Source organism: Myotis nattereri, assembly GCF_964212035.1.
Source record: "Myotis nattereri genome assembly, chromosome: 3".
NCBI classification, from domain to species: domain Eukaryota; kingdom Metazoa; phylum Chordata; class Mammalia; order Chiroptera; family Vespertilionidae; genus Myotis; species Myotis nattereri.
The window spans coordinates 215540141-215603384 of NC_138077.1; the positions used below are offsets into that span (position 1 = coordinate 215540141).

Genomic DNA, 63244 nt, shown 5'->3' on the forward strand with positions numbered 1-63244 from the left:
CTCTCCGGGCCGAGGGCCAGGGGCCAAGGCCGCGCTGAGACCGGCTGCGTGGGAGCCCCAGGCCCCGCTCACCGCCTAGTCACGCATGGCGGCCGCCAGTCTCAATGGGGCTGGCACAGAGCAGGCACCGGGCAGCGCCATGGGCTGCACGTGAGCCGCCTGACCGGGCCCTGCGGTCCGAAAGGCGAGGGCCCAGACCAGCCCGCAGGCCGCACCTCTGGACGCCGCTGGGACTCCGCCCCCACCCACGGGGGTCCGCGGAGGGCCAGGCTGGCATCAGCCCGCAGGTGCGGCAGCTCCCAGGACACACTGCGGCCCCAAACAGGGGGGCCTGACCACAGGGGGACAGTCGTCAGGTGGCCCCCAGGACCGGGCCGGCTCCCCGCTTTGGGCCCACCCTCCTCTTGGCTGGGACACTTCCCATTGGTCAGTGGTGCCGCCAGAGGGACCTCCGGGGCCGGTGAGGTGCCCCATCCCTCAGCCCACCACCCAGCATAGCCAGCCAGGCTGGGGGGACAGGGCTCCGGGAGGGACAGCAGGTCGAGGGGAGCCCCGTCTCAGGCACCATCACCTCTGGATCCAGTCGCCCCCCAACACCCAGGACTGTAGGCTCCCCGCCCCCCGGGGCCCCGCCTGGTCCCACAGCCGGGTCCCGGGGCCCTGGAGGGCGGCCCAGAGCCTCCCTGCCCGTCCCACCCGCTTTCCTCGGGGTGCTCCTTCCCAGCCGAGCTGAGAAGCAGGGCCCGAGCCGGGGGGAGCGGGGCTGTGGTGGAGGCCTGTCCGGACGCATCTGGGGAGCGTGGCAGAGCAAGCCCGGGCTGGCCGAGCGGGCGCAGGGGTGCCGGCAGCGTGAACGTGCACGCACATGCACAGATCCGCGCCGCACACGCTGCACATGTGTGAATGCTCCCGCCACCGCGGCCCTGGGAGCCGCTGCCGAGCGAGCTGCAGGGCCCCCCAGGAAGAGTGGGTCCTGGGGAGCACAGCCCCCCTGGGAGGCAGGCCCGTCGTCGCACCCACAGGGCTGGCTGGGCCTCACACGAACCCTCCCTCCTCGCTCTCCTCCCCCACCTCCCGGGACAGCGGAGCCAGAGGAACCCTGCCCCACACCCTCCACTCCCACCAGCAGCCGGAGGCGGCCCCGGGCAGAGGGCCCAGCAAGCCGGAAGCCGGGTTCCCCACACTAGACGGGTCCAGGGGGTCCGGGTCCACACCCAGAACCTGCCCCTAAGCGGGGACCCAGGCCCAGGCCCCACAACCCGGCGGAGAAGGAGTCACCCCGATATACCCCGCAGCCCAGGGCCCCATGATGCCCACCTGCCCCCAGGGGGCTGGGTGCCCCTTATCCCTCAGGTGGCTGAGTCCAGGGCCGCCAGGCCAGGGCCAGCGGGCAAACACAGGCCACACGCATCAGCGGCCTCAGCTCAGCCCCCTACGTGGAACGCCCGGGACAGAGAGCAGCCAACTGTGGGGGGGGGGGGGGCGGGGGGGCCAGCACCCACTTCCCGCGCCTGCCTGCCTGGTGGTGGGGAATTCTCCCCGTGGGCAGGTTCCACCCGGCTGGGCCTGGAGCTAATTACACGGCGGGAGGGAGACGGCGTCGCGGAGGAGCCTGCGTGCCGGTGGGCCGGGCACCGCGGGCACCACCCTGCCCCCCGGCAAGGGCTCCCGCCGCACACCTGCGCGCCCTGCGGTTCCAAACACGGGGAGTGGACATGCAGCGAGTCGGGGGGAGGTGGGAGAAGCCAGAGTAGCAGGGACCCCGGGGCTCGGGGGGCAGCCCAGCGAGGGGCAGGCGGGACGCCCGCTTCCTATCCGGGTGGTGGCTGCCCACCCTACCCAGCCGTACTGAGGCCCGTATGCGGGACCTGTGCACCTCCTAGTCCCCCCTTTTCAAACTCGAGAGAGAAGACAGCGCTGCCTAAACCAGCGTAACCGACCTCAAGAGGTCACAGGTCAGAGAGGAACAGCCCAGGGAGGCACGGCCCCTGGACCAGGAGCAGAACCAGGGGCCCCAGGGGTCCGACGAGCTGTCTCCCCAATAAGCCTGTCTGTTCTGCCTTCCCTCGGACCCAGACAGGTGCACCCGCCTGGGGCCCCCTCAGCAGCCTGCCCACCTGCTCCCCCCACAGCCCACCTGCTCCCCCCACAGCCACCTGCTCCTGAGAGCTCGCGGGGGGCGGGGGGGCGGCCAGAACCCCACAGCCACCTGCCGGCCGGAGGCCTCACTCACCCACAGGCAGGACGTTGATGCTCAAGAAAGGTCGCTGGCTCCCCAGGGGGGGCCCTGGGTCCCCGGGTGGGGGAGCCATTGCGCTGGGAGGTGGGGTGACCTGGGGCACAGCTGGGGTGCGCTGTCAGCAGGAGGCTGGAAGAGGCTGCTCCGAGGTCCCTCTGCCTCGGGGGCCCCCGCTGGGATGGAGTCTGCAGCTCATGACACCTGGCGGGAGGGGGGCTGTCTGTCAGGGGCTGAGCTCCCCCTGCCCGGGACTCGCTCCTGTTACAGAAGCCGTGCCCTTGCGCTGCCCAGGCTGGGACCTGCCCCACCTCCCCCCGGCCACACAGGCCCCCCCCCCCCGCCCCAGGTCCCACTGGGGTCACTCCCGGGTCCGGGGCGGCCCTTGTAGGCACCCCTTGGTCTGTGCAGTGAGTTGGGGCCACTCTGGCTCCCAGGCTGCCATCTGCCCCTTGGCCACTTGGCTGAGCTCCAAGCCCCCAACTCTCAGCCCCCAGTGGCCCCAGGCTCCGCCTCCTCCTCTGGGTCCCCCTGAGTTCAGCCCCCCCCCCAGCCGCTGCTCAGGCTCCCCTCCTGCTTGGAGCCCCCTCCTCCTCCTCTCCCGCCATCTAGCACCTCCTGTGCCCCAGGCCGGCCCTTCCCGCAGACCTCTGGGCGCCCACCGCTCCCTCCCCAGCCTCCTCCCCAGCCTCCTCCCCAGCCTCCTCCCCAGCCTCCTCCCCAGCCTCCTCCCGGCCACAGAGATTGCAGAGCTGCGGCCTCGGCCTGGGCCTGGGCTCGGAGCCCTCTACATGCCCAGGACACAGCTCCTGGGGCCTGGCCCTCAATGGACAGTGGGCACCCAGGCCCTCGGGCCGCCTGGAGCCAGGCTCTGCCCACGCAGGAGGAACTGGACAGGGCAGGGTGGGGGGGCCTCAGGCTCCTGGGACACCCATCTCCCGGGGCTCACAGAGCAGCCCTACCTCCCGTCCCTCCTCATATCCAGGCCTCACAGGCTCCCTCCAGGCCCCAAGAGAGAGGCCCGCAGCCTGGCCCGCTCCTGCCCGCTCCAGCCCCGCCTGCCTGGTCCCCCTCCAGGGTCCACACAGACCTAGACTTGGCCGCCGGGAGTCCCCTGGGGTCCTGCCTCAGGAGAGCGTGGGGAGTGGACGCCGGCAGCCCACAGGCCGGACACCCAGGACCATGGCTCCTCCCACAGGGAGGCCTCGCCCACCAGGCCCTCTGTGCCAGCCGCGGCCCCCCTGCCGCCCTCCTCCCCGGCCCCCCGCCGACTCCCGCCCAGGCTCACCCTCGCCGGGGTCTCGGCCCGGCTCCCCCGCCGGTGCTGGCTGTGGTGCCGGCCCCTCGTGGCCAGGTCCCGGGCGGCTGAGCGCTTCCTGGCGCAGTGGGAGCGGAGCCCTGTCCCGACACGTCTGCCGAGCGCAGGCCGGGCGTGGGGCTGGGGGGGGGGGGGACCTGGCACCGCCACCCTCATGAGGCAACAGCCCCACCTCGCCCCGCGAGGCCGCGAGGCCCGTGAGGCCAGCCGCTGGGGTGGGCGCCGTGCCCCCCGGTCCTTGGGCCCTGCCGCCTGTCCCGCCCCTCGAGCCACGCCTGGCCCCTCACGACGCCCCCACTCCGGCCGCCGGGCCCTCCGCGTCGGGGCAGCAGGAGCAGGGGGGCCTCAGCGGGGCTGGCGGCCATGTGGGGGGACCGGGGGTCGAGGGGCCGGGCTGGCCATGCCATGCACCATCCCCACTGGGCCTCCTCTCACCGCTGCCCCAGGAGCCCAGATCCTGGCCCCGGCTAAGGAGGGGGCACCTCCCACCTCAGGCCTCGGCCCCGACACCAGTGGCTCCTGCAAGCCCTGGGAACAGCCCCTGCCCACAGGTGCCCTCACAGGTGCCCACTCAGTGCCAGGCGGGCTGGGGGGGGGGGCAGGGAGGCCCAGCGCCCTCCCCCTGCCCCCAGCAGCTGGTCCCGGTTCCTCAGCACATGGGGCCCAGACCGGCCGGAGGGGGGCCCCGCCCGCAGTGCCCAGACCGGCCAGCTTGCCGCCCGCGAAGCCCCAAGGACGAAGGCCCCCCCCCCCCCCGGCCCTTCCTACCCTGAGGACTCGCACGCAGCCCTGGCCAGGCTCCCAGAGTGGCCGCCGCGGGAGTGTGGGGGGCCCTCTGCAGGCCCCAGCCTGCTCCCTCCAGCCCCCCCTCCCAGCAGCGCCCAGGAAGCCAGCGCCACACCCCCCGCTGGCATCCCCGGCTCTGGGACCCCAGGCGGCCTCTGAGGATCGCGTGTCTGGGTGGGGCGTCCTCTCCCTCCCAGGCCACCCCTCCCCCCTCCGGCCACCCAGACTGAGGAGACCCGGCTCTGGGGAGGCGGGACCACCCCCAACCCGCAGGTGTGGCCGGGCGGGGACCCAGGAGGCTCTCCCCAAACTCCGCCCGCTCTTCCTGGCCCTGCCCAGTGTCCTCCCGGGGTCCCCCCACCCCTGTCCGGGCTGGACGCCTGCCGCTGCCTGTCCTCAGCCTCCTCTCACCTGGGGCCCAGCAGCCAGCCCCACCCAGCTCCCCTGGGGCTACCTGAGGGGGCTCCTCTCCAGGTGCCACCCCCCCCGCCCCCCCCCCCCAGCCCAGACCTAGAGGAGGAGAAGGCGAAGAGCGAAGCTGGTGCTGGGCCTCGTGCAGGGCAGGTTCGGCCAGGCCACTGCAGGCCGCCTCGCTCACCTGGGGCCGGGGGGTGGGGAGCGTGGGGCCGGGGGGGTATGTGGGGCTGTGGGGGGCGCGTGGGGCCAAGGGGTGGGGTACATGGGGCCAGGGGAAGTGGGGTACGTGGGGCCAGGTGGGTATGTGGGGCTGGGGGCGGTGCATGGGGCCGGGGGAGGTGGGGTACGTGGGGCCGGTGGGGTACATAGGGCCAAGGGGTGGGGTACATGGGGCCAGGGGTGGGTGTATGGGGCCTGGGGTGGGGTACATGGGGCCGGGGGGTGGGGTACATGGGGCCGGGGGGTGGGGTACATGGGGCCGGGGGTGGGGTACATGGGGCCAGGGGTGGGTGTATGGGGCCTGGGGTGGGGTACATGGGGCCGGGGGGTGGGGTACATGGGGCCGGGGGGTGGGGTACATGGGGCCGGGGGTGGGGTACATGGGGCCAGGGGTGGGTGTATGGGGCCTGGGGTGGGGTACATGGGGCCGGGGTTGGGGTACATGGGGCCGGGGTGGGGTATATGGGGCCAGGGGGGTGGGGTATATGGGGCCGGGGGGTGGGGTACGTGGGGCCAGGGTGGCTCACCAGGGCAGACAGGAGCGACTGGGTGATGAGGGGCATGTTTGGGCCTGAGACTGGCCTCACAGAGCAGGGCCTGTGCAGGGACAGGTCCCGGATACGGGGGTCACTCAGCCAGGGCAGGGGCGTGCTGTGCAGCCTGGGACGCCCACCCGTGAGGGGGGAGGCTCTGGAGGCCCCTGGGGTGCGGTCCCGACGGAAAACCCAGGAACGGTGAGCAGTCACCGTGCGGAGCCTGATGCCTCCAGGTTCGCAGAGGGCGCTTCCCGCGGAGCCGCGGCCGGTGTGCGCGTGAGACCCGCGGGCGCCGGGGAAACTGCCCACGCAGCCAACCCGTCCTTTCCCACGACCCCAGCCTGACGCCCAAGCCACGTGGGCTCCACGGGCGGCCAGGAGAGCGGCGCCAGTCACACCGCAGGGTCCCGGCAGCGCGGCCGGCGGCTCCGGCTCCCGGGCTGCCTGTCTGAAGCCGCCGTTTGCTCAGCCATGGGGGGGGGGGGGGGCGGGAGGCGAGGGGGGCTGCGCCCAAGGAGACCCCCTCCCTCCCCCCACACCCCGCATCGTCTAGAAAGCCAGCTTTCTCCTTATTCCGCCCCCCAGGGGCACGGAGCGATGGGGCCCAGGAGCCTGCAGAAGCCGAGGGACTAGCCAGCGCTGGGATGTGCAACCCGGTAAACCAGGTTCTCTTGTCACTACAACTTTGTTTGGGGAGGAAAAGTCAGTTTTTATAAAATGCTATTCATGGTAACACGTAACGGCGAGTTGCTATTTTTAACGAGCTGAGTCCATCAGTATTTTTAAACGCCCGGTTTCATGTCTAATGTGAACAGCAAACCATCAGCCCGGCCCGCGTGGCTCAGGGGCTGAGCGCCGACCGATGAACCAGGAGGTCACGGTTCGCTTCCCCGTCAGGGCACAGGCCTGGGCACAGGCGAGCAGGAGGCGGCAGGCCAATGCTTCTCTCATCATTGATGTCTCTCTCTCTCTCCCTCCCTCTCCCTTCCTCTCTGAAATCAATAGAAATATTTTTTTAAAAAATAGCAAATGATCGTCGCCAGGGGTGTGCCGGTCGGACGGACAGCCAGCCAGCCCCGGGGAGAAGCCCCGCGGGTGGTGTGTGTGGTTTCCGCGATCGCAAGCGCCGACCCTGGGACTCTGAGCTCGGAGTTGGGGGAACGTGGGGGGGCCTGAGCGCCAAACCCCCAGTCTCCACGATTTCCCGGGACAGACACCCCCTCCCCACGCCCGGGCTAGGGGACGGCCGCTGTCGGCAGAGGAAGCGGGAGGCGCAGTGTTGCTTGCTTACCGTGGTTCCTGAGATAATGGGCATGTTTACAGGATTCAATTAGCTTAATTCGATTTTAATTGTGGCTGCGCCTCACAGGCAGCTCACAAGTGGCTGGCGATCTTGTAATTTAACTGGTTATTAGGGACAGACGAGAAGCAAAGGGAAGGCCAGCCGTGATCAGCCTGTCCCCTGGGGGCGGGTCCAGCACAGCTGGGGTGACAAGGAAGGGCTTGCTGTCCATCACACCTGGGGCGGAGGTGGTGGCCAGTGGGCGTGGCCCCGGGAGGGCTCAGAATGCGCGGCCCCTGCACAGGCCGTCCCCCGCCTGTGTGTTCCGGGCTCTGGGGACCCTGTGGCTCTGCAGCCTCTCGGTGCCTCTCGCCCGTGTGCAGTGGGCTGATGGGCCGCAGCCGGCCTGGCGCTGGGCTGGGCCCGGCCCCGACGTGGAACAGAAATGCCAGACACCGGCCTGAGGCGGCCTCTGCCCCGGCCCCAGCGCACCCCCAGGCCCGGCTCAGGCGCAGGGAAGTGGGGCTTTGGAGACCCAGGGCTGTGCCTCCAGGGGAATAAGGCTTCCTGCCATCTCATCCTCCCGGGCCTCCAGGAACACCCGCCCCAGCAGCCCTGGGGGAGAGGACGTCCTGACAGAGCTCTGAGTCCCCACAACCCGTCGGAGAGGCGGGAAGGGGTGCGGAATCCACAGGTTAGCGCCGCTGTTGTCCATCAAAAATAATTGCAACAATCCGGCCTGCGGGCCACGGTTCATTCCCGGTCGGGGCACACACCTGGGTTGCGGGCTCGATCCCCGTGCGGGGCGTGCAGGAGGCAGCCGATCAATCGTGGTTCTCTCTCTCCCCCTCTCCCTTCCTCTCTGAAACCAATAAATATGTATTTAAACACATACTTGCAACAAACACCATGCGTTCTGTAAACCACCGAAACCACAGCGTCAGGTGCGTCCGGAGGGGCCGGGCGGGGCGGCACTCACTCCACAGAGGCCCCATCGGTCATGAGTGGGCCTGGGCCCGTGAGGAAGGGGTGCCGGGCGATGCGGGTGATTCGGGGCGATTCGGGGCGCGGGCGGGGGCCAGGGCTCTGGCTGTGTGGGCCAGCGTGTGCTGTCGTGGCCAGAGCGGGAAGGCGGACTCCTGGCCGGACGGGGTCTCCCCGGCTGCTCTGCTCTGGGCCCCTTGTCCGTACCCCGACCCGGCACGGCTTGGGGTGCTGCCGGGTGCCCCACTACCCAGCTGAGGGGCTTTCACCCCACCCCCCTGGCCACCACCCCACCGCCCTGGCCACCACCCCAGTACCTCCAGGGAGGGTGAGGGCCCCCAGGTGCTGCAGGCGGAGAAGCCTGTTTTCCGGGTTCATCTGAGTGGAGTGAGGCTGAGCCCAGCCCAGGCTCCTGCTGTGAGGGCATGGGGGGGCCACGGGGTGGGGGGCAGGCTGGGCCCCCCGGCCACCTGCCTGCAGCCCAGCAGCGCCTCACCTCCGCCTCGTCCTGGGACCCGCAGCGGCTGGAAGTCACGTGGGCACAGGCCCGCCGTTCAGCGGGAGGAACCGGCGGCTGAGGCTGCCCTTGGGGATGTTGACGGCCACTGTTTACTGGGAGACTGACCCCCCCGCCTTCTGCCCGAGAGGCTCAGAGAAACCTCCTCCGGAGGGGGCCTCGGCCTCGTCACCCCCGGGCAGGGGTCTTCAGCCCGGTGTGCCACGGCACCCTGGTGTGCCCCGAGGATGTGAACACAGGCCAGGCCTGACGATTCCGTCGGGGGCACCGTCCTCGCCCCCTGCGATTGTCAAATAAAAAAGGACAACAGCTAACCATCGGCCATCCAGTGTGAAGGCCGGTCTCGCGCCATAAGCGTAGGGTGTCCCCCAGACTGTATGCACACTCGGAACAATGGTAAAGGCAGTGTTTACGAACATGCATTCCATCCTCAAAACTGAGCTGTCAGCTGTTCAAGTGCATATAGATTTGGGGGGGCAACCTCTATACAGGTCCCGTCACATAACAAAGTTGCCTCTGATTGGTTCATTTTTGGTACCAGAAATCCTCACGTGATTTTTTTAAAATATATTTTTTATTGATTTCACAGAGGAGGGGGGGGAGAGATAGAAACATCGATGAGAGAGAATCATTGATCGGCTGCCTCCTGCTCGCCCCCTACTGGGGATCGAGCCTGCAACCCAGGCATGTGCCCCGACCAGGAATTGAGCCGTGACCTTCTGGCTCATAGGTCAACGCTCAGTCACTGAGCCACGCCGGCTGGGCGGCACCTGATTTTTTTAAAAAGTCACTTTGGAACAAAAAGCGTAGGCAATTACTTTCTTTCTTTCTTTTTTTTTTTGGTATTAAATCTATTAAGATTATAACTACTTTTTGTCAGATCAGCAAAAAATGCAGAATGTTAGCCGTTAGCTTACGCGCCGTGAGCTGAAGGGTGACCATCGCCGCCCGGAGCCCTTCCCCAGGCTCAGCCAGGGGCTCCAGGCCTGTTAGTGAGATGTGTGTGTCCCCTGGGCTCTGAGCTCCCTACAGGAGGTGTTCCGGAAGAAACTCCCTACGCCAAGCACGTCAAACTCGCGGCCCGCGGGCCACATGCGGCCCACAGGGAATATTTTTGCGGCCCAGCCAATATAACGGTATGTAAGAAACATTTTAATGAAAGTTTTGTACCTTAATTTTTACACTATCCTGTTATACGTAATTATTAACAAACTACGACGTCCGCTAGTGACCGATGACGATCATCGAGCTGCGTTAGTTTCCCTACGCGCCTCACGCACAGGCCACCGTTTCCCTCCACTGACACCAGCAGCGAATGTTCTAGCCGCCGATGGCCACGTCGTCCGTCTTGGACTGACTTGTTTGGTGTGCGCAACAGGAACTATTTCGCTTTCGGGAACAAGAAAAACAGGCTTATTTGCGTGACGCTTATTAATTTGTGCAGTTATTCAGTGTCTGGTAAGTCCAAGAAAAAATATAAATTTTTATTAAAATGTCCTATTATTTTACGTGACCGATGACTCATCTATCGCAGCCCGTTGTATTCAGCATGTCTCCGTCGAAGGAAACCTACGTTTCTATGAAATGGAAGCTTCTGTGTTGTGTGGCCACATCCACGTAAACCCTGTTTGCTTGGCCCGTGCTCGCCGTGAGTCTGACACGCTCGTCCTACTGTGTGTTCCTCCCCCTCGACCACCTGCCAATCACCCGCTCCCAGTTCTGACAGCGAAGGCCCCCCTCCCCCGCTTTCTCCTTCGTCCAAGATTGTCCTCCGCGCCTGTGCTGCCTCGTGTCTTTGGAGTGTTCATGCTCACGTGGAGGCCCGCATGCCTGGGTATTAAGGTTTGATTTTCTCCAGTTAACACAGCGGTTCTCAGCCTTGGCTGCACATTAGAATCACCTGGGAATCTTCTTAAAATCCTGATTTCTGGGCCTCATCCTCCGGAAATTCTGTTTCTTTGTGACTAATGTTGTGGCCCCAGGTGATTCTAATGTGCAGCCAAGGTTGAGAACCACTGTGTGAACCTGTCTCTGATAATCTGAATGCTGACCCAGCTAGAACTGAGAAGGTGGGAGGAAAACCACTATTTGAGCCCTCGCCTGGGCCTAGGGCCCCACGCCCGCCTCGCCGCCCACCCCAGAGTCCTGAGACCACCGGGCTCCGGCCGTGACCACTCGTGGTCAGCAGGGGACACAGCTGACTATTGATGGGCAAGGGCTTCCGGCCGCACCTTCCACCTGACTTTGCTCTGAAACCCAGTCAGTCACCTCAACCGCGTCCACACCTGGACACCGTGGCCCGGGGAGCGGCCACACCTGTCTTTGGTTCCCGTCCTGGGTCCTGGGAGGTGCACTCAGTCCCTGACCCCCAGAAATCCAACCTGCTAATTAGTGGAGCAGATGAGCCGATGGCGACGCCTGCTGGCCGTTCTGGAGTCAGACTCCAGTCCTGGCGCTGTCAGCTGCTAGTGCGTATAGATTTGGGGGGGAGACACCCTGTATGTAGGTGATATAACAGAGTTGCGTCTTTGTTGGCCATGTCGCATAATAAGGGTGCATCTGATTGGTTAATTTGGTACCAGAAATCCTTACCCAAGTACAGGCGCCTAATTTTTTAGGACGTCACTTTGGAGGAAAAAGGAGGCAATCGTCACTTTTTTCCCTTTGCCAGCAGCGCCCCAAACAAGCAGCTCCGGGCACCACTGAGGAAACTGAGGCGACCTGAACCCCGTGATCCCAGGGCCCCCACCAGAGAGCGAGGCGCTCGGCACAGACAGGCGGGACCCCGAGGGAGGGGACCCAGCCACTCCAGGTCCCACTGGGTGCCGCTGGACGTGCACCCGTCCGCGCGAGGCCCAGTGTCTCCGGTGCCCTCGCCGCCCCTGCACCACGGCCGCCAAGGTCCGCCCGGCCGCCAGCCAACACAGCCGGCAGCCCCCGCCCAGGACGCGGGCTCAGGCTGGGGGGTGGCTCTCGCGGGGCACGGGGACTGGTGAGAGGGCCAGGCCCCGGTGTGCCCCTCCTCCTGCTGGTGGGGCTCCCCCAGCTCCCCCCGACGGCGCTGCCGGTTCCGTATCACTGGCTGAGCCTCCTGAGGTTGGAGGACAGAGCAGAGGTGAGGCCAAGAGCTGCCACGGGTCCTGCCCACACCCTCCGGGCGGGGCCCTGTGGCTCCCCCCCACACACACCCCGTGGCTCCCTCCCACACCCCGTGGCTCACCCCAACCCCCTGGCCGCCCAGTAGCTCCCCCCACACCCCTGGCTCCCCTCAGGGCCCGTAACAGGGCGGGCGCTTCTCTGCTGGCCTGAGGCCACTCAAGTGCATCTGGGGCCCTGCCCCCCCCACCAGGTGGCCGCTGGGCAGGTGCAGCCTGGAGGCTCCGGGCCTCACCCGGCCCCCCCACTCCTCCCACCCTCTTGCTCAGGACCCCAGCTGCGCCTGAGGCTGTCCCCTCTGGGGTGCGGCCCCCCTGTGAGCGCAGGGCGGAGGGCAGCCTGCGGGTGAGTGGAGGTGCCCGTCTTGTCCTCATGACCTGGTTCCCAAGGCTCGGAGCCCCTGCTCCCCAGCGGGGTCCCCAGAGCCGCTTCGTGGGGCCGGGGAGGGCTCAGCCCGCAGGAGGGCCCCGTGCGGTCCCTGCGACCAGAACGTGAGGCAGCGACAGGAGCCGCGCGGGGGCCATGCCGGACGGAGCCTGGCCCGGAGCGCGGGAGGCGAGCGAGGCTTCCCGCCCCCGGAGGCTCAGCACCCGCCTCTGGCTTCGATGCCCCGCAGTCCCGAGGGCTTGTCCCGCGCTCCACTCGTACGGGAGCGGCCAGGTCCGCTTTCAGACGCAGGAACCCCGCCGCGTCCGGCGCCCTCGGACCAGGCCCCGGCCTCGCTCGCCGCCTCCCCTGCACCCGCCCGGCTCGCCCACTCGGCTCCGGCGGGTCGCCACCCTTTCCAGCCCCGGCCTCCAGGAGGCAGGCCCCGCCCCGTCCCGCGCGACCCGCCCTCTCATCGCCCAATCCGAGCCCGCGGGCCCGGCCGTCCTCCGACCCGCCCCCACCTGGCCCCGCCCCGTCCCCAGCGCGACCCGCCCTCTCATCGCCCAATCCGAGCCCGCGGGCCCGGCCGTCCTCCCCCCCGCCCCCACCTGGCCCCGCCCCGCCCCGCCCCCGTCCCCAGCGCGACGCGCCCTCTCATCGCCCAATCCGAGCCTGCGGGCACGGCCGTCCTCCGACCCGCCCCCACTGGCCCCGCCCCGCGGGTCGTGACGCACAAGGTGTGCGCCGCACGCCCAGCCGGTCACCAGGCAGCGCCAGGTGGGCGTGGCCATCCTGGTCCCCGCGGCCATGGCTTCCGCGGCCGCCAGTCCCCCCGAGGTGGTCCGCGCGGCCCAGAAGGACGACTACTACCGCGGCGGGTTGCGGAGCGCGGCGGGCAGCGCCCTGCACAGCCTGGCGGGTGAGCGTCGAGGGCGCCGCTGGCGGTGCCCGGCCCGTGGGTGGTCCTGGGCGCCCCCGCCGAGACCTGCGCTGGAGGAGGAAGCGAGGGCCGTGGGCGCCGGCCGCCGGGAGGGCGAGGGGCGTGGGGAGCCTCCGGGAGCGCGGGCGGGGCCTGTCGATGGCGCCGGGCGCGTGTCGGCGCTTTCCCAGTATTAACCCCCCAACACCCTGCAAAGCGGGACTCGGCGTCCCCGCCTCCAGGCTGGGACCTTGGGGTCCGGAGACCCTGGAGCTGCCCGAAGCCATGACCGCAGGGTGGGGAGCGGGGTGGGTGCTGGGCCGTCGTCACTCAGTCTCACCCGGTCTGTCCTGCGGCCTCCGGGCGCCAGGACACCCCCAGGCGGGCCCTGCGGGGAGAGGGACTCCACGCGGTGGCCCAGGCCAGGCAGGAGCAGGGGCCGCAGAATGGGCCGCCGAGGCCGGGGGCGGGGAGGGGGCGCGTTTCGGACAGTCTCGGCCCGAGGGCAGGTGGTCGTGCTGGGCCTGGGCAGCGGGCCCTCCCCTTCGCCCCGCCCGGTAACGATGCCGCTGCTGCTCTCAGGCGCCAGGAAGTGGCTGGAGTGGCGGAAGGAGCTCGAGCTGCTGTCGGACGTGGCCTACTTCGGCCTCACCACGCTGGCCGGTACGCGCCCGGGGCCTCGGACCCGGGGCCACAACACACGCCCAGCGCGGAGGACGGGAGGGGCCGAGGGCGGAGTCTGAAGCTCCCGGAGCTGCGGGAGGCCGGGCCCTGAGCGCACCGGGGCCTCTGGGAGCCCCGACTCCGCTCACCTGTCGCGTGGTGTCCCCTCTCATCCTCTGTCCCTGGGACCTCTCCCCTGGGCCTGGCCGGTGCCGTGGAGACGCTTCTCCGTGGCGGAGCCCGTGGCCGAGAGCGGCCTGGCACAGCCTGTCAGGGGACCCCGTCCTTCAGAAGAAAGCGGGGGCTCGGCGAGCTCAGACCTGCCTCAGCCTGCCCGTGGGTGTCTCCCGCCCCCAGGCTACCAGACCCTCGGCGAGGAGTACGTGGGGCTCGTCCAGGTGGACCCGTCCCGGAGGCAGGTGCCCCCGAGGCTGCGCCGCGGCGTGCTGGTCGCGCTGCACACGGTCCTGCCCTACGTGCTGGACAAGGCCCTGCTCCACCTGGAGCAGGAGCTGCAGGCCGATGGCAACGGCGCCCGCCCAGCGCCGGGCAGCCTGGCACCCAGCGCGAGAGGCCGGTCGGGAGCCAGGCGCTGGGTGCACAGGCAGGTGGCGGCCCTGCCCGAGCCGCAGAGGAAGGCGCTGCTGAGGGCCGTGCTGGTGTTCAGGCAGGGCCTGGGCTGCCTCCACCGGCTGCACGTCGCCTGGTTCTACATCCACGGCGCCTTCTACCACCTGGCCAAGAGGCTCGCCGGAGTCACCTACGTAAGTGCGGTGCCGCCACCTGATCCGGGTTCGCCCGCGTGGGGCTGGCTCTTCAGGGCCGCTGTGGGCTAGCAGTCATGGGGCTGGGCCCAACCCTCCACTGGTTTTGTTGGTTCACATTTTTCTAAAAAAAATAAAAAACAAGGAAGTTTAGTTTCCACAAACCCTGAGGGTACGTATGGCAAGTCTGCCTCGGGCCACACCCGGTGCAGGCCCTGCGCCTGCTCCTTCCTCAGAGCACAGGCCTGTGGCCACACCTCCCAGGCTGCCCTGATGGTGGGTCACGTGTAGGTGTGTCTCCTGATGTACGTGAGCCCCAATGCTGACAGCACCCCGCCTGTCTTCCCTAGTCTTTGCCGCCCGCTCTGCTGGAGGACACTTCACACCCTCCTGTCCCAGTTCCCTGCCCCAGTCACCTAGGAGCCGCCCTGGGACCTGCCTGCCCACCAGCGGGTCCCCGGCCAGAGGGTCCTGGCTGTTCCCAGCATTGTGCTCCCTGTGAAGAAGCCCCACCTTCCCCTGCCCCCTTCACCTCCCTCAGCAGCATGGTCCCGACGCCTGTGCCTCCCCTGTGGGTCCAGTCTCGTCCCCACGGGCTCCTGTGTGTGCTGCTGAGCTGCTGTCACAAAGGAGCCTGGAAACGCAGGCTCAGCCCAAGGGCTTTTCCCTCTGCTGGGGCCCCGGGGCTGCCGTGGGCTCTTCTCTGCCAGCACCAGGGCCCGGCCGGTCTGCTGACGTGGCTGCCTCCATTCCCCGCCAAGGGGAGGGAGGCGGGCAGTGGACATGGCCAGAAGCTGCCCGTCACTGGCTGCAGGAGGGGCTGGCACAGTCATGCCGGTGGCACAGTGGCCTGTTCCTGCCACACGGTGTGAGCAGCGGCTGCCCTGCCCGCTGGGTGCTCCTCCTCAGGCTTCTTTGCTGGTTCCTTTCCTCTCGGCGTTGGGGTCCCTGGATGTCCCCCACCCCCAAGTGTGCAGCCAGAGTGGTCAGCACACTTCTCGCTGCTCTGCTGGGACGAGGCCGAGCTGTCCAGCAGCGTCCCTGACTGCCCCCACCTGTGCTCAGGCCCTGGAAGGTGGCCCTGCTCTCACTCACCTGAGGCCCATGCCATTCTCCGTTCCCGTGCACCGAGGGGGCCGGGCGGGGCCTCATTGGACAGGACACTCGAGTGCAGGCAGGGCTGGCCTCCAGGCGGTCCAGTCTGTGTGCCGGTCATGACTGTCCCCTGGGGTCCTTGACAGCTCCGCCTCCACCGCCCGCCTGCAGAGGACCTGAGGGCCCGGGCGAGCTACCGGCTGCTGGGCCTGGTCTCCCTGCTGCACCTGGCGCTGTCGCTGGGCCTGCAGCTCTACGGCTTCCGGCAGAGGCAGCGCGCCCAGCGGGAGTGGAAGCTACACCGCAGGCTGTCTCACCGCAGGTGAGCGGGCGGCACCAGGGCTCGGGCGGCTCAGCAAGGACTTTGAGGCTCAGTCCTCCCCCCCCCCCCCCCCCCACAGGAGCCTCACGGAGGAGAGAGCGGTGTCCCGGACCTCGCTGTGCACCCTGTGCCTGGAGGAGCGCAGGCACTCGACGGCCACGCCCTGCGGCCACCTGTTCTGCTGGGAGTGCATCACCCAGTGGTGCGACACCAAGGTCAGCAGCCCTCGGAGCGCAGGTCCCGGGGGACCGCCAGGCGGCCGCCCTGAAACGAGGGAAGGCGGGTGTCTTTAAACCCCAGGTGGGCAGGTAGGGGGTCGGGTCAGGTCCAGGCACTACAGCTGCCTGTGGACACTTGGCCAGAAGCATCCGAGCGCATCGCTCCTGGGGGGTGTCCCTTCCTGGAGGCTCCTGGTCACACATGCCAGACCCTGCCCTCCAGCCAGACAGGCGCCCAGCATGACGGCCGTGGGAGCTCGGACAGCCCTGCCCTGGCCTTGGAGACCTCGGGGCGAGGGGGCACTGAGCCTCTCGCCTCCATCTGACCCAGGAGGCCCAGTCCTGGGCCCCCCGCTTCATGGCGAGCTCACCGCACCCAGCATCTCCGGGGCGGGGCTGGTGATGGCCCCCGGTGGGCCATCCGGTGAGGTGAACGGGGCGTGATGCTCACTGTTCACCCCTCGGCTGCCCCGTGGGTGCCTGGCAGGCGAGCGGCCAACCTTGCAGGGCTGGAGGGAGGCTGACCTGGTCTCACCCAGGTGGCCCTTGGGGGTGGGACTGCCCGGCTTCAGGAAACGGGATGGGCAATGGGCACAGGCAGCCCCGTGGGCATCTCAGCCCCCATCCCGTCACTGTGCCAGGCTGGCCGTCTTGCCGGCGGGTTGCTGCTCTGGCTGCAGTTCCCTGCTCTTCCCAGCGCCCGGGTGAGGGCCTTTTCAGGCTGCGGCTTCGAAGACATGCAAACTGTCTTGTGTTGCGTTGATGGAGGGGCTCGTGGGGCGGGCACAGCCCATGTGACCTCTCCCTCCCCCCAGACGGAGTGTCCCCTGTGCCGGGAGAGGTTCCCTCCCCAGAAGCTGGTCTACCTGCGGCACTTCCGGTGACAGGACGGACGGATGGAGCCACCGGCAGCCGCCTGTCAGGAGAGACATAATGAATTCTGACAAACTTGCACAGAAACCGTAAAATCCTCTGATTTTATATTTTTTGTCACATGAGATGCTGCGCCAGCAGCTCAGGAGGACAAGCTGGGCGGCTGGTCCAAGGCTCCCGGCCAGGTTCGGGCAGGGGCTCCGCTCAGCTCAGTTCCCGCCGGCCCTGTGGCACCCCCTCGCCCCGCAGTGCCAGGCGGTGGCTCTGCAGGGACTCGCTCCCTGGGACCAGGTCCTAGGCCCTCCCTTCCCCAGGCCGCAGAGCTGAGGACACACCGGTCCCTTCTGTGATGAGAAGACAAGCCGCCATCAGGTGGGCAAGATGTGGCCTGAGTGGGCAAGTGCAGCCCGCCAGCCCCCCACCTACTAACCCTGCCCCCTCCACAGCCGCTGCGAGCGGCCAGGCACAGCCCCTCCCGGGCGTGGAGGCCAGGGCGCCCAGCAGGGGCCTCTCTTCACCTGAGGATTCCCCGCTGACAGGAAGGGAAGGGAGAGAGCCACATGGACACGACACACGGACTGGCTGCCTCTCACCTGAGGATTCCCCGCTGATGGTTAGAGAGGAAGGAAAGGGAGAGACAGACACATGGACATGACACACAGACTGGTTGCCTCTCACCTGCGCCCCAACCTGGGCCCGAGATCAAACCTGCAACTGAAGTACGTGCCTCTGGTCACTCGAACCCATGACCATCCAGCCTGTGGGCTGAAGCTCTAACTGCTGAGCCAAACCAGCCTTAATTCACATGTCGAGTCTGTTCCCCATTTAGGACACAGGTCTGTCCTGGTCCCTACAGACTGAGGGCCCCCCGCCCGGGGCTCCTGCTGGGCAGCCAGCTTTCCCGAGTTTCCTAACCCTGAGGCCACAGACCCCCTCAGAGGCCGTCCAGCTACTTCCTGCCACGTATTGTATCTTCCAGGTTTTAAAACCGTTTAACTTGTGCCAGAGACAGAGACAAAACTTCGCCGTAAGTCCCCTTAAGAAACCAATTCCACAGAAGTAGGCCACAGGCTGGGGCACCCGCCCGGGCCAGGCCCTCGGTCTGCGTGGCACCCCTGCTGCCGTGCAGTGCTCCCTGGAGTGAGCTGTCCGGCAACAGACGCTGTTCTCCGCGGGAATGAAGGTCACGGGCCACTGGCGCGGCCGGCCTGAGCAGCAGACCCCAGACGAGGGGCCCAGGGCAGGCCGCCACCGGCCCCGAAATCCTTGACTTAACACTTGGCCAACCGCACAGCTTCCCACCATGCCAGGCCTGAGCGCTTCCGAGGGCGACGGTGTGAGAGGTGGGGCAGAGTCTGAACTGGCCTCCGCCAGCGGCTCCGTGGGTCAGAGCCCCGTCCTGGCACCAAAGGGTTGTGGGTTCGATGCTGGGGGGGGGGGGGGGCGCGCATACAGGAGGCAGCTCACAGCTGTCCCTCTGACATCCATGTATTTCTCCCCCCTCCTCTCTAAAATCGAATGAACACATCCTTGGGGGGATTTTTTTAAAAAGCAGGAGCTCAAGCCCAGAAACGCGGTAACACCTGATGTCAGAAACCCTCAGGCAGATGGGGAGCTGCTCGGCCGCAGTCTGCACCCGACGTGAGAACGGACGGTGCACAGCTCCGCACCCGCCCCAGCCCTGCCTCGCTCTGCCCACCCTGCGCCTGGGCAGAGGTCCCCGCGGGCGCCTCTGGATAAAGACTCCATGAGAAGGGCACACCGTCTTTAATAAAGTTTGAATTAAAAAGTCACTGAGTAAAAGGGTCACGAGTATGTTTCCATCACATCGGAACGTCGGCATGCAGGTCCCCGCTGATCCTCGCAGGATGCCGGCCGGACCCACAGAACCGGGGAACATTCACATTCAGCAACTCTTCACGTATGAAAGAAATAGGTCAAAATAATCTCAAACAATTAAAATATAATATATATTTATAATTCCAGGCCCCAAGAGCAATCACGTGGCTAGGAACAGAGCTTCCAGTCATGAGGCCGGTGGGACCACCTCTGCGAGGCGAGGCTGGGAAGCGGCTGGGACCCAGCGTTCGTGCCACCTCGTGGACGCAGCTGCTCCACCGCAGGCTCCGCAGCGCCTGCTCCCGCTGGGCCTGGCCACGGCCGCCTCAGAGGGTCCTTCGCCCCCAGCCCCCTCGACCGGCTGCCCAGCCTGACTCATTCTGTCCATTTAAACACCTGGTGTCACTGTAAATGAATCAATGCAATTCAGGTTCTGTGTCAGTTTCCTCGAGAACCTGTTATTTCAGTTACAAATAATTGAAGCTCCTTTTTAAAAAGAAATCCGACTCCCTCGCCATCAACTACTTTATGTGAAGAAAGAGGCGCCGTTACAACGGCTCAGACGCGCCGAGGGCTCCGGGGGGCGGCCAGGCGGCCGTCTAACTCGCAAACGTCTTGCCCGCGTCCTCCTTCCCCTTGTACGTCCTCTTGCCGTGCGTGAACGGGATGTACCGGTACTTGATCATGTGCTGGGGACAGACAGACAGACACGTCGGCGATAAGCTTCCATCCCAGGTGTCACCTGCTGCGGGGCCACCGAGGGCTGGGGAGCGGGGGGGGGGGGGGGGGGGGGCGGTCCTGAGAGCAGGCCGGCCGGGCTGGGAGGCGCCCCGACATCAGTGAGGTGGGCAGTGGGTCGGCCCAGGCCTGTTTTAGGGCAGAGTGTGCATAACCCCGGCACCGGCCGGCCGGTCCCGGCTCTGACCCACAGGACGCCGTGCCCAGGAGGAGGGCACACCCCAGGGCCTTTCCTACCCAGCCCCCAGGCTGACTGCCCAGGCCCGTTCCCAACACCGGCCGTGGCCCAGAACCGCTGGCAGAGGGGAGCGAGCCCACGTCCCCGCCCCCGGCCTGCAGAGCTTCCTGCAGACGAGGCAGGTTCCATGGGGCGCCTGCCCTCCCCACGCGCCGTGGCTGCTGCAGCCGGCACCGCCTTTCCGGGCTCGGCGCCCCTGGGGTACCTTGATCTGCCTCTTCATGGTGATGCAGAAGAGCATGATGAAGTACATGACCAGGATGGGCCAGAACACCGGGACGTTGAACGCCTCGAAGAAGGTGCAGACCATGGCCACCAGGATGCCCTTGGTGGCCGAGTGCCTGACGGGAGGAGGGAAGGTGAGCGCACGCACACGGGCCGCACGCAGCTGTGTCCTCCGCCTCCCAGTCTGACCGCAGTGAGGGTGCCGACGCCGCTCCCGAGGGACCACGAGGGCCAGGCAGCTCCCAGGGCTCCACCGTGCAGCCCGGCCCACAGCCCCACTGAACCGCCTCCTGGGCTCCCCTTCCTACAAAGGCCAGCTTCCTCGGGGCTCCCAGGCGCACCCCCCCCCAGCATGTCATGCTCAGTCCCCCACACGCCCAGAATACAGAGCAAAGACGTGGCGGCTCACTCCCTTCAGGGTTTTGTTCCAACAAATACAGGACAGAGAGGGCACAGAGCCCCCACGCCCCCGAGAGTGGAGTTACCAGTCCTCCTGTCACCCTCCCATCGCCGCCTCACGCAGATGTCACCGCCTCTAGGGCATCTGGGCACCAGCCAGCCTCGTCCCAGAGCACAGCACTTCCCAGGGCGCAGCCCCCCACCACCGGTCCCGGGCGGCCCAGCCCCACGTGCGGAGGACACCTGAGCGGACAGGAGCTGGTCCAGCTGCCTCCCCCAGAAGGTGCCGTGCGTGGAGCAGGACAGAGACTGTCCGCAGCCCACCCTCTGGGGGCAGGTCTGCCACGTGCCGGGAGGCTCTGCCCAAACGCAACCTCTTTGCTCGTTTCAAAGAGCTTTGGCCTCAACCAGCAACTGGGAGAGGCCACTGGGCAGCGGTCCCCCAGGGCCCTGGGCCCAGCCACGCCCGCGGGCACGCGCTCCTGCTGGGGGGACAAATGTCCCAAGCCAAGGAGGACACCGCTCATTTCTCTGAAACGCCCAACGTGCTGGCTGACGCGACCCAACCCGGTCTGTTCCCAGGCTCACTGACCAGCCGCGAGGACAGCAGCGCTAGGGGTTCACTCACCAGAACTTAAACTCCGGGAGCCTCCGAATGAACGGCCGGAACTCCTCGTTCTGTTTGGTTGGCAACGAGGGGCCGTCATCTGAAAGGCAGGAGGGCGGTCAGGAAAAGCGCCGCCACCTCCTTTACTTCCACGCCCCCATTTCCACGCCCCCCTGACGCTCTGGAAGGAGAAGGCCTAACGTGAAGCAGGTTCGTGTCATTCAGCCAAGGCAAGGCGGGCCCTCAGCCAAGTCAGAATCAACTCGTTATTTCAGCAAGTTCAAGTGAGAGTTCCTTTTAAAGAAGAACTTGCACATATTTTACAGCTGCTTAAAAATTCAACTACACGTGAGTTAAACTGAGGGACACACCACCCGCAACCCACAAAGGAGCACGGGGGAGACGGGGCATTCGCACGGGGGCTGAGCCCCCCCAACCTCACCTCACCCCACCCCACCCCACCCCGCCCGACAGCTGCCTGCTGCTGCTAGAGGAGCTGTGGCCACAGACATGGCCTCAGGTTCTCCCCACCTCCCCAAGGGCCACATCTCGTGGGGTGTGGGGCTCCTTTCACGTTTCCATCCAAAAGCCTGTAAAGAGTCGGGGCTCCGGGTCCGCCCTGCACAGCCGACACGCCGGCGCTTCCTCCCCAGCGAGGGCGTCCTCAGGCGCTGGGACAGGGACTCGCCCTCCCCGCTGCCCACCAGCGGCACTTGCCCTCCCTGCCCAGGGACGGCCCTACCTGCCCACCTGCCCAGGAATGGCCGGAGCAGTGGGGCCAAGACCTTCAAGCCCAGGGCCTGGGAACCAGAGCTCCACCCTTCATGGAGCTGGCGGGCGCTCTGGCCTGGTGGCCATCACCAGCCCCGTTGCCATGGGAAGCTCTGGCTACGTGAGTGGGGAGGCGCCTGCAAGTGGGGCGGGCAGTTTCGGAAGGAGCAGACCCTGCACCCCCTCCGCTTGCGGCCCCGACACGCGACACAGCCCAGTGCCTCGGTTCCGCCTGCACGTCGGGATGCAGAGGGAACACCCGCCGCACACGGCTGTCCGGGGCTCCATGGTCATTCCGCGAGCACCTGAATGCCAGGACCCGGCTCCAGGCCCGTCTGCAACACAGATCGGGCTCACGGGGGCGTTTCCGGAGGACAGAGTGGCCCTGAGCAGCACGCGGGCGGCGCCTACCTGAGTCCTCCATCAAGGACGGGTCCACCTTGGGAGACAGGAAAGCGATGAAGAGGTTCAGGTGGTAGATCCCCAAGGCGTAGGTCACGATGTACCAGCCCTGGGAGAGAGGGAAGCAGGTCAGGCGCCCGGCCGGCACGCTGACCGCACCGGGGCACCCGGCAGATGCCAGACCGTGGGCCAGACCGAGAGCGGACACGCTCCTCGCAGCAGGGGTCACAACAAGGGACAGCCAAGTGGCGACTGTCCACGGGGCGTTTTCTGCCGTGTCCTCAGTGGACAAGCCAGGGGGCCAGTCAGAGGCACACGCCCCTGAAGCCACCAGCTCCCGGGAGCGCGGAGGGCGGTGCCTCAAGGCCGTGGGCCCCTCCGCTGCCGGCATGTGCCGGCTGACAGCCCCGCCGCGCCTCAAACCTGTGCTCACACACCGAGGAGCGCCTTCCTCTCTGCCAGCAGGAACCAGAACCGGAAAATCCGGAAATCAAGAAAGCGGGTAAGAACGTTCTAGAGCCCTGTGTCCTCGGGAACGAGGCGGGAGGAACCCTGCACAGCGTGCACACTCTCACCTGCACCTGAGCTCACTTTGAAGAGCCTGGCCCCCCTCCAGGTCAGAGCGGCCCAGGTGTGGGTGCCCCGCAGGTGTGACTGGCACAGTCACCCTGCCCGGCTTCTCTACAGCAAGGTTTCTGGCTCGTTCCTCCCATTACAGAACAGACGAGTTCCCACTAAAGCCAATGGCAGTGAATCCACCGGAATCGCAGGCGTCCCGTCCCGCAGACCCCATCCTGCTGCGCTGGCCCAAGAGCCCCGGGGGGCGGACTGGCGGGGACACGTCCAGGAACAACACCCAAGGCGAGTTTCCACCCTGCGTCTGTGGGACCATCCGCAGCCTGGACACAACGCACCCAGCAAACGCCGTGTCCCCCCAGGAGCACGGCCTCCTCTGTCCCAGGCCACGCCTGGGAGGAGCCCGCACGGCCAGGAAACACCTTCCTGCTCCAGAGAAAACTCCGGACGAGGCCTGAGCCTGGAAGCTCGCCAACCGCCTCGGCGAGAACCTGCCTCCGGCCAGGCAGTCACCACAGCGCACGCGCACGCGCACGCGCACGCGCACGCCAGGCAGACAGCAGCAGCCCAGCACCACGGGGAACGCGACGCCCGTCTCGCCTCGGCCACACCCACCTGCAGCAGGTAGACCCGAATCATGTAGACAAAGCTCAGGCCCAGCGTCACCACCCATCGCACGGCCGTGTACGGTGTGGACTTGTCCAGCCAGGACTGGTAGATCTGCAAGGACAGGAGTGATGCGCGTCACGCACCTGCAGGCCGCCCGCATGTGCATCCCCCCACCGCGGGCCTCCGGCTGAGCGTCCCCGGGCGGCAGCCATGACGCTAACCCCAAATGGATGGCAACCATTCAAGGCAAACACAACACAGAACTAGTTCTCACCGCAGGCGTCCTCAGCACCAGGAGGCCTGCCCGAGGCAGGAAAGCGTGCACCTCGGAGTCGCCACCTGCACACAGGACCCAGCCCATGGCCCCGAGGAGCCAGCCCAACCCTGCAGCGTGGAACGGGCACAGGTGGCACCACTGCAGCCGTGGAGTTTGCAGAGGAACTCGAATTTATATGTACACACACATGTATATGTGCCTGCACGTGTGTAATTAGCATGTATGCTTCCAACTCTACTTTTGAAATTGCTTAATCTTAACATTGAAGTTTTAATTGTGGAAATCTTCACCCGGTCGTAAAAGTACAGGATGTGCGAGCCCAGACATACCCCTCCCCGCTCCCACTGCCCAGTTGTTCACATCCCTCTTCACGTTAAAACTGACAGCACAACACGCGTGGTGCCGGGGCATCATGGAGGCGCTGCTGGCCGCACGCTGCACACGCCAGGTCCAGCCACCGCGCGCACACCGGGCGAGGGGCCACGGGTGCAGACGCAGGTGGCCGGGAAGGGCGTCCAGATCAGAGTCGGGGGGCCGCTACGTCTGTACCGCTTGGGAGCTAAGGATGGTTTTCTCATTATGAAAGGTTGGAGAACAACCCAGAAACCAAGTGTGGGGCAAAGACCAGGGGTCGTCCATCACTGGCCCCTCCGAGAAGACACGGCCCCTGACAGAGGTAGCCGGTCCTGAGAGCGAGCGCGAGGCTCCTGTGCACGCCCGCCCCGCGGGCACCCCTGCCCCCACGGGCACCCCTGCCCCGTGGACACTGCCCGGCACAGCTCTCGTGCACACATGCGCACAGGCACCCCGACACCCACCTGGCCGAGGCGTGTGAAGAACCTGTACACCACAGAAGGCTTCCCGTGGACGGAGTCTCCCACGCTGTCCCCTTCGGACATCCTGTAACTGAGAAGGCGCAGGCGCGGTCAGACCAGGAAGCAGGCAGGTCTGGGCCCTTTCGCCACCTCCAGGGAGCGGCTCAGTGCCAGCTTCCCCGCACCACCGCCGGCTTCTGGGCACCTCCCCGCGAGCTGCCCTGGACAAGAACAGCAGGTGACACGGCTGGTGGCAGGCCAGGAAGGCACGTGACATGCAAAGCAGTATGGGGTGGACTTTCATTTCTGCCACCGCAACCCGGAGCCGCCTCTCCTGGGGGCCAGGAGCCGCCCCGCCGCCCCTGAAGTCACGGCTAAGTGTCCACCCCCCTGGGCCGGTCCACAGGCTGGGCCACCGCACCCACGCCTGCACCCACGCCTGCCCCACTCCTCAGACACGCCTCCCAGCACCTGCTCCTGTCACGCCCTCGTTCCCCAAGCGCCCCTTCTTCCAGCCCAGCCCGTCCCGTCCAGGCCGCTCTCCGCGGTGCCCGTGGCCAGCCAGGACCTCCCGGTCCTCTCAGGGCCGCACCCGCCCCTCCACCGGGAGGAAGACGCCACGCCGACCTCAGGTGGTCAGCTGCCGCGCCCCAGTTCCTTATCGGCTGGCGGAGTAACCCTAGCTGCTCATGACTATTGCAACACGCTGCCGTGGTTCCGAGGACTGACCCTGCGGGCACCCACATCACCAGGCCAGCGGGCAGCATCGCCCAGCTTCACTGGGAGGAGCAGGGCTCGCCTGCCACCCAGCCGGCCGCTGCCCGATCCTTGGGGTGAGAAGGACCCAGGACCTAAGCTGGCGAGGACGCCAGGACCGAGCTCCCCGCTGCCCCCAACCTACAGGTGGCACCGCCCCTACCACAGCCGTTCGTTCCCAAGGCCCCGGAGTGGGTGGCGAGGCCCAGGTTCCCCGCCTGGAAAAGCCCGTCCTGGTCTCAGACAGGACAGAGGCTGACGGCGTCTGGGCCCGTCAGCCCCCCGTTCAACACGTGGCACCTGCGCCGCCCCCCCAGCTGACGCTCCCATCACGCTGTCGCACCCGGGGTGCAGGGCGTCCTCTCTGAAGCGAGGGCAGCCGCTGGGGTGTGGTCCCGCGTCTCCAATGGAAACGTTTTCCAGTCACAACTTCCACCTAAAATCGCGGAGCAGCCCCTCTGCCACGCGCGCGCGTCACGGCAGAGCCGACCGTGGCTCCCTGGCTCCCCAGCCTGCAGCGTGTCCAGGGCAGAGCCTCAGGGTCCTGGGGGCGGGCGTGCCCTTCGCTCCGGGGAGACGCAGAGACGAGGCTGCCCAGGACGGACAGGCTCCGGCCTCCGCGGTCCGGGCCGGAGGGCGGCTGTCCATCCCCGGGGGAGCAGTCCGTTTCCCACGTGAGAACTCGGACCAGGACGCTGGCCACCGGCCCAGGCGACGCCAGGCGGCAGGAGCGCCTCCGGCCCGGTCCCGGCGGCACCTGTCAAGGCCGAGGCGTCACCACTGAAGCGTTTCACTCGCGCCCCGGCCTCGGGAGGAGCCACGGGAGCACCGGCTGCCCCGGAGGCCGTTTCAGAGACGGCGAGGGTCCAGGCCCCGTCCCGGGCTGACCGTCCGGCCGTCCGGGAAGCCGGCTCCGCCTCCACACTCGTCAACAACAACATTGATGTGGACTTTGGAGTCGGACAGGCTGCTTCCTCCTCGAGGACACACTCCCGCCCGCGATCGCACCCCGCGCCTCCTCCAGGCGGGGCTCACCGCGCGGGGCGGCCGCCCTGGCACCCGGGCTGGGTCACGGCGCGCGTCCAGCGGGCAGTCGCCGGCCCCTCTCCGTCCCGGCTTCTCTCCCTGCTCCGCCCGGGGCGCCTGGGGGGCCTGTCGCCCAGGGAGGCCCGGGACCGGCGGGCGGTGGTGAACGGTCAGGGGACTCAGAGCTTCATTCTGGGTCTCAGGAAGCGAGGCGAGGCGCGCACCAGGCCGACGTCGGGCGCAGCTGTCGGTGCGGCTCCGGGGTCCCCTCTCCCGGGAGCGAGCGGCGCGGCCCCCGCTCCGCCTGCTCCCCTCCCGCCTTTCGGTTCCCATTCCAGCCCTCGTCGGCCCCCCGCGAGGCCGAGGGCTCCTCCCGCCCCGAGGTGCCCACCGGGCCCCCGGCTGCACCCGAGCGGTCGCCGCGTGCCCTGGGCGGAGCGATCGCCACGAGGCCCTTCCCGGGCCCGGGTCCCAGCGTGCACAGCGTCCAGGGCCCGGTCCTCGGCACAGGGGCCGACAAGGCGCTGCCCGCGAGGCCGGCCTGGTGGTGGCGCCTCCGAATGCGCCCTGTGACCGACACGTCATCCCGAGCAGCCCGCCTGCAGCCCGACGCCTTCCACCGGCCCCTCCAGACAGCCCGGCCACCGGCGCCCCGCACCACCCGGGCGGGCAGGGGCCCCTCCCGGACGCGCGGCGGGAGGGGGGCCGATCAGCCCACAGACACCGGGGCCCGGCCCGGCCCTCCTGCCCCGCCCCCGCCCGCCCGCCCGCCGGTACCTCGCGGCTCTGCAGCGGCCGAGCGCGGTCTCCGAGGGCCGCGGGGAGAAGGACGCGGGCAGGGGCCGCGCCGGTGCTTCGCTCGGTCCGGGAAGGGGCAGACTAGCACTTCCGCTCTGTACTACGCGGCGCCGCCTCCGGGCTTCCAAGATGGACGCCGGGGCGGAGCCAAGAGCCTCCAACCATTTCCGCTTCCGGTGCGGGCGCCTTTTCCCGGCGGAAAGAACGTAAGCAGCGGAAGTGCGCTGGGCCGCGCAGGCGCAGGCGCGTCTTCTGGCTCCGGGCCCGAACGACGCCACTCCAGATCTTGTGATCGCCCAGAGACTGGGCCCGTGACCACACCCCTAGCGACCAACGAACCAATAGAGGAGGCTTTAGTGGTTGCCAAGGTAAACTTCTAGCGGCAAGATGGCAGCTGCCAGCCAAGGAAGCCGGAGCTCCCGCCCGCAGCGCCCGGACCCGCAGGGGCGGCCGCCACAGGACGGTAACGGCTGCAGGGCTGGGGGCGGGGGGGCGCGTCCGGCTGCCCTACGCCCTACCCGCGCCCCGGTCCCCACGCGAGCTTCCACGAGCCCCCGTCGGTATCCCCGGAGACCTCGTCGCCCCTGGTCCTGGAAGGGTCCTCGCCTCCGGGTGCGCGGGTGCCCCGCGGGATGGGCGGGGGACGGGGTCTCGGGGCCTGGAGACCGAGCGGGAAGGCGCCGGAGCCTGGACGCGCGGTTCAGAGGTTTGACGGGAGCTGTCTTTAGAGTTAGGGAAAAGGGACTGGAGTGAACTCCGAGTCCGCTCCGCTCTCTTCCGGTAGAACCTGACCTCGTTTTCGGCAGATGCAGGAGTCTGATGACGCCACACTCCCCTAGAACCGCTCTGCTCCCCCCAAGTTGTGCCCCGCATACCAGGGGGCTGGTGGGGGTGGGAGTGGGAGTGGGGGGTGGTGCGCTCAGCAGCGGCGTGGCGGGAGGGAGGGCTTTGTCCTGATGGGACTGGAGGCCACGGGGGGGGGGGGGGGGGGCAGCTTCCGGAAGTGTGGTAGCAGTCATCTCCGGTAGAAACTGTAGTTTAACTTTAACCCTGCTGTTTGGCTTCTGTACTTATTTGCTTTGTTTAACAATAGAAAGGTTATTTTGATTTTCTGAATTATATAAATCATCCCATTCGATTAAATACCCTATTGATTCTGTGACTATCCCCTTTGTCGTGGTCATACTGGTCTTAGAAAGCACATTTTCCTTCACCTGGGAAGGACAGCACGGTTATCCCAAGGTCAGAGGGCTCCAGTTAACCTGACCCCGTTGACTCAGTGTCCCGGAGACCCCAAAACTGTGATTGAGATAACATGCTTAAGTAAACTGCTTCTGCTTCTGTAAACTGCTTTTTTGCAAACCAGGTTCCTCATTCCAAACCTTGGGATGTAATCAATACCTTTGTGAACTTTGCCTATATCAGTCTGGTGTTTCGGCCATCTTATCACTATGAGATTTGGGAAAGCAGAATGGCCCCTCATAGTCCCGGATTGCAATCAATGTGACTCTTTAATTCGACTTCTTGAGGCGTCCTTCTGTGATTCGCGGGGCACAACATCCCCCGCCCTGCCCTCGCCTTCCTCTGGCTAATTAGGCTCAGCTCGGAAGTCCCCTCTCCACTCCCGCAAGGCCCTCCCACGGGCCTGCCTCTCTGCACTGAGTAGGTGCTCATCATGTTCGGTGCTTAAGCAAACGAAGGCGTGGGGGCGGGGTGGACAGTACACAGGACAAGTCCTGACCCCCAGACTGAAGCCTCGGGCAGCCGTGTCGGGAGGTCACAGGTGGGGAAGTGCACAGCCCCCCCAGACCACCCCACCTGGAGCGCTTGCTGGACGTCAGCCAGGCTGCCTGTGCCACGTGCTCACCCGCGCATCCTTTTCGATATCCAGGCTACGGTGTCTACACCTACCCCAATTCCTTCTTCCGGTACGAAGGGGAATGGAAAGGCGGGAAGACCCACGGTAAGAAGCGTCGGTGGCCTCTCCCCGGCGCGGCCACCCTGCAGCCGGCAGCCCCTTTCCTCCGGGCGCTGGGGAGGCGGGTGGCACCAGGTGCCCGCGGGACTGGGCCCCCCACTGTCGCTGTCGCCCAGGAAAGGCATTGGGGCTGCCCTGGTGCTGCCGCACGGGTAGCCACAAGCCGGGGCCGTGGCACCGGGTCGGAGGAGACCCCTGGCCTACCACCTCCTCGCAGACAGGAAACCGCAGCTGCCTTCATGGTTCATTTCTGACCAGAAAGAGCTGATCTCCTTCTGTAGAAAGGCTCCGCCGCCGAGGGGCGAGGTCTGTGGAGGTCACCTGGAGGCCTCCCAGCGGGTCCCCCGCTCCGCTCCGCCCAGTCCTATGTCTGCCTGGCGTTCTGCTGAGGAGGGGGGGAGGGGGGGAGGGAGAGAGAGAGAGAGAGAGACATCAGCTGTTTGCCTCCCACACGCACCCCGACCCACACCAAGGTTGTGCCTTTGACTGGAAATCGGGCCCGGCCGAGCCCCGTGGGCCCGCGGCTGACGCTCTAACCGCGAGCAGAGCTGGCAGGGCCTGTGGTGTTTTCCTCTATGAGCGCTTGTACCCGTGGGCCCCACCTTTTGGCTTTTCCGGATGGTAGCGCTTTTGCCAGAGATTTCTCACTTTCACTCAAGCCGCGGACTCCCCCTCCCGCCCCTCCCTGAGAAACAGCCCGGCCGCTGCGGGCACCGGCGGGCACTCCGGCCGCTGCGGGCGTGACGGCACCGTGTCCTTCTCCAGGCCGCGGGAAGCTGCTGTTTAAGGATGGAAGTTACTACGAGGGCCAGTTTGCGGACGGGGAGATCATGGGCCGAGGCTGCCGCCACTGGGCCGCCACAGGTGAGCCCGAGACCCTGGCGACCTGCCGACTCCCTTCTCTCAACCGTCTCCCTTCTGGGTGCGAAGGCACTTCCGGCTGTAAACTGGGGGCCCTGGTTCCCCTGAGGGGTCACAGCCCATGCCAGCCGGGGGTGGGGTGCTGGGGTACTGCCCACAGCGTGGCCAGGGGCTGCCTCCCGACCCTCAGACCCTCATGGGCAAGCGTGGGGGTCAGTTCCCAGTGAGAGAAGGCTCAGCCCTCGGATCTGGGACACCGCTGCCCACCGAGGGCCCCGGGGTGGGCTTGGCAGGAACCAAGAGGGCAGGTCCGGATCCGCCGGGTCCTGTGTCCCCTCGTAAACCAGGGTCCGCCCTGAACCGGCGCCGACCCTGACCTCGCGCCCCCTGCTCGTCCCCCCAGGGAACACCTATTCTGGGCAGTTTGTCTTTGGAGAGCCCCAAGGCCACGGCGTCATGGAGTACAAGGCGGGGGGCCGCTACGAGGGGGAGCTGTGCCACGGCGTGAGAGAAGGTCTGGCGCCCCCGGGGCCCGGGAATGGTGGCCGAGTCCCACCCCCCTGCCCGACACTCGGACTCCGTGGGGTGGGTGGGCCCAGGGCCCTGCACCTGACCAGGGGCTGGTGTCCCTTCAGGTCCAGAGCCCGGCCCCCACGTGCCTGTGGGGTGGGAAGGAGGCGAGGTTGCACTCCTGCCCCCGGAGCTGTGGCTGGCGCAGTGGGGGGGGGAGGGGGGTTGTGCCTGTGACGCCAACCACCGCTTGTGACAAGCCCCCCAAAACCTAGTGGCACAGCCCTGGCCAGTTTGGCTCAGTGGATAGAGCATTGGCCTGAGCACTGAAGGGTCCCGGGTTTAATTCCGGTCAAGGGCACGTACCCGGGTGGCAGGCTCCATCCCTGGCTCTGGTCGGGGCGTATGTGGGAGGCAACCAGCCCACGTGTCTCCCACATCAATGTTTCTCTCTCTGTCCCGTCCCCTCCCCCCCCCCCCCCACTCTCTCTAAAAATCAATGGGAAATATTCTCAGGTGAGGATTCACACACAAGACAAACCCAGTGGCTGGAACAACCCCGGCTTACTACTTGCTTGCAATCCCGGGTCCGAGGTCGGCCTGGGCTCAGCCTGCCGGGTCTGGCCTCGCTGCAGCCTCGCGGCTCCGGGGCCAGAAGCACAAGCACCGCAGAGGCCCCAGCGCGGGCACGGCCCCCTCACCTGCCCCAGGCCGGCCGGTGGGCGGTGGGCACAGCCCCCTCACCTGCCCCAGGCCGGCCGGTGGGCGGTGGGCACGGCCCCCTCACCTGCCCCAGGCCGGCCGGTGGGCGGTGGGCACGGCCCGGAGGCCGAAGGCTCACGGCTCCCGAAGCCCAGCCGCCCGAGGCGGGCAGGAACGTCCTCTGGGTGTTGCTGGTGTGAGAAGTAGGAGTGGGCCCGGCCGGCGGGGCTCAGGGGCTGAGCATCCGCCCATGAACCAGGAGGCCACGGTTCGATTCCCGGTCAGGGCACAGGCCCGGGTCGCAGGCTCCATCCCCAGGAGGGGGCCAGCCGACCCATGACTCTCCCATCATTGATGTTTCTGTCTCTCCCTCTCCCTTCCTCTCTGAAATCAACAAAAATAAACTTTTAATAAATAAATGACAGCGGTAGGAATGGCCTCGCACCCCGGCTGTCCAAACCGGAAACTGGATCTAGACAGAGGCCCCGAGAATGGGCCACTCCGGCCTCGCCAGGCACACGCAGGTTCCGGTACACACACGCGTGCACACACGCACACACGCCCCACAAACAGGTCGGGGGCGCGTAGCATCGTCCCCCCCAGCCCCCACCCCCGCACACACACAGCAGGTGCACCAGCCTCCGTGTGCCCGCCCTCAGGGCATCGGAGAGCTGCACCCAGAGCCACTTGCACTGGCGGCTGCCAGCGCCGCCCCAGGTCACCCCCCAGCCCCTGGACGGCGGCTCCTGGGTCCCGCGCTGAGCCCTGTGGGCCCCGCCTTGTCCTGAAGTCACTGCCGTCCTGCCCGGCGGGCGGCCTGCAGCTGGGCTCTGGCTCCTCCGCAGGACACGGGCGTCTGGTGGACCAGGACGGGCGCGTGTACTGTGGGTCCTTTCACAACAACAAGCGACACGGCCGTGGGCACATGGCCTTCCCGTGAGTACGTGGCCCAGGGCCCTCGGAGTGTGGGGGTCTGCACTCCCCTCGGTCACTGACTGGCCGTGCGTGTGGTTCGGGCTCTGAGCCCCATGGAACCCTCGGGGGCGGGAGGGGCGTGCGGCCCACAGAGGCCTGTCTCCTCGGCCGCCGGCTGGACATCCGCCTCCTAACCTCCTGGGCCAGTTTCTCACCCGAAATCCTGCCGCTGGGATTTGTGGGTTCACCTCCCCCTTTCTTCCCTGTTGTGTCCCCTCCAAGCCCCGCACCCCAGGGGGCTGAGTCCCACACCTGGGGGGGCGAGTCCTACACCTGGGGGGGCTGAGTCCCATACCTGGGGGGCTGAGTCCTACACCTGGGGGCTGAGTCCTACACCTGAGGGGCGAGTCCTACAACTAGGGGGCCGAGTCCTACACCTGGGGGGGCTGAGTCCCACACCTGCGGGGGGGGCCATGTGCTCTCAGGACCGGGGCTGTCTCCGCACCTGCCGAGCGCCCAGCCTCCTGCCCTGGCGCCGGGCCACCTGTCGGCGATGGCGGTGCCCGTGGCGCGTGCCCAGCTGGCCGGTCGGTCGGAGGAGCTGGCCTGAGCCGGGCGCCCTGTCCCAGCCTGAGCCCGGCCTCTGGGTCCCGCAGGAACGGTGACGAGTACGACGGCGACTGGGTGCGGGACCAGCGGCAGGGCCACGGGGTGCTGCGCTGTGCGGACGGCTCCACCTACGAGGTACAGGCTCCTCGGGGCGCAGCTCACCGGGGCGGGGCCACTGTCCCCTCTTTACTGGCCACCAAACCGAGGCTCGGGGGGCTCACGGCCCTGCGTCCCGTCCGGCTCCCGAACCCAGGACCCTCCTCTCTCCCGGGCGCCCGGGGAAGCGTTTGAATGAGAAGATCCAGGTGGCCCTGCAGGGCAGGGGGACCGTCTGCTCCTCGCGCCAGGCCCGCGCCCCTCCCCCTTCCCTCTGCCCTCCTCCCCCCTCTCCCTGTCGCTGCAGAAAGTGCCACCTCAGGTTTTAGGGGCGACACGTGGGGAAGAGGTTCAGGCGCGTGAGGAGCCTGCTCGGGCCAGGCCCAGGCCCAGCGTTCCTTACTGGACGTGGCCCGTGTGCCACGGAGCCAGCAGTGCCTCGGGGGCCACCCTGTGCCCGGTCATCACAGCCCACGCGTGGATGCGCCGCCCGCCGGGCCTGCGAGGCACAGCTAGTGGCTGGAGGCCTGCCGTCCTCCGTGTGGCCAGGGGAGCTGAACCCTGGGTGGTGACGAGGAGCCGCCATCACGGCCCCGGGGATGGGCGGGCCGGGCTGAGCTGGGCGGGAGGGGGACGGGCAGGAGGACCCGGCCGAGTGGGCACAAGAAAAAGCTTTGTCCTCGGACCTGGTCCTCCCTCGGCCCCCAGGCTGCCCAGGGCCTCGCCGTGGTCGTGGCCGCCCACTGGCATCCCTGGGCTGGGCACGGTTGGGCCCCTCTTGGGCCTCCCCTGCAAACTGGCTCAGCCCAGAGGCCGGGAGGTGGGACAGGCTCCTGCAAACGCCAGGCTCGCGGGGTGCCCGCCGCTCGTCCGCTCGCCACCAGGGGGCAGCCCAGCTCTGCCCACGCCGCGGCTCCAAGTTGATGCCAGGGCGGGACGTGGCCTGGGGATCCCCGGCTGCAGCCTTGTGGGGAGTGAGGCGGGTGTCTGCCGTGTCCTGGGGCGCGGCTCAGGCTGCATTCCCGGGTCCCGCAGGCCCTCGCGGGAGAGAGGAGCACGTGTGCGGTGGGGTCGTGGAGCCCGTGGTCCCACAGGCCCCGGTGACGGTCTTGCCCACAGCGCGCAGGGTCCGACATCACGGGAACAGGCGTCCTCTGCGGCCGCCCGAGGAGTGGGCCCAGCCGGCGGGGCTCAGTGGCTGAGCCCCCCCTGACAGCGGCTGCCCTCTCCCCGGCCGCTCCCGCAGGGACAGTGGCACAGCGACGTCCGCAGCGGCCTGGGCAGCATGGCCCACTGCTCCGGGCTCGTCTACAGGGGCATGTGGATCAACGGCCACCCGGTGGGTAGGTGTCGCCCGGGCTCTCCCGATCCTGGGGTCCCCCACCCACGGGCCCTGAGCATCTGCACCCACGGCCTCCGTCCGGTCCCACCTGAGCTCCGCACGTGGCATGAGCACAGGTGGCCAGGGGCCTGAGGGGCCTCCTCTGGGGGCTGCCTCCTCCCCGTGCTGCCCCCCCGAGCATTAAAGTGGCCCCAACAGGGCGAGGGTGGCCCCCACCCCTCGGGGGCCCTGGGCTCCTGGCGGGGAGAGGCCACAGGGGCACCAGTAACGCTGAACCAGCCACGGGGGCACCGCTGAGCCAGGCAGGCTCCTCGGCCGGGGCCTAGGTCCTGGCAAAGGACGTGCCGGGGCCTGGGGGAGGGTGGACCCTGGGGTGCAGGCCTGGGGGCCAAACCCAGGCGCCCCCCTCAGTGGAGCCTCCCAGTGGAGCCTGGCCCTGCGGGGGGCCCCTCAGGCTCCTTAGTCAGGTCACCTCAGGAAGGAATCCCGGGCCCCCGCCCCCAAATTCGGGGCCCTGTCCGAACCCCTGGGTGTGACGCAGCCTCACCTCCCCAATGGGGTCCCGGGCTGGTGGCCCCCCCGACTCCCCCGCCAAGTGGGCTCTGGGTTAGTTCCCCTGCTGGGCGCACCCGGAAGGCCCGCCGCCCCGGGCCCTGCCCTCGACCCTCCCGGCGCCGCTAACGGAGCGCCCTGAGCTCCCAGCCCCGCTCTGCCCGGTCCCGGCCCGAAGCCCCAGGCCCCGTTGGGCTGTACGCAAGGCCGTCACTCTTGGGGGGCAGACCCCAGAGGGTCCTCGTGCAGGGGACCCGCCCACCAAGCCGCCCTCAGACGCAGGGGTCCAGGCAGGAGGGGGCCGTGGGGCCGGTCCAGCGTGTGCGCCCAGACCCTGCGGCCCATTTGGTAGAAGCCGGTGGTTCTGAATGAGCTGCTTCAAAGAATCACAGCCGAGAAGACACACAAACAAACACCAAACGTCTCAGGACGCTGCCTTAGGGACACCTCGTCCACCCCCCGCCCCGCCCCCCGCAGCCAGTCGGGGGCTTCAGCCTCTGCACCTGCGTGTGGCCGGCAGGCGGAGCCCCTCGGGTGCCAACGGGCTCGCACCCCTAGGGGAGAGGGCCTGCGGGGCGGCCCACACCTGGGGCTCTCGCCTCGGGCGCCGCGGGCAGGTGGACCGGCACCCAGGACGCGCCTCTGCTCCCCCAGGGCGAGCCGCGAGGACTGTGATTCTGGGCCCGGAGGTGATGGACGTGGCCCGGGGCGCCTCCTTCACGGTGCGCGTGCAGCTGCTGCAGGACAACGGGGCAGTGGCCGCCAGTAAGCAAGACGCCGCGTGTGCGCATGTGTGTGTGCGTGCGTGCGTGTGTGTGAGCTCATGTGAGCATGTGTGTGAGCTTGTGTGTGAGCTCATGTGAGCATGTGTGAGCATGTGTGTGAGCTCGTGTATGCATGTGTGCTGTGCATGCCCGTGTGCGGTGGTCACGCAATCACAGAGTGAGGGGATGGTGATGGTGCAGCACCAGGTGCATCTGTGTAGGCTGGTCCGGCCAGGAGGGGAGGAAGGCCTCAGCCTGGGAGGGAATCAGGCCACTTCCCCACGTCCTGCTGCTCTTCCCGGGATGGTCAGCCCAGTGGTGAGGCCGGGGAGGGACAGGCCGGCTTCCCACAGAGGGTCCCCCCTCCCCCCCCGGCCACCTGAGACACCGCAGGGGGAGGGGGAGGGGACCCGTTAATAGCCTCACAGGATTCCTGATGTCACACTTGCCTTAGCTCAACAAGCTTTTTTTTAAACATATTTTTACTGGAGGCCCGGTGCACGGATTCGTGCACATTGAAAGGAAATTAATTAGAAGGTGGCTGGTGGGGTGGGACTGGGCGAGATGGGCCAGACACGCCCTGGAGCCAACCTCCCACAGGCCCTCCCCTGGGGCGGCACCACGGCTCGAAGGGCGTCTGCAGAGTGAGCGGGGTCCCTCCGGCAGGTGGGGTCCCTCGGCCTGGCCTGCAGGGATTGGTCTGAAACTGACTCTCCGACATCCCCCGAGGGGTCCCGGAGTGCAAGATGGCGGTTCTCAGGTGACACACCCCAGAATCGGGCTCCCTCCTCTGGTTCCGGGTGCGTCACCCGAGAACCACAGCTGCGTCACCCGAGAACCACAGCTGCCAAGTCACCGCAGCTCGGCAGCTCCTGCGTTGAGCATCTTCCCCCTGGTGGTCAGTGTGCGTCATAGCTACCAGTCAGACGGTCGAATGGTCGCTTATATATAGATTGATTTCAGGGAGGAAGAGAGAGAGAGAAACATCAATGATGAGAGAGAATCATTGGTCAGCTGCCTCCTGCACGCCCCACACTGGGGATCGAGCCCACAACCCGGGCATGTGCACTGACTGGGAATCGAACCTTGACCTCCTGGTTCATTGGTCGATGCTCAGCCACTGAGCCACGTGGGCCGAGCTCAACAGGCGTTCATCAGGACGCCCCGAGGAGTAGCGGGCACCAAATGTATTTGGTCACAGTTGGCTTACTTAACAACTTTATTGTGGCATCATTCACATTCCATCGAATTCATCTGCATCAGCGACACCACGATTTTTAGTAAATTTTAGTAAATTTGCAGTCCGACGACCGTCACCACACCACAGTGCCGACCTAGACCCTTCCCTTCACCCAGAAAGGCCGCTCCACCGCGTGCAGCCCGTCCACACCCTCAGCCCCACGCAGCCCGAGCCCCTCCCCCCCCCGCTCTGTGGATTTGCCTCCTCTGGGCATTTCCTGTGTGACCTGTGGGTGCGTCTCGGCCCAGCTGTGTCCGCTCACACCGAGCTTCCCGCGTCGCCGCGTGTGGGCCTCCTCCTCTCCTGCCCAGTGGTCTTCCGTGGCGTCCGCACACCACGCCTGTCGCCTGCCCAGGGACGGCTGGCGTGTTCGCACCGTTCGGCTGCTGTGAGTGCTCCTGCCCAGCTTTCGTGTGAGCGTGTGTTTTCGATGATGTACCCGTGGGCAGGATCGCTGGAGCGCATGGGACGTCTGTGCCTGAACTTTCAAGAAACCGCCAGAGTGTTTTCCCGAGAGGCCGGTGCCACCGACACAGCCTGAGGGCTGGCTCCACCCCGGCCGCACGGTGGTGTCCACAGGCGCCATCCTGAGGGTGTGAGTGGCATTGAACGTCGCCCGCAACGCACAGTCCCCTTCGGCCATCTTTCTTCTTGAGCAGCTGTCCGTTTCATCGATGTTGCCAGCCTTCTCGGCTAAGCCCATTCGTGCCCCTTCTCCCCTGAATGCAGTGATGGCGCCGCTGGTTCCCACTGTGGATCAGTGTGTCTTTTTTCTTCTCTTCCTGACTCCTCGGGCTGGAGGTTATCAATTTCATTGATAAACAACCAACCCTTTGCTTTCTGTTGTCTATTTTATTAGTTCCTATTTTGGTCTCATTACTTTGGGTTTAATTTAATGTCCTTTCTCTAGTTCTTAAGGTGGGAACTAAGGTTATTTCAGACTAGAAACTCCTTTTCTAGTATAGGAGTTTATTGCTATGAATTTCCCTCTGGGCACGGCTTTAGCTGCATCCCACAGATTTCCTATGTCGTGCTTCCATTTTCATTCAATTCAAGATATTTTCTGATTTCTCATTGGACCATGAGTAAGTTAGAAGGGTGTTGTTTCATTTCTAAATATTTGGAGATTTTCCAGAGAGCTTTCTGTTAATAATTTCTAATTTCCCTCCATGTGGTGAGGGTCATATTTTGTATACCCTGAATCCTTTTCACTTTATCAAGACTTGTTTTATGGCCCAGAATATGGTCTGTTTTGGGACATGTTTTGTGAGCACATTGAAAAGAGTGTGGATTCTGCTCTTTCGTTTGGAATCTATACTAATAAAAGCCTGTGTGGTCGTCACGCCCTCACACCGTGACGCCCTCATGCCACAACGACTGATCACCAGGGGCCTGCGTGCACAGCAGGCGCGCGTGGGTGGGCGGGGACTTGACCAGGAGGTGCATTGGGGGAGCGGATGGCAGCTGCCGCTTCCCAGGGCCGGCCCGAGGCTCAGGCAGCCTCACGGCCGGCAGTGGCAGCAGCAGAGGCGTGATGGGGGCGGTGCCTTCCCCTGATCAGAAGATTGCCTCCCGCAGAGGGAGGCCAGGCTGCGGCTTAGGCCTGCTCCCCACAGGGAGCCATTAGTAGGACGTCCCCTGAGGGCCCCCGGACAGTGAGAGGGGGCAGGGCGGGGGACACACACACACACACACCCCCAGTGCACAAATTTTCATGCACCGGGCCTCTAGTGTTCTATAAAAGTCAACCCAGCGTACTTTGTTGATTTTGTTGCTCAAGTTTGCCACATCCTTGCTGACTTTCCGTCTGCCTGTTCTATCCCTGGTGGAGGGTGGTGTATTGAAATCTCTGATTATAATTGTGGATGTGTCTATTTCTGTCAACTTTTGCTTCATTATTTTGATGCTCTGTTAATAGGAGGACAAACATTTGGGGTTTTGTGCCATTGAATGAATTGACTCCTTATCATTGTGACATCACCTTCCTTTCACCCCCGTGGTGGCCTTCGCGCTGCCGTCCACTCCCCGTGATGTTAACGCAGGGGCTTTCCCTTGACTGGTGTTACCGTCTCTGCCTTGAGCTGGGACCTGTTTGGGTCTTGACGTTAAAGGGCGGTCTCTGTAGGCAGCGTGCAGTCGGGTCCTGCTTTTGTGTCCAATCGGACCATCTCTGCCTTTTAACTGGTGGGTGTATACCGTTCGTATTTAATATAATTTTGACATAACAGATGGGGACTTACCATTTCACTATTCATTTTCCGTTTCCTCAGCTGTCTTTCCCTCCTTTACACCTTATTCCTGTTTTCTCGGATTGGATATTTTTTTATTGACCCAGTGTATCTCCTCCGTCGTTGGCTTAGTATTTGTCACTCTGTTTCCTAATTTTAGGGGCTTGAGGGCGGCGATGCACATCGTTAACGTTTCAGTCCACTTCCAGGCCACGCCACACTCTGCGTCCGGGAACCACACTGTTCCCTGCTTTCTCTCTACCCTCGTCTGTGCACGATCACAGTTACACTCACGCATCCATACACTTCGCGAGGCTTTGCTGCGATTCATTTACCTTCAGAGTCTCACAGGCAGGAAGAGGACTCCCTCTCTTCAGCCACCAGGTCCCTTCCTGGTTCTGCTCATTCCTCCCGGTTTCCGCCCGGCGCCCTTGCTTCTTGCCCTGAGGACCCAGGTCACCGTTCTCATCACACGGGTTTCCTGGCGACGAATCCTTCCAGCTTTCCTCTCCCGGAAACGTCCGGAATTCACTTTCGTTTTCACTGTGTCCTTCCCGGAGGGAGTTCCCTGCCCAGGGACCCTCTCAGCGCCCACGTCCCCGAGACAGCGACCAGGCCACGTGGGCACACAGTTTGCCCCCGTCTTCAGGGACCATGTCCTTGCCTGGCGCCCAGGACCTCAGACCCCGTCTCACTGACCTGCACCTGCCTTCCTGGCTGCCCGCAGGCGGGGCGAGCGGGATGGTGACTCCGTCGTGACCCGAGGCGGAAGGCGGTCAGACCACCATCCGTTTCCCCTCCACTCGGCTCCGGTTCTTTCCAAGTCAGGGTCCTCCCCATGTTGGCCGGCGGCATCTCTGCCGGATCTTGGCATCGTGGGAGGCTGGGCGCCAGGCCCCCTGGCGGTGGTCAGTGGTGGCCATCGACTCTCCTGCTCCCCTGACTCTGAGCCCGAGTCCACGGGGCCGGCCTGTGTGGGTGCCTCGGGGCTGTGGGCAGGTGGGGCGGGCCGGGCCCTGGGTCAGGGTGGGAGATGGGTCGTGAGGGGCAGTGTCCCCTGGGCGTCCACGTGTCTGCTCCCACCATGCGTGGCCAGCAGGGAGACGTCCTCCCAGAGGCCCAGTCTGGAGGCACGGTGAGGGGCCTGGGGCCGGGACCAGGCTCGGTCAGGGACCGTGTGGACGGCTGAGCCGAGGGCCGGGAGGAGCGAGACGGGAGGTGAGCAGGGAGCTCCGGTGGGCCGTGGCCGTGGCTGTGGCCATGGCTGCGTATGAACGCCCCTCCCGGCGCCCACCACCCGAGCCCCCAGGGAGGAGCCCAGGCCCCGACTGGTCCCCTGCTCCTGGGCACAGCACGCTCCCCCCCGCCCCCCACAAGGCGAGGACGGCCGGGTCCTGAGGATCGCGGCGGGCGTCAGGTACGTGCAGCTGCCGGCCTACTCGGAGGTCAGCTTCTTCACCGTGGACGCGGGCCGACGGGAGGCGCCCATCCAGACCCCGTTGTGAGTGAGGGTGACGTACGTGGGCAGCACCACGCGGGGCAGGGGGGTCCCCCTCAGCCTCGGGGGGGAATGACTGGAAGTGCTCCCCGGGCCCCCACCTGCTCCCGCCCAGCCCCGGGACACGCAGCGACCAGCAGACACGCTCAGTCGAGGGCGGAGAGGCCGAGGCGCTCGGACTCGCGGTGGGCACCGCCGGCGGGCGGGCGGGAGGTGGGGCTGTGAGCTGCGGGGTCTCAGGTGGTCCCAGAGCGAGACCCACGCCCCCGCCCCCGCCCCCTCCATCACCTGCTCTCAGAGGGCAGCCGGGCCTTTTCTCCTCCCTGGGGTGCCCCTGGGCCCCGTGTTCCCACGGCCAGGTGTCCCCCCAGCTGGCGCCACATGGAGCCCAGCTGCCTCCCCTTCGCAGTGGGTTCCAGTGCATCCCCTACCCGCTGTCGGGCCTGGAGCCCCGAGCGGCCAACGCGTCACTCCCCACGGGAGACCCGGAGGTGGCACGGATCCCAGACGCCTCATGTGGCCACGGAGACGCCCCCGGCGGCCTGCCCGGTGAGTGCAGCCAACACGGCCCGTGGTGGGCAGCGCGGGGGGGGGGGGGGACAGCAGGTGCCCTCGAACCTGGCACAGTGGGGCTGGGGGGCAGGACGTCCAGGGAGACGGTGCCCAGTGGCCGTGCCATGGGTGAGATGCCAGGCTGGGGCTGCCCGCCCTGGGCGCTCAGGCGCCTTGGCCCGGGCCCTTAGCCTGCAGGCCCGATGCCATGGTGCGGGGTGAGCCGTCCCAGGCTGCAGCGCCGTCCGGCAGATGGGGCATCGCGGGTGCGGGACCTGCAGTGGGTGCACCGGGGCTGACGTGTCGGGCTGCTGCCGGCGCTTTCGGGAGGGAACCGGGCCTGAAGGAGGCCTGAGGGCAGCCTGGACCGGACACGGGTGGCCCCTGCGTGGGAGCCCGCCCCAGGCCCACTTCCCCCGAGGGTGTCCGTCTAACACGGTTGATGGAGACCAGGCCCAGGCCTGAGGCGTGGGGTGGGCGTGCTGCTTGGTCCTGGCCCTGCCCGCCCCTGGGGCTGCCCTGGGGTGCCAGCACCCCGCAGGCCTGGCTCTGCCAGTGGTGCCGCCTGGCCGTGGGGAAGCGCCTGGGGGCCGAGGGGACGCACCTCTGTTTCTGTGAGACGGCTGGACGGTCGCCAGGTTCGTATTCTCCGCCGCCCGGGGTCTCGTTCCAGACCCAGATTCTGGGAACAAAGCACTGATTTCTATTCAAAATGGCTTTGCGTTTAGTCCCTTCACCTGGTGTAGTTCCCGCCCACAGCTGTAACGGGACCGTGTGTGCTCCTTGCTGCCAGTGGGGTGTCTGCCGAGACCCCATCAGGTAGGCCCATTGAACCCCGGTGTCCGTGCTGGCCGTTGCCGGGGCGATGGGGGGACACACCTGGTCGGGCTGGCTGGGCCCCGCGGCTCCCACAATCCCCGATATTGGATCTGGGAACCTAGAACGCTGCAGCGGGCGCAGAACTCAGATTGCTTCTCGTCTGTGCTGCTGCTTTTTAAATACGTTTTCATCGATGTCAGAGAGGAAGGGAGAGGGAGAGAGACAGACAGAGGGACATCCATGATGAGAGAGCGTCATGGACCGGCTGCCTCCTGCACCCCACACCGGGGACGGAGCCCACAACCGGGCTGTGCCCCGACCGGGAATCAAACCCTGACCTCCTGGTTCCTAGGTCGATGCTCACCACTAAGCAACACGGGCCGGGCTTTTTTTTTTTTTTTTTTTTTTTTCCCCACAAAACCCTCCTGGGAAATGTCTCCAGCTGGTCCTGGTCCGAGCAGTTTCTCCTTTTCTTTTGTTGAACAAATGGTTCTGCAGTCCCTCCGCTGGGATCTGAGAAGCGCCCGCAGCCGTAAGGTGACTTAGGAAATGAAGGTGCCCTTTGCCGCTGAGCCGATCCGGCCGATAAAGCTGACGCTGTGCCGAGGGAACCTGTGGACGTTTCGTGGCCTCCTGGGGCGACGGCACGTTTAACACTAATTGTCTAGTTAATTACGGCGAGCAGCCTCCGGATCCGCGTCCGCTCGGAAAACCTGCGCCCTGGTGTCCTGTCCAGGGTCGGCCCACAGAGGGACGGGCCAGAAAAGGGCGAACAGATGCCGCTCGGCCCCCAGGGCCAGCACGGGATGAACTCAAACCTTGGGGTGTCGGGGGCGTCTGCCTGGAGCCGGGCCCCAGAGGGTGGGTCCCGAGACCACAGCTCGGGCCGGGGACCCGCCACACCTCCCACTGTCCCGGACACGGGCTCCTGGCCTGGCAGCTGCCCTGCGTTCCGGGGGCTCCAGGAAGGAGGAGGAGGAGCCAGGCGGCGGGGCGGTGGGGGTGGGGGGGTGGAAGTGTTGGGGGGGCAGCTGCCGGGGGTCCGATGGACACCCGTGCTATCCTTCCTGCCGCCCGGGCCGGGTGTGGGACCCGGAGCACCTGCCTCCCTGTGTCCTGTGGCCACGTTGGCGCCGGCAGAGGGCAGGAGCCGGGGCCCCACACGCAGGCAGCCCTCCCAGCAGCTCCTTGGGGACCGCCGGGTGGAGAAATTCCAGGATCCGGGGAGAGAGGCGAGGGGGGCGGGCGGCGTGACCCTGCGCACACGGGACCAGCCTTTCAGAGGCCACTGCGCTCTCACCGGGTCAGACGCCTCTAGGGAGGGGCGTGTGGGACGCCCCTCGAGGTGCCGGGAGCCTGGCGTCTGCGGACGTGCCCTCCCGTGTCCCACAGCCTGGCCACACCTGCGGGGGCCGCGGGCGGGTGGGCATCAGCTCGACAGGCCCTCAGCGCCCGGACCGGCGGAGGCGTCCCAGGAGCGAGGCCCTGGCCCTGGCGTCCGTCCCCCCGGGAGGAGGCCATGTGTCCTCACCTCCGACGAGTCCTGCCCGTCCCCCGAGGGCCAGTCACGTTTTTTTGTCACTTAAATGGGGAAACATCAGGCCTGTGCGGCTCCCGCCTGGCGAGGGCCCGGCCGCCCCTGGAGCCGTTTCTCCGGCGGCTTCTCCCTGTCCCTCCGCGTCCTACACAGGCGATTAGGGACCTAATGGAGTCGCTGTAAAACAGTAATTAATGGACGTTTTCCTGGGAGAGGTCACACCGCCCGCGTCCCTCCAGGGGCCGCACGGTGGCCGGTCCTGCTGACGACGCCCGTCGCTGCCGTAACTGCCACCCACCGTTTCGGCCGGCTTGAGCCGCAGCGGCGGAAGCAGCGGCCGGCACCTGTGCCTGTGGCGTCTCGGCAGCTGCTTTTTATTTTTTCATAGATTTTTATTGATTTCAGAGAGGAAGGGAGAGGGAGAGAGAAACATCAATGATGAGAGGGAATCATGGACCCGCTGCTTCCCGCACGCCCCCCGCTGGGGCTCGAGCCCACAACCCGGGCCTGTGCCCTTGACCGGAACCGAACCCGGGACCCTTCAGCCCGCAGGCCGACGCTCTATCCGCAGAGCCACACCGGCCAGGGCTGCCGCTGTGTCTGACCAGAACTCAGCCGCCCGCCCTTTCGTGGGACCTGCCAGCAGCCCTCAGCCTTTTCGTTTCGGGGGTTTAGGGGTGAGGGGGGCCCCAGGTCGGGTGTGTAGAGGTGGAGGGGCCCAGGGTGACCCAGGGTGTGAGGGAGGCGGGTGGGGCTCAAGGGTGTGGCCATGCTGGAGGCCTGCCCAGGGGGTGGAAGGGGGGACTGGACTCCATGCTGCAGTGTGAGGGGTGGAGGCACAGCGCAAAGGGGTGAGAGGCGGGGCCGAGGAGAGGCCAGGGTGGGGGCAGCGCAGCGGCAGGCGGAGTTGCTGGGGCCGGGAGGGGGCACAGGCGAGGGGGAGGGGCTGTGCCTCCCATACGGAACGGGGGTGGGGGGGGGGGCGTCGCTGGGAGACGCACGTGGACGGACGAGTGGACGCAGCTGGTGGCCAGGGGTGCAGGTCCATGTGGGCGTCTCAGCGCGTGTGTGCAGAGCGGGTGCCGAGGGGCGGTGGGCGCACACGCGTGTCCAGGGGCCGAGGGGGGCGGGGCTACGGCTGGCCTGTGGCGGGTGATTTGCACACCCAACGCGTCTGCGCCCCCTGACCCCCGGGAGACGGCGGATGGCACCTTGGCTCTGGGGCTGCGAGCGGAGGAGCTGGTGGCCTCGATGCTCGCCGTGCAGCCCCCCGGGGAAGTCGCCTGGGCAGAGGGCGCAGAGCTGGGGTCCTTGTCGTCCCGGCAGCGAGGTCCCCACCATTGCCCAGGGCGCAAACAGGGCAGCCCGGCAAACGCTGGCGGGTGAGTGGTGGTGAGCGAGGTCCTTGCAGAAGGAGGGGGGTCAGACTCCCCCACCTGCAACTTGGAGACACGTCTGGGCTCACAGCCTCACTCCCCCAGACGGGCCCCAGGGGGGGCGTTCAGGCCGCTGCCCAGGGCCCCGTCCAGGGCACGATGACGAGGCCGTCCCCTCGCCGAGCCCCCTGCAGCCTCTGTAGCCGTGCGCCCCGTCCGCCCCACCGGCTCCAGCCACCCCTTGGGGTCCAGCCCCCTCCGTAGGCGTGTGAGCCGGGCAGGGACGTCCCCGAGGGACAGGCTGGGGTCCCGGCGTGTGGGTGTTTGCGTCTGGGGGCCCTGCACCAACCTAACGTCGAAGTCTCTGTGTAAAGAGCGGAGGGCGGGCGGCTGACTGGCAGCTCCTGCCAGGGGGGCCTTCACCCTCACACCTGGGGCCCCGGGAGGGGCAGGGCCGCGGTGGGGCACCCCCTGTAGGACACACAGGCCCGGCCCAGACCCCAGGGTTTCCGGGCTCCGCGGGCCCTGGGTGTGCCTGAGGCTCCACCTCCGCAGCCCCGACGCGGGCGTGTCCGCGTGTCCTGGTCACGGGCGCTCGGGGCGGGCGCGGCCGGTCGTGGCTGCTGTGGCGGGACCCTCCCAGCCCGCCCGCCCCACCTGGGCCGCGGGAAGGGCTCACTGGCGGCGCTCTGTGTGCTCAGGGGCCCGAAGCCATCTTCCCGGGAACCTCTCTCTCCTCAGCCGGGCGACGCGGGTCCTGCTGTCCTGAGGGCTGTCGGCGAGCGGAGCAAGGCTGTGCCCAGTTCGAGGACATCCGCCTGGGGCCCCCTCCGCCCGGGTACCACCCCATCCCGTTCCTGGACGGCCCGCACCAGGTAGGGGCGGGGAGACCCCACGGCCGGTCCGCACGCTCCCCACGCTGCAGCCAGTGCGTGGGGGCCCCTGAGCCTCCCCCCTGCTCCCCGCAGGAGGCCAGCGGCAGGCCCAGAGGTGGCCCGAGCCCTGGGACAGGGACGCCCACCACGCAGGACCCACCGGGAGGCAGCAGGTAGGAGGAGCCCACCCTCAGGCCGTCAGCCGGCCTCCCAGGTGTGCACAGTCTCAGGTGGGGCGGGGCGCCCTTCTCCACACACCTGCCTCGGTTTCCCCCGCCTTCAGCCCCGCAGACACCACAGGCCTCAGCCGGCCCTGCGGTGGCAAAGGCTTCTGTGGCCTGGACAATGGGGGCCCGGCCGGGCCTGCTGCTTCCAGGGGAGCCCGGGCCCTTCCTAGCACGGAGGGGACGAGGGGACAAGGGGACGAGGGGACGCGACCTGGAGCGGGGGCGGAGGAAGGGTGGCCCCCGCGGCGACGTGCGGGCAGGGGGGCAACGAGGGGCCGGGCGCTTTCCTCAGGAGCCCCTGCGGGCACCGCGGGCTGGGCCGCACGGACACGGGAGCACCAACCCGTGCGCCTCCCCCCATCAGAGCCCGAGCCCGAGCCCGCCTCCTGGGCCTCAGGGGCCCTTGGCTCCTTCACCCCCGCCCGCCCGCGCCCCTGCCCGACCCCTGCTGGGGAGCCTGGGCCTCCGGCCTCCGCCAGGGACCCAGCTCTGTGCCCGAGCCCCCACCCAGCCCCACCGGGGCGAGCGGGGGGCCTGCCCCAGGGCCTCCACCTGCTCTCCGCGGGTGCCCCCCCCCCCAGCTGCCTTGCTCTGGTCCCGGCACCAGCTCCCTCCGCCCTCACCTGGCTCTAGACCCAAAAAGCCCACCCCCTGGAATTGTGGGAACCACCCTTCCCGCCTTCCCGCCGCCGGCCTCGCAGACGCAGCGTCTGGTTCGCATTAAGGAGCCCTTGCCTTGCGAAGCGGAGGCTGGGTCCCCCCGGGGGGCAGGGCGTTTGCCGGGGCTCAGCCACAGGAAGGGGGTGAGGGGGCCCGAGGGGGGCAGGTACTCGATTCCCCTGATGCCCAGCTGAGCCCACCCAGCCGCCCGGCTCGGGCTGTGAATGAGGGGCCCACAGGCAGGTGGGGGAGGGGCCCAGGGCTCCCGCCCCCTCGAGCCCCCAGCGCTTTCTGCCTGAACGTTCTCGCCACCCCCCCCCGCCCCCTCCGCACTGGCCGCCTCATTCGCTCCCCGAGGACCTGCTGTGAGGCCTCCCCGCCCTCACGGTTCCCTGGGCAGACTTTTCTGCAAGGCGTGGGGCAGCTGGGCCTGACCCGCTGCTGAGGGGGGTACGGGGCTCCTGGGTCCCCCCTGAGCTGGCTCAGGCAGAGGCAGAGCCCGCAAGGCCGGGCCCCGTCCAGCCAGCTGCCCGGCCCTGCTCCCCGCGCTGTGTCTGGGGCCCTGGGACACGGTGGCGACATGGCCGTGGGGCTGGGCACAGGGCGGGGAGCTCCTGGCGGCAGGCTGGCACCAATGGCCCACCGTGAGCTGCTCTGCCTCCCGGGTCGGCCCAGGCCAGGGAGGGGGCGAAGGAGTGATCAGGTGGCCGCACCCCACGGGGGAGACACGCGTGGACAAGGCCGGCGCCGTCCCTCAGCCACTGGAGTCCTGGGGGTGTCGAGCTGACCGGGCTGGGCCGGCCACGGCCCCCTCACCCTCAGCACAGCCTCAGCCGGGCCAGGAGCCCCCTTCCTCCGCCTGGTGACCCTCAAAGCCAGAGCCAGCCTCGCATGGCTCACGCTCTCGGCCGGTCAGTGCCGCCACCGCGCCCCACAGACACGGAAAGGCCCAAGGGTGGCAGGACAGAGCTGGGGGGGGGGGGCGCGTTCAGCCCAGGCCCCGGACCGGCTTTCCCGCCGCCCGCCGTGGCCTCACACTCTCTCCACGTGGGTCCCTGAGCTGCCGCCTCGCGGGCCAGGTGAGCCTGCCCGTCACAGAGCCGCCCGCCCCGCTCCCGCCCGGGGCCTGTTCCCGCTCCGCCTGGCATTCCTGCGGAGACATTCCTGGCTCCTGACGGAATTTCACAACATGACAGGCGGCCGCGTGGTGTCGGCGGCAAAGCCCGGACTGGATTTCACGGCGCGGCCGCCACGCGGGGGTCCTGGGCCTGGCCCGGCCTCTCCCCCGAGGGGCCCTAAAGGCGCTGGGGGACTTGTGGGAGCCCCGGCAGCCCTCAGCCCCGAGCCGCCCACGGCCAGGGACCCGCCCGGCCTTGCCCGCAGCTGCTCGTGAGGGCCCCGCAGAGATCCCGGCCGCCCCCCAGGCCCTCCTGCTCGACTCGGGGAGCAGGCATTGACTTGGTCGTTAGGCCGACACCGGGAGCCGGTTCATAGTTCTGTGGGGCCGGTGGTTGGGGCTCAGAGCCTGCCCCCTCCGCTCAGGTCCGGGTGACCGCCAAGCATCACAGGGAGCCCAGGCCTTCGCCCCCCGCCCCCTCCCCCCTGTGGCTGGGCCAGCGCCCCGCTCCTTGGCCCCGCTGCCACCAGGCCTCAGGGGGTCCCCTCAGCCTCCGAGGGCAGAGCAGCCTGGGGCAGGGTGGGCCCACCCGGCCGGCCCCGCGGGGACCAGGAGCTCTGGGCAGCAGCCACCGGGTCGTCGGCCCCAGAGGACGCACTCGGGTGGCGGCCTGTCCTCTCCCAGGTGCCAGCCCGCGGCCGGGAGAAGCCTCGGTCACAGGGAGTGGTCAGGGACTCCTGGCTGTGGTGGCCCCGAGCAGGGCAGTGTCCTGGCAAATGGGGGGCCCAGGTGGGCCGGGCGGGGGGGAGCTCCTGGGAGCCCAGCAGCCCCATAGAAGCCGTGGGGTGGCAGTCACAGGGCGTCCAGGCTGCAGGCCCCAGGGCACATGGCTTCTGTCCCCTGTCCCTCCCCGGCCAGGACCTGCGGGTGGCCTCCTGGGCCCTCGGCTGGACCCTCCCAGGGTGGGCGTCCAGGGAACCAGAGGAAGGGGTGGGCTGGGTGCTTGACTCTAAAAACTGTTTAAGGCCGTGAGACGAGCCCGTGCGGCCCGAGCAGCCGTGGGGAGCAGAGCAGGTGTGAGGGGGGCGGGGGAGCAGCTGGCCACCCTCAACCCCCTCCCACCCCCCTGCAGCCAGCGATGCCTCCGCCTGACTCAGGGCTGGAACGGGGACCACGCAGAGAGAGGCTGGGGGTGGGGCTGTTCCCCTGTCCCACGCTCACAGCCCCCCTTGGCAGGTACCCCCAAACTGAGAACACCCTGCAGGCTTCCCTGGGCCTGGAGCCCGCTGCCCACAGGGGACGGGGCCCCTAAATGGTGCCGACCCCTCAGCCCCAGGCCAGGCTGGGGGTTCATTAGCCTCTTGTGTGTGCGGGGGGCGGGGGGCTCACTCAGAGGGGCCGTGTGGCCGTGGGACCCCCGGGTGAGGAGAGGCCTCCAGCTGCCCCAGGGACAGGGCCCTCGACGGCCGGCTGAGCCCCTGGGCTGGGGGTCCCAGGGAGGTGACGACAGAGTCCAGCGTGGCCCCCAGCGAGGGCAGCCAGGCTCCAGCAGTGAGCGCCCACAGAGCCTGGCCTCGTGGCCTTGTGGGCAGGGCAGGTGGGGAGAGCCCTGGCCCCCTGCAGCCGCCGCCCTCGGGGACCGTCCCCCCAGTTTGTGTCTAGTTGGGGCTGGGCTCTCACGTGACGCCACAGGCTGAGCAGAAGCGCCTGCCCCAGCACCGGGGCCTGACCCAGACTCCGCGGGGCCTCCCTGACCAGGCCCCAGGGGCCCACGCCCAGGTCAGGCCTCGGGGCCACACCCACTGGAGCCTGTGCCCCTGCCCGCTGCGGCCAGGCCGTGGTTTCTACGTCTGGTCTGCAGCACGGCCTCCTGTTTGACCCCGGGGCCGCCAGGCCCACACCCCGAGGGTCTTGATGGGCCTTGGGGTGGACGGGCCTGGGTCACACGGGCTGCTGGAGGCCTTGGCTCACCGGGAAGGGTCCCTCAGGACAGGGCCGCCTTCCTCCTGCCGCCCACTGAGCGCTCGGCCAGGGGGTCCAACCCCCGCTCCCCGAGCCTCGCTCTGCTCCGCGGCCCCAGCCAGGAAGCCGGTGTGCGGGGCCTGGGCGCCGGCCCACTCGGCGCTGCTTCCACCCGTTGTGGCCGGTGTCTCGGCTCTGACCATGGGTTTTCCCGGCCCCGGCCACTCGGAGAGGCCCTCAGAGCCAGGCCACGGAGCGTGGCTGCGGCCACGGGTCCCACCCAGGCTGCAGCGGTCACCGCCTTGGCCACGGCTCTGCTCAGGGTCAGGTCTGCTCGCCGCTCACCAGTCAGCCCTGCGGGCCCCTGACCTAGAAGGGCAGCGTCGGGGCTTGAGGTGGCAGCTCCGATGGGACCCTCCCGGGCCTCGGGGGAGGGGAGGGCGTGGCCTCGGGGTTTGGGAGCACCAGGCTCTCCCTGGGGAAGAACCAGCCCCCTCAAACTCACAGAGCAAAGCTTAACGGCAAAGCCCCAAAGGATCAAACTCTTTTTTTTTTTTAATGTATTTTTATTGATTTCAGAGAGGAAGGGAGAGGGAGAGAGAAGCATCAGAGATGAGGGAGAATCATGGATCGGCTGCCTCCTCCTCGCCCCCCACGGGGGATGGAGCCCACAACCCGGGCCTGTGCCCTGACCGGACTCGAACCCTGACCTCCTGGTTCCGAGGCTGAGGCTCGACCACTGAGCCCCGCCGGCCGGGCCCGAGAGGAAATCTTGACAGTGGAGAGGCCGGTCGGGGGCCAGCCCTGGCCGGAGCCCACTCCCAGGCTCCCCGCCCCCGCCGTGTCCCTGCCCCCGCCCCTCCCCCCCCCCCCCGTGGGCCTCTCGGGGGCGCAGGGTCCCCGGAGGGAGGAAGCGGGAGGCTCCGCTCAGCGCTGTGCACACAGTCGGTGCCCGATCGGCGTGGGTGGGTCCCACGGCCGCCCAGGGTCCACAGGAACCTCAGACCTTGGTGCCCCTGGCCTGCGCCCTGGCCCCACCGTCTGCTCGCAGCCCTGGGGGTTCTGTAAAAACGCTCGGCTCCTCGCAACCCGTTCAGGTCCCTTAACGCCGCCGCCCGCAGACCCTGGCTATTCTTAGCGCTAAAACACTTACCTGCCTCCCCCCCCACACACACCCCCCTCACGACCGAAACGCCCGTTCCCCCCCTCCCCCGCTCGAAATGAAGGAATTTTAAAACCTTTGTCTTTAAGTTTTTATCACCCAAGCCAGGCATGTGACACCTCAGCTTGGCCAGGGGTCGGCCTGGCTGGTCGTCGAGCCCGTCAGGGAGCCCCCGCTCCCCGCACTCTGATGGCAAAACACGGGGCCACGGAGGGGGCCTCCTGGCTGCCTCCAAGGCCTCGGGTTGGACAATTCAGGGCGGAGCCCAGTCTGTCACGCCCGGGGCCTCTGCGCCACCCAGGCAGCACGTCCGAGGCCAGAGGACTCGGGGCGCCCACTCAGGGCACCCACACTGCACCAGCGGCCTCGTCCCCCAAGGACCTGCATCAGGGCCCAGCCGGTCCTGCAGGCAGCTGACCCCTGGGGGTCAGTGTTGGGGTGGGTGGGGGGCCCGTCGCTCACTGCACGGCTAACCTGGCCCCAGAGCCCTCTGCTCCGGACGGACATGCCGAGACGGTCTGGAGCTGCCCACCTCGGGCAGCAGGGCCGGGCAGCTCTGTCCACCCTCCGACGGACACGGGCCTGGCCGGGCTGCCCCTCCCGCCTCACCAGGTGACAGTGACCGCTGTTCCCAGGAGGGCAGCCCCCGCCCAGCGGCTCGGCCCCCGCGGAGCCCCGAGCCCGCTGCCTCCGGTCACTCTGTGCCTGGGCGCTTTCTGAGGGCCCTGCTCGCCCTGCGAGGCCCCGGCACCTCGACGCCCCTGGAGGTGGCGCCGGCTGGCGAGGGGGTGGGTTTGTCCCTCCAGCTCCGGCTGTTGGTGCCACGTGTGGGTTCAGACAGCGAGATGCCAAGGCCGAGGGCAGAGAGCGGCCCCAGCCTCGTGGCCCCTCCTCCAGGGGCAGGGCCCGACCAGGGGGGCCGCACACGCTGACCCTGAGGCAGAGGGGTCCTGGAGGCCAGGACAGCCACCCGGGTACCCTCTGGCCTTCCAGGGCCTCCCCCGCACTGTGGCCCTGGGTGCGTGTGCATGTGCGTGGGGAGGGGTGCCACACACGTGGGCCCTGGGACGTGCACTCAGGGCCTCCCTTCTCCCCTCAGGTCTGACGGGGCAGCCGAGGCAGAGCCGGGGACCGAGGCCCCCCCAGGTAGGCAGGCAGTGGGGGGGGGCGAGCAGGGGGGGTCGGGCAGTGGGGGGCGCGGGTTGTCCCATCCAGTAGTGATGGAGAACTTATGACACGCGTGTCAGAGGTGACACGCGAACTCATTTTTTTGGTTGATTTTTCTTTGTTAAATGGCATTTAAATATATAAACTAAATATCAAAAATGTAAGTCTTTGTTTTACTATGGTTGCAAAAATCAAAAAATTTCTCTATGTGACACGGCACCAGAGTGAAGTTAGGGTTTTTCAAAATGCTGACACGCCGAGCTCAATGGGTTCGCCATCACTGCAGTGGACCATCCGTCGCCTCTGGAAGGCAGGCGCTTGCTCCCCTCCTCTGAACATGGCTACAGGCTGGGCCTCGGGTGGGGCGGGCACCCTGCCTGCCCAGCTTGGACACCCCCAGAGGCAGGACCATGGGGCCTGGGCAGGTGGGGGGCGTGGACTGGCCCAGGGTCCTCACCAAGGCATGGGCCCCCTGGGGGGCTGTGGGCACGGGGGCAGAGGGGGAGGGTGTCCAGGGCAGGGGCCCCCCGGCCCCGGGCTCTCTGCCCTCAGCCCAGCTGGGTGCCCAGGTCCAAGCCCCTCCCCACCCAGGAAGGTCCTGGTGTGGGTGCAGCCAGGCCTGGCAGTGCCCCCGGCCGTGTGCTCACCCTCCGACGGGCTGGCCCCGGGATCACCCCCTCTCAGGACCCCCATGTGTGACTGAAGAGGGGGGAGGGGGGAGGAGGGGACGCCCCTTGCTGTCTTGGGGGGCCAGTGTGGGTCGCCTGCACTTCGAGGGGCCTGAGGAGAAGGGCTTCTGGGCGCAGGGCCACCGGGACCACGTGGCGGCCGGGCCCGGCCTGGGTGGCTGAGGCCAGCGGGGTGGCCACCGGCCAGGCTCCCTCCCTCCGCCGAGGCCTCGGACGGGGTCAGAGGAGGGCTGGGTTGGGCCATGGCCGCTGCCCACGGAGTCCCTGCGGGGCCCCCGCTCCCGGGAACACCTAGAGACGCCCGGAAACACGGCGTTGCCATGTGCCCCCTCCGCCCGCGGCCGGCGCCCGGGTGCGGAATGCGGCCCCTCCCAGCGCCCCAGCCGGCCCCCCACCCGCGGCTCCAGAGGAGCTGACTCCGGGCCAAGCCCACTCCCGCCTGCGGGTCCTCTCGTCCTGGGTCCTGCCCCGGGGCGCACCCCACAGCCCGGCCGAGCTGGGTACCCCCCCCCCCAGCCTGTCCTGGGGCCCGGGCGCCTCCCTCCCGCCCGCTCAGCTGCGCGCATTCCTGTGTGAGCCGGGCCAGCCGCGAGCTTTTTCCACGCGCCCTGCCAGCCCCCCGCCCGGGAGGGAGGGGCGGTTTCCATGGCAACCTCCCTCTGTGCGTCCTCATTTTCCTCTTTCTGTTTCTCCAACTTTGAGGCCCTCCAGACAGCGTTCGGGCTGCAACACAGGGACGTGCTTCCCCCCCACACACACCCCGGTCCCCCACGACCCCCAACTGCCCCCCCAGCAGAGCGGTCCCCCCACACCCCGGTCCCCCACGACCCCCAACTGCCCCCCCAGCAGAGCGGTCCCCCCACACCCCGGTCCCCCACGACCCCCAACTGCCCCCCCAGCAGAGCAATCCCCCCACACCCCGGTCCCCCACGACCCCCAACTGCCCCCCCAGCAGAGCGGTCCCCCCACACCCCGGTCCCCCACGACCCCCAACTGCCCCCCCAGCAGAGCAATCCCCCCACACCCCGGTCCCCCACGACCCCCAACTGCCCCCCCAGCAGAGCGGTCCCCCCACACCCCGATCCCCCACGACCCCCAACTGCCCCCCCAGCAGAGCGGTCCCCCCACACCCTGGTCCCCCACGACCCCCAACTGCCCCCCAGCAGAGCAATCCCCCCACACCCTGGTCCCCCACGACCCCCAACTGCCCCCCAGCAGAGCAATCCCTCCACACCCTGGTCCCCCACAACCCCCCCAAACTGCTCCCCCAGCAGAGCAATCCCCCCACACCCTGGTCCCCCACGACCCCCACAAACTGCTCCCCCAGCAGAGCAATCCCCCCACACCCTGGTCCCCCACGACCCCCACAAACTGCTCCCCCAGCAGAGCAATCCCCCCACACCCTGGTCCCCCACAACCCCCCCAAACTGCTCCCCCAGCAAAATGGGGGGGGGGGCTTCAAAACAGGCAGCCAGGTCTTAGAGCCTTGGTTATTTGGAAAAACACTTTAGAGGAAGTGAATTATTTTCTCCTAAAAGGTGGGAGGTACTTTCTAAAGGATCCCAGCCACGTGGCCCCAGCAGGAAGGGCGCTCTCTGCCCGCCCCGCGCCCCCCACGGGGCCCTGCCCTGCCCCCCTCACAGCCCTGCCCTCCAGTCGGGCCCCAGCTCTGCCCCAGGAGCTCACCTGCAGCCAGGCCTGTGTCCTGAGGGTGCAGGTAGTTCACTCGCCTAAATGCATCTCTTTTTTTAAATATATATTTTTACTAGAGGCCAGGTGTGCGACATTTGTGCATTGGGGGGTGGGGGGGCCCTCAGCCCGGCCTGCACCCTTCGGCGGTCCGGGAGCCCTCAGGGGATGCCGGCTGCCACGGCGACTGCTACAGCGACTGCCACGGAGGCGGGAGAGGCCATGGGGCTCGCCAACCGCCTGCCGTCAGCCTGGCTTCTGGCTGAGCAGGGCTCCCCCTGTGGGAGCGCACTGACCACGGGGCAGCTCCTGTGTTGAGCGTCTGCCCCCTGGTGGCCAGTGCGCGTCATGGCAACAGGCCGTTCCACTGTTCGGTCAATTTGCATATTAGCCTTTTATTATGTAGGATTGACGTCAGAGAGGAAGGGAGAGGGAGAGAGAGAGAGAGGGAACATCAATGATGAGAGAGAATCAGGGATCGGCTGCCTCCTGCCCGCCCCACACTGGGGATCGCGCCCGCAACCTGGGCCTGTGCCCCGACCGGGAACTGAACCGGGACCCTTCAGTCCACTGGCAATGCTCTATCCACTGAGCCACACCAGCCAGGGCCCAAATTCATTTCTTCACCGTGTGCCCCAGCAGCTGGGCAGAGGGCAGCCAGGTCCGGGCAGGTGGGGGCGGGGCGGGAGGCTCTGGGGTGCCATGGGGGGTGGGTCAGTCCGAGCCTCTCCTGTCTCCCACAGGGGAGTACGTCATCATGATCCAGGACGTGACCACCCCCCCGTTCCTGGGCCGCAGGCTGCCCACGGCCTTCAAACACCTCCGGGTGTCCGCCAGGGGCCCGGCCGGCAGCGCCCCCTCCCTGGAGAGAGCCCCCGAGCCTGGACCCAGGAGGGCCGCCCACCCCCGGGGACAGGCGTCCCCTCCGGACACCACCTCATCCTGAAGGACAGAAACGCCGCCGCTGCTTCCCGGGGCGCCACCCCCGCCCCCTCCCCAGGCGGCCCCCACGCTCCCCAGGCGGCCCCCATGCTCCCCAGGCGGCCCCCCCCAGGCAGCCCCCCCACGCCCCAGAACCCCTGGTGTTAATAAAGTGCTCAACGTTGACGACGGAGCCCCGAGCGCAGCCCCTCCACCCCGACACGTGGCGGCGGCTCCAGGTGGCCGTCCGCACCCCACGCGCTCCCCGTCCTGCAGCGCAGCCGGCCCAGCTGACCGCTCGCCTCCTCCCCTCGCCCCGGCCTCCGTGGGGACGCAGGGCCTGCGGGCGGCCTGGGGACTCAGAACCGGCTCCCAAAGGAGAACTCGGGGCCAGTGTCAGGGGATTGGTTTTCGAGAAATGGGCTGCACATCTGAGCTTCACCCAGGACGAGCAGGGCTGGCGGGCTGCGCGCGGGGGCTACGGGGGGGGGGGGGGCGGGGGGGGGCCCGGCCGGACCCATGCTCAGCACCGAAGGGCGGGCCGTGCCACCGTCATTGGACGCCCCTCCCCGTGGGCTCACCCGTCCCAGAGAACCCGGATGCACGCCCACTGGTCCCTCTCCTCCCCATCCTCTCAGCTGACCACCCGCTTCCTCCTCCCGGGGAAATGGGCGCGGGCAGGGGCCTGCAGGGCCTGCTCCTGTCAGCACATCCCCTCGGGGCCCCCGGGCACCCTCTGAGCCAGGCCCACACCCTCCACGTGGCTCAGGGACCACGGCTGCCATGGCAACCCCACCAGGCCCCTGGCTGACCGCCCAGCGTTGGGGCTGGGGCTCCGTCCCACCTCCCTGGGCCTCTCCCCAGCTCCAGACCATGACGGCCAGCTACGAGGCTCGGGGTACAGCGACGCTCAGGGTACAGGTGCGGCCTCCCCACCCCAGCGACTCCTCCCACTGGCTCCTGGGTCCGTCTTCCCGCCTTCGCTCGCCCCGGCTTTACTTACTGTCTTGTTTGTCGTCTCCTGGGCGGCGTCTGTGCGGCCTCAGCGCCCGGCACAGTGTGGCCTCCAGGGGCCGCGCTCACCTGTGCTGGTCAGCGTGGATCCGGAGCACCTGCTCCGCCTGCACCAGGCAGTGAGGGAGGCGCTGGAGGCAAGCCCGGTGGGGGGGTGAGGCAGGAAGGACTGACAGGTGATGAGCTGGAGGGTCGGGGGAGCAGATGGAAAGAAGAGGGTGGGGGTTAATGGGTGGGTAGATGGACAAATGAGGTGGGTGGATGGGTGGATGGGTGGGTAGATGGGTGGATGGGTGGATGAATGAAGTAGATGATGGATGGGTGGATAGGTGGTTTGATGGATGGTGGATGGATGGGTGGGTGGGTGGGAGGATGGAGCGGGCCCTGCAGGACCCCAGCAGCTTCCCTACCCAGCTCCTCTCCGGGGCTAAGCAGGAGCGAATGAGAGAGAGCCAGCGAGGCAAAGGGGTGCAGAGCCTCCTCTGGGGGAGCTGACATAACTGTGAGCCTGAGCGGGGGTGCGGGGGGGGGGCAGCTGGGGCCCCTTCAGGCTCCAGGAGCTGGTGGCCACAGGTTTCTGGTTCAGCAGAGCTTCCGCCGGACGGGCCGTGAGGAGAGGCCGGGCCGGTGCCCGGTGGGCGTGGGGGCCGCTGACTCCGGGTCAGAGCACCTCAGCGAGGGGCTGGGGGGAGGCTCCTGCCCGAAGCCGCGGAGGCAGAGCCGGTGGGACGGCCGCCCGGATGCAGGGCAGGGCCTCCAGGGCCCCGGTGACCGGCCCCCCCTCTGCAAACCCCTTCCCCCCGCAGCTGCCCCGGGACCCAGCCAATCAGCCGCTCTCCCTTCAAGACGAAACTCATTCCTGTCGAAGGAAAACCACGGAAACATGTCTCAGTGTGGGAAGAAGACGGTGCGGGCACAGGGGCAGCCGCTGCGTCTCCCCGCCAGGAGGGCCCCGGGAATTAACCCCAATCACGCAGCCCAGGGCGGGAGCCACACGCGGCTCCTGGGGACACGGGCGGGGCCCGCTCCTGCGTAGTAAACTCTGCAGACACGTGTGAACCCCACTCTCCAGTCACCAAAGCAAACCAGGCGAGGCCCCAGGGCCTAGGGGTCCAATGGGACCACAAGCTGGGCCCCTGCCGCTGCCCTGGGGCCGGGGCTATTCCGTGAGGCCTGGGGGCGCTTAGATGGGGGGGGGATCAGGGCGATGAAGGCTGCGGTCCCCTGCCCCCCCACTGCCCGCCCCCGCCAGGCCCGGCGGGACGATGGGCGGTGGTGGATGAGGGGCAGGGAGGCTGGTGGGCGGCAGGCCGGTGGGGGGCACAGCGCCGGGCCTGGCCTGCACTTCGGGGTGCTGGGTGAGTTCAGACCTGAGGCAGCCGCTCCCCCCCCCCGGCCCCCAGTCTATACTGTGTCCCACAGGCAAATCCATACGCAGTTTTTATTTTAAGAATTTTTATGAGTTTATTCGAGCCAAACTGACAATCATACAGGGAGCAAGACGTCCACGGCTTCCCCAGACAGACTTTGAATTCTTTCAGTTTTTTTTGTTTAATCCTCCCCCGAGGACCTGTTTGTTTTTTTAATTGACTTTAGAGAGAGGAGTGGGGGCGAGGGAGAGAGAAACCGTGACCGGTTGCCTCGGGCGCACTCGCTGACGGGATCGCCCCGAAACCTGGTGGTGGCCAGGACGCTGCCGCAACTACCTGGAGCCACCGGCCAGGGCGTTGGATTCTTAACAAAATGAAAGAAGAGGGAGGGTCAGGGTGGCCTGAGTGGCCCCGACGCTGGCCTGGCCGTCAGGGCTGCTGGGCAGTGTCCGGCCATGAAGCGCCTGAGCAGCCAGGTGGCTGCAGGCCAGGCCCCACCTGCCAGCCGCTCCCCGGCTGCCCACAGGCCTCGTGACCCGCAGCACCCACGTCCCCCACCCGAGGGGCAGCCCCAGAGCCTGGCCACCGGCCCTGCCCGTCCACCTGCCAGCAGCTGCCCAGCGTCCCGGGAGGCTCACAGGGCAGCACCCCCTCCGGTCCTGCCAGCCTCTAGGGCACAAGGTGAGGCCTGGTGACCAGCTCCAGAGAGTGGCATGGGGGAGGGGGGGCAGGAGGGCGGAGCCCGGGGGACGCCCCTGTAACTTCCCTCTGGAACTTTGAGCTCCTGCCCCTCCCCCACCGGGTAGGTGGCCGAACAGGGCAGTGGCGTGACCTTGACTTGGTCGCTGCCCCCAGAGCCCAGGCTGGGCAGGCGCTCCCGCAGGCCTGCCGGTGGGGCCCCCTCTGCCTCTGGCCTGGAGACCCCGGCTTCTCCCAGAGGGAGCCGCCCCCGTGGGCCAGGTTTGGGCACAGGCCACCCTCGCCCCATTCTGGGTGGGGCTGTGGGCAGAGGCTGGTAGAGGGGGTGGCATCAGGCCCCCCCAAACCTTATTCCCCAGGAGGCGCGGGAGGGGGCTCCAGGGCCTGGCCCTGGCCAAAGCCAAGCACAGCCCTCGCCCCAGGCCTGCCCCCTGCGGCCTGCTCCTGCTCTGACCTCTGACCAGGCACTGGCCCCGACGGTGGCTCGCTCCACGGAGATTTACTGAGTGACAGCCACACTGGGGCACCTGGGGGTGCTGCCCCGAGAGAGGCAGCTTCGTCCTTGTTGGGGGTCTGCGAGCCAGAGACAGAGTCAGAGACAGAGAGAGAGAGACACAGAGACAGAGACAGAGAGACGGAGACAGAGAGAGACAGAGACAGGGAGACAGAGACAGACAGAGACAGAGACACAGAGACACAGAGAGACAGAGACAGAGAGACAGAGAGAGACAGAGACACAGAGACAGAGAGAGACAGAGACAGAGAGAGAGACAGAGACAGATGAGAGGCGAGCACCGGCCCCCTCCCCCCCCCGGCCCCCCCAGCAGGGAGCCCAGCCTCTCAGACCACCCAGGGCCGGCCCAGTGGCCAGCACAACACAGAGCCCTTCCTGTCTGCGTGTCGCCCCGCGGCCCGCCTGGCACCGGCAGCCCCTCCCAGCCTCCTCTGCCCCTGGCAGGCGGGTCACCCAGGACACTCCCCAGGGCGGCCTCCCTTCCCGCCGCCTGGCCAGGCTGCCCGGTTGCCGTGCCAGGCGGGTGTCAGGCCAGCTGGGGAGCTGTCCCGGGCAGGGCTTCCTAGAGGTGCCCCGGTGCCCTGGTGCCCAGCCCGCCAGACCGGGTCCTGTGCAACCTGGGCTCGGCCAGCACACGGCTCCCCGGGGGCGGCCGCTGTGGGCACCCCAGGCCTCTCCGATGGAAGAGGCTGAGCCTGGCCCGGCCCAGGGGACCCTGGGAGCCGGGCGGGGGCCGAGCAGGTGGGGAGCGCGGCCCTGGGGCTCTGCCCATGGGCCCTGAGTCACCCAGGGGCCCTCAGCAAGCCTGGGGGTGGCCGGGGCAGCCACGGGGGCGGGCAGTGACCACACGGCAGCTCCAGGCCCCAGGCCTCCAGGAGCAGGCAGGCCACCCCATGGCCAACGGGGACAGACATTATAAATAGGGCCGCCATTGTCTAGTCGGGCAGCCTGACAGGCCCCGCCAGATGTGTGGGCTCAGCCACCAGGCCAGCCGCCCCCCAATGGGGCTCCGGGACAGTGACACTCCCCCAAACGCTGGAGACCCCTCCTCCCAGGGGTGCGGAGAACGCTCAGCCCCCCTCCCCCGCCACAGCCAGAGACCGGGGCAAGGACAGGGCGCCCCACAAACGCTCTAGAGCCCAGCGCGTGGATCCCCGTGGGCCCCGCTGCTGGCGGCCTGGGAAGGGGCCTGGGAGGGGTGCTGCCCACCTCCACCCCCTCTGCCCTCCTTGGCCTCCCACACATTGGCGCTGGCCCAAGGCTCAGGGGCGCTGGCCCTCCGGGGGTTTGGGGAGCCCCCTCTCAAGGACGCTACAAGGCAGAGGGCAAAGGGGGGCAGAAACCGGATGGGGGCCTGAAGGCCGAGGCCCTGGGTGGGGTTTGGGTGCACCTGGGACCCCACAGGCCCGGTCAGGAAGGGACCTGCTGGACAGGAGGCAGGAGAGGGCGGCCCAGGCAGCTGGGGCTGGTGGGGGGGGGGGGGAGCGGGAGGCTAGACAGGGCCGGGCCTGGATGAGCCGGAGGGGCGGCTGGGGTCCCAGGGGTGTGAATACGGGGTCACCTCCTGGGGAGGGAGGCCGGAGTTTCCAAAGGAGGCGCAGGCCCCGCGTGGCATTCCCTGGCCTTGGGGTCTCCTCCACCCCCGGCCCGACCGCATCCCCAGGAGCCTGCTCGGGGCTGAGGAGCTGGGGGGCCTCCCCCCACCCCCGGCCCTTGGAGTGACTTGGCTCGGGGCCCGCCTGCTGGCCTGGTTGGGGGCGTTGAGGAGGGGCTGCCCGGCGCCTCTGTGGAACCCGGCGGAGTCTGGGCGCAGGGGCGCTTTTGACACCCGTGGGAACGAGCTTCTCGGGGCTCAGGGGGCGGCGGGCACGCGGGTCCTAAAGGATGGGGCTTCCCGCCGGAAAGGGCGCAAAACGGGGGCTGGACCCCAGAGAAAGGCGGCCAAGCCGGTCGAGTCGGATTCGAACGCAGACCCAGGGGCGCGCCCCAGCCAGGGGGAACCGCGCCCCTCCCCGCACCCCGGGAGCTGCAGTTCGCCTTCACCGCCAGCCGGGGTTTGGGGGCGCACCGGGCCCCTCCCCCCCCCCAGACACTGGGCGGGGGCCCCAGAACCCAGCCACATGCAGCGGGGGCGGCGCCTCCAGCTCATCGTGCCCCCGAGACACCTCCCCGCCCGAGGTGCCCGCCTCCCCAGCCCCTTCCCGCGCAGGGAGGGAAGGTTGACCGCGCTCAGGCTCAGGCGCCCCTGCGCCCCGAGGCCCCGCGAGGGCCGCCCGGAGTCCCAGGCCCCGCCCCGATCACAGGCCCCGCCCTGCCCTGATCTCAGGCCCCGCCCCGATCACAGGCCCCGCCCCTCCCTGATCTCAGGCCCCGCCCACAGGCCCCGTCCCGCACGGGGAGGCAGGAGGGTCAGGCCCGCGCAGGCTTGGAGACTGCAGCCGGCGGGGCGCGCGGGGCCGCCACTGCCCCCCCGCCCCCCTCCTCCGCCCCCTCCCCCCGGAAGCCGCGGCCCCGCCGTCGAGGTCCGGGAGGACGGGCGTTTGCAAGGCCCGGGCGACGCCAGGCGGGGGCGGGAAGTGAAACCGGGCGGCGGGGGCGCGGGGCTGAGTCGCGCTTTCCGAGGGGGCGCGAGGGGAACCGCGGCCGCGGCGGGGGAGGCGGCCCCGGAGGAAGGGCTGTGCCCTCTGAGCGCAGGCCCCGGAGGGCGGGCCGGTGACTCACGGCCCAGCGGCCCCAGCCCGCCTGACCCAGGACGCCCGCCCGGACCGGGCACCGTGCGCCGGGCCTCCGTGTGGGGGGGCGGAGGCGCTGCGGGAAGCCCCGGGCCTGGGGCTGCGGGGACCAGCGCACCCTCCCGCCCAGCGCACCCTCCCAGCCCGGCTCCCAGCGGCCGGAGGAGCAGGGGTTTGGGAAGTTTGGGAACCAGCATTCGCACCCCCCATCCCGCCCCGTCCCCGCCTTCCCCTGCGCTGGGGGCGAGCGGCGCGCCCCAAGGCGGGGCGGGCCCTCTGCCCGGGCACCCCGCCCCGCCCCCCCAGCGTGGGGTGCAGATGGGGTAGCGAGCGGCCACCTGCCGCGGAGGAGCCCGACCCCGGGCCCCCCACACTCGGCCGGTCCCGCCAGCCCCTGCCTCCGCCGGAGAAGCGGGTGGAGGGAACCAGATGGCCTCGGGGAGGGGCCACGGCGGGGAGACCGCAGGCCACACCCCTGCAGCCCTCCTCTGGGCGCCCCCCCCCCCCCGCTCTGAATGCAGCGCCTCCCAGCCCCCTCCGCCCCCCAGCCTGGCAGGGAGCCTGCTCCCCAAACTACGGAGCCTTTTCTGGGACTTGTTCCTTAGAAACAGGAAGTCAGGGCGTGGGTCCCACCTCCTCCAGGGCCCGCCGGCTGGGGGTTCAGACCCCCTAGAACTCGGCCTCCTGCTGCCCCCAGGGCACCGTGGAGAAGGGAAGGACACCATCTTGACCGGCCGGGGCTGCCCAGGCTCTGCCCACCTGGTGCCAGCTCAGCGAGTGACAGGAGCCCCAGCCCCATCAGGGCAGATCCTGGTCTCCCTCCTCCCAGCCCCCAGCCCTGCACACGCGTGTCTCAGCACACACATGTGTGCACACACACAAGCACGTACATGCTTACAGCCGTTGCCGGCCTCCACGGCTAGGAGACCCCTGGCGTGGACGGGGTACGGCTGCCCCTCCGGTTCCTGGCTCTGTCCTGCCAGCCCCTGGGGACCTGGGTCTCCTCACGGCTGGGGCCCAGCCCCTTCCTCTTGGCCAGCGGAGCCCCCGGGCCTGCCCCCACTCACTGGGCAGCGAGAGGGCTGTGCCCCTCAGCTCCTGCCCCCGTGTCTGCCACCCATACGTGCTCGCAGCTCGGCACATGCCTGCTGGGCCCACCGGAGCCGCTCTGGTTGTGCCTCCACAGGGAACCAGGACACAGACCGAGACAGGAACCTGAGGCACAGCAGCAGGGCCTGACCCAGCCCCCAGACCCCGCTGCCAGGCCCAGCGAGGGCTGCCCACCTCTTCAGAGCCTGGGAGGCTTGGCGTTGGAGGGCGCAACGTGCAGCCTGCTTTCGGGGTCTCCCGACGACTGCCTACCCACTCCCATCCCCACTGTGGACCTGGGAACCCCACCAAAACGGAGGATAGAGACCGGGGTGGGCAGCCAGGGAGTCGGTGCTCACGGGAGTGGGCCCGGCCGGGCACCAGCTGCCCAAGGAGCCTGGCCAGATCTGGGGGGAGCAGGGAAGGGCGGAGGAAGCGGGGAGCTACACCTACACCCCCAAGCCTGCGTGCAAGCTGGTCCGGCTTCCCCGTGCACACCAGCACACGGACGCCGGGCCACCCCACAGCCTTCCGGGTGGACACGGGGCCTGGCCGCAGCCCGCCTGTCCAGGCCGGTCCCTGGGCCGCAGTTCAGTGCCAAGGGGCTGTTGCTGGGCACCAGGCTGCCTCTCCTGCCTTCCCTCTTTCTCAACCCTGCCAGGGCCCGGAGCTGGACTCAGGTGGCCCTGGACACGTGTCCTCTGAGGGGGGCCTTCTGGGCATGGGAATCTGAGCCCCGACCTCCAGCTGCCTCCTTCACAAGGTGCCCTGTCCCCGGAGGTTCCTGGAACAGGCCCCCGTGGCAGCAGGAGGGACCTGGGCGAGCGCCTAGGCCACGCTTCCTGCACATACGGCTGCCAGGCCGGGCGCAGAGCAGAAGGCCCCACCCCAGCCCGGCCGGACACCTGCCCGGCACAGGACGCTCCAAAGACAAGCCGGGCTGGCTCCACCTGCCTGTCCACCCCCTGTGGTGGGGCCACCTGCTCCAGGGCCGGAGCCGCGGCCCCCAGCCCCTGGCACAGGCCTGG

The 63244-nt window shown here is 67.9% G+C and overlaps 3 protein-coding genes across 7 annotated transcripts; 2 read left to right on the forward strand and 1 right to left on the reverse strand.

Annotated features, from left to right (window-relative positions):
* Positions 1 to 12595: 12595 nt before the first annotated feature.
* Positions 12596 to 18473, forward strand: PEX10 (peroxisomal biogenesis factor 10; the record flags this gene model as incomplete). Of its 3 annotated transcripts, XM_081086271.1 has the most annotated exons (7): positions 12628 to 12739; positions 13322 to 13402; positions 13760 to 14010; positions 14074 to 14166; positions 15408 to 15583; positions 15663 to 15798; positions 18230 to 18467. In XM_081086271.1, 7 exons carry the CDS (start codon positions 12628 to 12630, stop codon positions 18317 to 18319), a joined length of 939 nt encoding a protein of 312 aa, XP_080942397.1. In that variant the 3' UTR covers positions 18320 to 18467. The 3 variants fall into 3 exon arrangements, with proteins under 3 accessions (XP_080942396.1, XP_080942397.1, XP_080942395.1); XM_081086270.1 differs by having other exon boundaries at positions 12596 to 12739; positions 13760 to 14166; positions 16617 to 18473; XM_081086269.1 differs by having other exon boundaries at positions 13760 to 14166.
* Positions 18426 to 26870, reverse strand: RER1 (retention in endoplasmic reticulum sorting receptor 1). Its single transcript, XM_081086272.1, has 7 exons — positions 26730 to 26870; positions 24174 to 24261; positions 23085 to 23189; positions 21903 to 22002; positions 20742 to 20820; positions 19695 to 19830; positions 18426 to 19202 (listed from the first exon to the last, which is right to left on the reverse strand). The coding sequence occupies exons 2-7, from the start codon at positions 24252 to 24254 to the stop codon at positions 19113 to 19115; spliced, it is 591 nt and encodes a 196-aa protein (XP_080942398.1). The 5' UTR covers positions 24255 to 24261; positions 26730 to 26870; the 3' UTR covers positions 18426 to 19112.
* A 264-nt stretch (positions 26871 to 27134) lies between these two features.
* MORN1 (MORN repeat containing 1) lies at positions 27135 to 54990 on the forward strand. Of its 3 annotated transcripts, none has more exons than XM_081087590.1 (14): positions 27135 to 27213; positions 28642 to 28713; positions 29494 to 29592; positions 29993 to 30103; positions 31647 to 31737; positions 32373 to 32460; positions 33668 to 33764; positions 34970 to 35080; positions 39925 to 40048; positions 40455 to 40594; positions 45071 to 45204; positions 45298 to 45377; positions 51432 to 51478; positions 54621 to 54990. In XM_081087590.1, exons 1-14 carry the CDS (start codon positions 27138 to 27140, stop codon positions 54821 to 54823), a joined length of 1473 nt encoding a protein of 490 aa, XP_080943716.1. In that variant the 5' UTR covers positions 27135 to 27137; the 3' UTR covers positions 54824 to 54990. The 3 variants fall into 3 exon arrangements, with proteins under 3 accessions (XP_080943716.1, XP_080943717.1, XP_080943718.1); XM_081087592.1 differs by lacking the exon at positions 27135 to 27213 and adding an exon at positions 27328 to 27362; XM_081087591.1 differs by lacking the exons at positions 39925 to 40048; positions 40455 to 40594 and having other exon boundaries at positions 54621 to 54968.
* Positions 54991 to 63244: the final 8254 nt, after the last annotated feature.

What these genes read in the sequence shown, in the direction of transcription:
- MORN1 (XM_081087590.1), top strand. Translation starts at nt 27,138, where the DNA reads ATGGCAGCTGCCAGCCAAGGAAGCCGGAGCTCCCGCCCGCAGCGCCCG. An exon ending in GAAAGGCGGGAAGACCCACG is followed by an intron (nt 28,714 to 29,493) that starts GTAAGAAGCGTC and finishes GTCCTTCTCCAG; the next exon opens with GCCGCGGGAAGCTGCTGTTT. An exon ending in TCCTGGACGGCCCGCACCAG is followed by an intron (nt 45,205 to 45,297) that starts GTAGGGGCGGGG and finishes TGCTCCCCGCAG; the next exon opens with GAGGCCAGCGGCAGGCCCAG.
- RER1 (XM_081086272.1), bottom strand. Translation starts at nt 24,254, where the DNA reads ATGTCCGAAGGGGACAGCGTGGGAGACTCCGTCCACGGGAAGCCTTCT. An exon ending in GTCCTTGATGGAGGACTCAG is followed by an intron (nt 20,821 to 21,902) that starts GTAGGCGCCGCC and finishes CCTGCCTTTCAG; the next exon opens with ATGACGGCCCCTCGTTGCCA. An exon ending in CTCCCGGAGTTTAAGTTCTG is followed by an intron (nt 19,831 to 20,741) that starts GTGAGTGAACCC and finishes TCCTCCCGTCAG; the next exon opens with GCACTCGGCCACCAAGGGCA.